The 71,586-nt window shown below is 46.4% G+C and overlaps 3 protein-coding genes across 3 annotated transcripts; all 3 read right to left on the bottom strand.

Annotated features, from left to right (window-relative positions):
- Positions 1-7,992: 7,992 nt before the first annotated feature.
- LOC116589288 (low-density lipoprotein receptor-related protein 11-like) lies at positions 7,993-9,646 on the bottom strand. The gene is given in 3 exon segments (XM_032341321.1): positions 7,993-8,372; positions 8,375-8,864; positions 9,623-9,646. Coding segments are annotated over 3 exon segments (849 nt in total). The 3' UTR covers positions 7,993-8,037.
- Positions 9,647-20,798: 11,152 nt separating this feature from the next.
- Positions 20,799-25,614, bottom strand: LOC116589287 (retinoic acid early transcript 1E-like). Its single transcript, XM_032341320.1, is given in 4 exon segments — positions 20,799-21,079; positions 21,259-21,335; positions 21,337-21,458; positions 25,591-25,614. Coding segments are annotated over 4 exon segments (504 nt in total).
- A 10,612-nt stretch (positions 25,615-36,226) lies between these two features.
- On the bottom strand, positions 36,227-50,889 carry LOC116588070 (UL16-binding protein 3-like). The gene is made up of 4 exons (XM_032338762.1): positions 50,765-50,889; positions 48,524-48,787; positions 37,175-37,450; positions 36,227-36,531 (listed from the first exon to the last, which is right to left on the bottom strand). Exons 1-4 carry the CDS (start codon positions 50,880-50,882, stop codon positions 36,407-36,409), a joined length of 783 nt encoding a protein of 260 aa, XP_032194653.1. The 5' UTR covers positions 50,883-50,889; the 3' UTR covers positions 36,227-36,406.
- Positions 50,890-71,586: the final 20,697 nt, after the last annotated feature.

Below are 71,586 nucleotides of genomic sequence, written 5' to 3'. Positions count from 1 at the left end.
CCCCAGGGAATCCGTCAGGTCCTGGGTTCTTGTTTTTTGGGAGGTTTTTGGTCACTGCTTCAATCTTGTTACTAGATATCGGTCTATTCAGGTTGTTAATTTCTTCCTGGTTCAGTTTTGGGAGTTTATAGTTTTCCAGGAATGCATCCATTTCATCTAGGTTGCTTAGCTTATTGGCATATAACTATTGATAATAACTTCTAATGATTGTTACTACTTCGTTGGTGTTAGTTGTGATCTCTCCCTTTTCATTCATAATTTTATTAACTTGAGTTTTCTCTCTTTTCTTTTGGATTAGTGTGGCTAATGGTGTATCAATCTTAGTGATTCTTTCAAAAAACCAGCGTCTAGTTTCATTGATGTGTTCTATTGTATCTCTAGTTTCTATCTCATTGATCTCTGCTCTAATCTTGGTTATTTCCCTTCTTGTGTGTAGAGTTGGTTTACTTTATTGTTAAACATCCAGTTCCTTAAGGTGCAGATACAGCTGGTGTATTCTGGATTTTTTAATTTTTTTTAGGGAGGCTTGGATGGCTATGTATTTCCCCCTTACGACCACCTTTGCTGTATCCCATAGATTTTGGACCAAAATGTCTTCATTCTCATTGGTATCCATGAATTGTTTAAGTTCTTTTTTGATCTCCTGTTTGATCCCAGCATTGTTTAAGTTCTTCTTTGATCTCCTGATTGATCCCAGCATTCTTAAGCAAGGTGGTCTTTAGCTTCCAGGTGTTTGAGTTCCTTCCAAACTTTTCCTTGTGGTTGAGCTCCAGTTTCAAAGCATTGTGACCTGAGAGTATGCAGGGAATAATCTAAATCTTTTGGTATCAGTTGATACATGGAAGCATGTTTTTCTCATTTAGTGCCCTGAATATATCTTGCCAGCCCTTTCTGGCTTGCCAGGTTTCTGTGGACAGGTCTGACATTATTCTGATGGGCTTTCCTCTCTATGTAAGGTGCTTCTTTGTCCTAGTGGCTTTCAAGATATTGTATCTACAATTATGATTTCTCAATTTTACTATTAGGTGCCTTGATATTTTTTTAGAATCTATAATCTTGTGGGGGAGGGACCGTTCTGCCCCTGGGACATGAAAGCTGGTTCCATTCAAAGTTTGGAATAATTTCCACGGAGAATTTGTTCCACTATATCTTCTAAATTTCTTTCTTTCTTTTCCCCTTCAGGGATTCCAATAATTCTGATGTTGGAATGTTTCATGGAGTCATTTATTTCCCTAATTCTGTTTTTGTGGTTTCTAAGCTGTTTTTTCCAGGCTTCTTCCTTGTCCTTTATCTCTATCTGTTTGTCCTCCATATCACTAATTCTATTTTCTGTCTCAGTTACCCTAGCTTTTAGAGAATTTAGATTAGATTGGAACTCATTGAGAACATTGTGAACATCATCCCTTGTGGCTTTTAGTTCTGTCATAATCAATTCCATTTTGTCTTCCATGGCTTTCTCCAAACTAGCTATGGCCTGGATAATTGTTAGCCTGAATTCCCTTTCTGACATATTGTCTATGTTGATAGCCATTAGCTCTGTTGCAGATGGCCCAGCCTCTGAATTTTTCTTCTTTTGGGCATTTCTCCTCCTAGTCATTTTGGTGAGAGATGGCTGAATGAATGTAGCTGGATGTATTGACTGTGGTGCAGTTGAGGTGCACCCTGGAATGCTTCTGAGCAATCAGGAGTCCCAACCCAAACGAAAGAAAAAGGAAGGAGAGAAAAAAAAAAAAAAACAGGGAGAGGGAGAGAAAGATAGGACAAAAAGAGAGATAAAATAAAAGAGAAGGTTCAGCCCAAATGGGCCCCAAGATAAGATTTATGAGGTATACAGACAAATAAAAAGACTGACAAAAGTAGATGACAAGAGAAAAAAAAAATATATATATATATATAAAAGCAAGACAAAAAAAAAAAAAAGAACCTCGTCAAAAAGAACCCCAAGTATAAGATCTATATACTATCAGGACAAAACACAAATACACAGAAACACTGGTGGAAGAAAAAGTTGGGAGAGTGGTTATAAATTCTCAGTGTGGGGCAGGAGGGCACTTGCATGGGGACTGCAAAAAGGCTGTGCTTCTGCTGGCTGGTGAGGCGCCCAGCCCCTCACAGGAGCCGCACCCCATGCATTCTCAGACACACTCGTGGCTCAGGGACCAAGACCTGGTTTCTTTGCCACACTCTCTCTGGCTCAGTGCCAGGGGTGGTTGTCCTGGGTCCGGGACCTTAATCCCCTGTCCCTAACTGCCCCGATTCCCACAATTTCCCCCCACGATCTTTTGCTCTTTTTGAGTGCTTTCAACCAGACTCCAAGTTAATGCTGGTCCCCAGACACAGGGCACTCTCATATTGGGGTATTGCTTTCCAGTGGGTCGCTTCTGGTGGCTCCCTCCCTCTTTTGTTTATCTTCTGATATCAGTCATTCCTACTCTGCTTTATCTGCCCACTGGCATCTTCTGTCCCCACAGAGATCCAGACGTGTATAATTCTAATCTCAGGCTGATTTCATGGGTGATTGGAGTTCTTTGGTAGGTAATCAGCTTACTTTAGGGTACAGGCTGAAATGGCGCTTCCTCCTAGTTCTCTGCCATCTTATCTCCTTGAGGAGGAGAGTTTTTAAGCAGACTGGGCACTGAAAGGAGAGCTGGATGGAGCTGGACATGGGGCATGACCCTGAGATCACAACCTAAGCTGAAATGAAGCGTCGGGTGCCTAACTGACTGCACCACCCAGGCACTCCAACCAAGTCCCATCTTTAGAGTCATTTAAAACAATGAGGGCTCATAACTCAGATTTAAATAAGCCACACAAGCAACCTTTGCCTAAGAAGAAATTTGTTTTGCCTTTTCCATCTCAGAGCAAAGACCTAGTGTCTGAGGTCTTTATTCTCTTCTCCCAGGTAAGGAAAGAGGTGACAATTTCACTACTAATAGGCCATTTTACAGAGGGCTACAGAGAACTTTCTTTTGGCTCTGGAAGTTGCATTGTTTTCTACACAAGGATTTACCACTTCATAATTCTGGAAATCATCTTATAATCTGCAGTAATACATTATAGTTAGCAATTATTTGCATGAAAATTTATTTTAAAATACTCTTTATAAGTAAAGAAACGAAAATATACCTGCATGATATAAACAACAATGAATGCTATATTTTAAGCTCTCAATGGTGTAATTTAAGCTCTCAATGAATGCTATATTTTTAAGCTCTTGAAGTCTTAAATTGGAAAAATTAGGCAAGTTCTGAAATATCCCACATAACTACAAAACTAATTTTTCATGACTCTCCTGGAAGAAGTAGAAAAAAAGTCATTCTTTTATTGTTTGCTTTTCTTTAGGTAAGTTTTAAGATATGATTTATGAGTATAGCAAAACCCTCATTTCTTCCACACTATTGCAACCAAAGCAAGAGTGGTACACTCCCTCCTTAGTTCAAATACGGGCATATTATGCTGCATAATGTATTCTGAAATAAGTCAGAGCTTAACTACTCAGGAACACGTCTTAAAAATAAACAACGATCAGAAGAGGAAAGGAGTGTGCTATCATTTAAAAGTATTTGACTTGCTGGGTCACCTGGCTGGCTCAGTCAGTGGAGAGAGGGACTCTTGATCTCAGGGTTGTGAACTTGAGCACCTCTATGGGTGTGGAGATTACTTAAAATCTTGAAGGGCTGCCTGGGTGGCTCAGTCGGTTAAGTGTATGACTTTTGATTTTGGCTCAGGTCATGATCTCAGGGCCCTGAGATGGAGACCAGGATGGAGGTTGCTTGAGATTCTCTCTCTCTCTCTGCCTCTTCCACCACCCCTATTCTCCCTGTCTCCACAATTTAAAAAAAAAAAAAAGTCTTTAAAAACACACTTGACTTGCTGATAAAAACAAGATAAATGTAGATTTGAATTTTCATCCTAAACTGCAATACATGAGTGTTACTTCAGAAACACTGATTTCTTTTGAAAACTAAACACACTTGTTCAGAGGCAAAAAAGACTCAGACCAATTTTGAAGCATATCAAGTTAAGACATTTTATACAGATAAGAATATTTTTAAGTAATTTGATTTACAACACGCTGCTGTGAATGGAGCCTTAATATCAAGGAGGTTTTGCAATCTAGATCTGTACTGTGTGAACACAAATGATACAGTGGAGGTTGAGAAATTAACAGAGGCTCCTGAAGTCAGGACTCAGCAATGGGGCCAGACTAAGGGAAGAGGCTTAGATACTATGTGTCAAAAATCCATGTAGTTGGTTGGTTTCTATGATTTTCTTTTTTCAGTGTGTCTTTTTCCTAATTGTAACACTTCAGAAAAAGATTATTCACAACTACAGTGTGACTATCATCATTTTTGGTGTTTATTGTTATGGTGTTTCTCTGTATGAGTTGACGATAATAAGTAAGAGGTGCCATTTATTGGGTGATTTCTTTGTACCAGGCATCAGGCACCATGCTCATGAGCCGTAATGTCACTCAACTTAATGTCACAAATGTCAGGGGGTAGGTATTATCATCTGTATCAGACTCGTGAGGAAATGAGAGTCAGAGTCTTCGTTGCCCAAGATGATAGAAATGATCAATTTGTCAGTTTGGATGTCAGCCCAGATCTTTCTAAATATACTTTGGGGGTTTCCAAAGTATATCCAGTTAGAGGAAATATAAATTGTTATCCTCAATTAGTCCATGAACTTGTCAATATGTTATATTTATTGATATTTATTCATATAGTCTAGTAACATTAACATTAATAACAATAAATATTGCTATTAATAATAAATGACAATAAATAATTACATTTACTTATCTATTCTAGTAACATATCTAGTTATGTTACCACATAAATATCACAGTTGCCACTTTAATTTTTAACCTCTGTTATCAGACATATACTTTATCAATTTTTTCACCATTATAAATAACGGCACGATAAATTTTCTGGCTCCTGCTTTTTTTTAGTATGGATCACTTTCCCATAAAAATATCCCAGAAGAAAAAATGACCATTTTAATGGTGTCTGCTATGTATTTCTCTGAGACACTTGGACACGGCTCCCTGACTCGTGTGTGGCAAGGCCCTTTAGGACAGATTGCTTCCTCTCACAGAGTCTTCCAGTACACTAGGGATTATAACGGAACCTAGATCTTTGGCTGGTGTGAGGAGAGTGAGTTCATGTGTCTAAGGACCTTACAATAATGCCTAGCACCCAAATCAGCAGCCGCGACAAACATGGCTGATGGGCTCAGCCATAAATTTGTGTCATCTCATTCCACATGCCCCCATCATTTCATGATGGTTTTATTCATCTCAAATGGCCCCCTGAAAAATTCTCTGCAAGAGCTTTTCTAAATGATATTCATGCTCAGTTAGCCTCCAACTCTGTATACTCACAAGATTTGGAAAAAGAGGCCGTTCTAGAAGGAAAAATGTACAAGTTTCAGAAGCATAAAGAGCTTCAAGAGGTTAAGCATCTAGGCAAGGCAAATCCAGGGCATGTGGGTAGATAAATCTTTGACCTGACTGCAAATGAGGGCACCTGGGGACCTGAGCTGCACCCTTCTAGTAACATGTTGCTGGGGATGTGAAGTGTGAGTATGACAGTGTTTTCCAGAATGAGGACCAAGCTCTGTGGTCACACATTTTTATCCCTAACATCTACATAATTGAATTCCCAGACAAACATCCCCTAGGGAAGGGAAGGGCAAAGAAGGAAGAGAAAGAAAAGTGACTCAGAAACTCCTACTAGTAAACTTAACTTTTTTTTTTTTTTTAAATTTCCACGAGCATACTCTTCCCTTGCTTATTATCCTTTTGATTTCCCCTAGCTTATAAGAAATCTCCTTTGGTGAGGTTGGTTTCTTCCAGATGTGCTTTGAGAACAAGAGGAAGGGATTCTGTTTCTTCGATGCTGGGATTATTTTAGTCCATATTTGAGCAAGGAGGAAGGATGTGTGTGTAATAGCCATGGAGCAGACTCAGGGATGTTGGTGGAGGTCCAAGTGAACGTGTCTCTTGCTTTTGCTTCAAGGAGAAAACTCTGGGATTCTTTCCAATGTCTGCCTCTGGACTGAGCAGTCACAGGGTGGCTTTTGATGTCTGCTCCCTTGACAAGGGTCCTGAACTTTCTCTCAGGTGGAGGTGAGTAAGGAGATGGGCCCTTGTTGGTATGGTTTCCCAGACTCTTCTCTTTGGACCTTGAGGTCCTAGAGACTCCAGATTTCCCAAGTGGCTGAGGCTCTCCTCACTACCCACAATGTCGCTATATCATTTTTATGTTATCATAACTCAAAGAGCAGAATGCAATCAAACACACAGCCAACCACATGTGAGCCCAAATGAGGTTTTATTGCCTCAGTGGCTTTAATCTCCAACTACCATATTTTTTGTATGTGCCACCTGTATGGGCCTTGACTATCATTCAGAGAATCTGCCAGAAATAAAACCATGGAATAACAAGAAAACAAAAACAAAACAAAACAAAACAAAAACCACCCCCCCCAAACACTTCATTATTAACTTTTTAAAAAAGAAATCTGCCTTCAACTTCCTCTTTTCAATTAAAGTCAAGTCCCTTCCTATCCCCTTTTTACAAAAGGGACCGTAGTTCATGGGAACCAGTTGGACCCATTTCAAAATTTCAGACACCAAGTTTCCCTTCTCATTTGTGTCTAATGAAAGCCACTGCACATGGAATCATGAGTCATGAGAGCCAAGCCAAGAATCGGGTGTGCCATGAGCAGTCTGGCATCTAATTAAATTTTTTTCCTGCGATTACTCGACACAAACCACTACTTATAAAAATCTGAGCCTAGAGGCTCCTGGGTGGATCAGTGGGTTGAGCCTCTGCCTTTGGCTCAGGTTATGATCTCAGGGTCCTAGGAGGGAGCCCTGCATTGGGCTCTCTGCTTAGTGGGGAGCCTGCTTCCCCTTCTCTCTCTGCCTGCCTCTCTGCCTATTGTGATCTCTGCTTGTCAAATAAATAAATGCAATCTTTAATTAAAAAAACAATTGAGCCTAAAGTAAACTTATTTTTTTTCTCAGAGCTTTTCTCCTCTTTTAAATAGAATTTCTGTGAATCCTTTCAGATTAGCCTCAGCCTAGAAAATCCAGAAGCAGGCCATGGTGCCCTCTCTGCCCAACCTTCCGGGTTTCTCAGAAGCCATCTATAAAATAGGAGTTGATGAAGTTCTAGAACATAGGTGAGGTTTGCTGGGGTGAAGTCCAGAGTCCATGACCAAGAAAGAATTCTTGAGACATCTTTGGTGCAAAATGGTGGTTTATTAAAGCATGGGACAGGACCCATGGGCAGAAAGAGCTGCTGCCCCACTATCCTGAGGAGTGGCTGATTATATACACAGGAGTTGGGTAGGTGAGGACAAAGGGATGATGTTAGTCTATAAGGAATTTTGGAAGCAAGGTCTCCAGGACCTTGAGGGGTAGCTATTGTTGGGAGAAAGGTAATTTATTAGTAAATTAGTAATAAAAATCTTAGTAATAAAAATCTTTTCCTGAGATCCTTTAGATGCATATCAGTGGGTCATATGCTTGGGAATGATTGCTGACACTATCTAGGAGGTTTAGAGATAAAGTTTAACATTCCTCCTATCAAGTGTCCTTGTTAGTGAGATTTGCGTTTAGAAGAAATTTAACTTGATTTACATTTCCTTCTACCTTACCTCCTTCCGTTTTATGGAGGGGAGGGTGATGTTAGGGCTTGAGGAACTGAGTTATTTGCCTCTGGAAATTGTGCTATTGTTAAGATAGTTTCTTTGTTGTAAATCTCTAGGACACTTGTGAACCAAGGGAAACTCCTGTTTGCAGGATTGTGATCTCTGCAAGTAAACTGTTTTTCTTTTAGGGCAGCCAGGGGTGCCTGAGGAATGTTACACACATTACTGAGGGGAGCGGGTGGAGAGGGGGTGCAAGGTGCCAGCTTTTGCTTTGTCCTCAGCCAGCCTCCTGCTCCCTCATCACAGTCAAAACCATTTCTCTGGATGGCCCCGAACTAAAAATCCCTTGAAAGGAGGATGCTTCATCTCTCACTTGGCTCTACTGCCAAAGTGTACTGCCCAAGTGGTCTCCTCCTGGGCGCCACTCAACAGGTGCCAGGGCAGCAGGACCTGGAGGTCTGGCCCGGCCTCCTCCAGCGGAGTTCTCACCCCTGTGCGGTGAGGCTCCCCGGTCTCCCCGCCGGCGGTAAAAGCGCGGCAGAGGCTGCAGCTGCTATAGCCCCGGTGCAGCGCGAACTTGCAGACGCTGCGGCCACGTGCGGTGCAGTTGAAGAGGCAGCAGCCAAGCGCGGCGGCGGCGGGCGACGCGGGCCGCCGGGGCAGCTCCACCACCGTCACCGAGCAGCGCGGCTCCGAGCAGCAGCCGCCGCGCACGGCCGCCAGTCCCCCACGGTTGCCGGCGGGCTCAGGAAGCGGGCGCCGGACGCCGGGGAGTCCTTGGTGCGGATGATGGCGTCTGGAGTGGCGCTGTAGCCGCCGCCGCCCCGGCCCGGGCAGCCCTCCTCCCGGAGCCAGACGCCCGCGCGCAGCTCCCGCTCCCGCTCCTCCTGCGGCCGCTCCTGCTGCAGCAGCCGGCGGAACTCCTCCAGCAGCGGCTCCACTCCCGAGAGCTGCGCCTGCAGCTCGGACGGCGGCGCTGACGGCGGGACGGCCCCACGGCCCCTCGGCAGCCACCGGCAGAGCAGCCGCAGCCCGCGCAGCGCAGGGTTCCTCGGCGGCCGCCCGAGCCCGCGCTTTTCCGGGCGGCGAGGGCCACGGCGGCCGGCAGCTGAGGCAGCGGGCCTAGGAGGGGCCGCAGAGCGCGAGGAAGTTGGGCGAGCGCGGGACCCTGTGCCGCTCCGGTGTGGCCGCGGCCGCTACGCCCCGGCGCCTCACAGTGCGGCCACCTCGGGCCCCGGTTGCGCCCCCGGAGTCGCGGTCGCGCGGTCGCGGGCGGGATCCACAGGCACGAGAGGCACAACCGGCCCCGCCTGGCACCGCCGCTGGTGGTTGGGGAGGCTTCCGTGAAGGCCCGCGCCTCTCCGCCGAGACCCGGGCGGTCTCTGAGAAGACGGTCTCGGCGCGATTCAGCACCGGTCCTGTGAACAGCGGCTCCGGCTCCTTCGGAGGCGCACCAAGCCCCGCCCAGTTCCCCCTCCCTCCGCCCGTGTGCGTTCCCGCCCCCTCCTCCGACGGCCCCGCCTCCGACGGCCCCGCCTCCGACGGCCCCGCCCCTCTCGCGTGCAGTTTCGCTCCCAGCTGGCAAAGACCACAGGCGCACACCGCCCTCTGCAGACTCCTCCAAGCGGGGAGCGCGCCGGAGGGAGATCGGCTGTGTGAGATTCTAGGGGTGCTGTGTGTACTGAGCCTGCATGGGCGACCGCGGCCCTCCGAGTCTGGACGGGGGACTGTGCCTAAATCCACTCGGCTTTATTGACATGCGACCGTGCTTGGGGAAGCTCAGATCTTTGTGACCTCAGGGTCTGCTTTAGAAAAGGGACTTGAACTGGGGAACCAGTTCAGACAGTCTTTGGTCCTTCACTTCCAATATCCCCATCACGTTCGGGTCCCCAGATGCACTTGGGTAGCACAAGGCGGGCAACGCTGCTGAAAAATATAAAAATCAAGTAGTTACGTGCAGTCGTATTTCCACTGACATAACCGGACATCCGAACACATCCAGTTACGAGGACCTGATCTCTGTATGGCGTGTAGAGAGGCCTTCAGCCTGGATCATGTAAGATCTCGTGAAGATGCATTTTATTTAATTAAATTTAGCAGATAACCTTTTCCTTTACGGAGATAACGCTTGACATATAACAGGTTAGCTTCAGGTGTACACAATGATTCGGCACTTGTATATACCGTTCACGGATCACCACCATCTGTCACCATACACGGTTACAAAACTGAGCACTGTTCTCTTCTGTTTTTAAAGATTTATTTATTTGAGAGAGAGAGAGAGAGAGAGAGAGAGAGAGAGAGCACCAGCGGGAGGGGCAAAGGGAGATGGAGGGAGAATCTCAAGCTGACAGCCCAGCTTAGACAGGTCTCACCGCCACGCAGGTGGATCCCGTGACCTGGAGATCCTCACCTCAGGGGAAACCAGGAGCGAGCGGCTAATCCCACAGCGCCACCTAGGGGCGCCAGCGCAGTAGTGTTTTAAATGGCTTAGTAAGGTTTATCAAAATCCCATCCCCTGGAGACCACACCTGAGTTGTAACTGCCAGCAGCTTCTACATCTCTTTTTTCAGAGTTTCTATCGATTCATTTTTCTCCTGATTATGGAGCACAATTTCTTGCTTCTTGGAATGTCCAGAAGTTTTTTTGATTGGATGCATGAACATTGTAATTCCACATGGTTCAGTGTCCTTTTTAGAGGGAAAGAGAAAATAATTGGATAGAAAAATAGTTTCTGAATATATATATATATATATGGTTTTAGAGTTATATCTAGGAACCCATTGCTTTCAGATCTAGAACAGAGAAGGAGATAGAACTAAAGGTAAAAATACAAAAGAAGAAAAAAGAAAATAATCCATTATTTCTTGCTATTCCATGAAAAGGAAAATTCATAGGGTTCATGAGGTCGTGTATATGCATGGGTCTGAAGCTGAAATTTTTAACATCTTAGCTGTACAGGGAGTGGCCCACTTTGGGTTACAGGTTCTTCCACCTCAGTGATATTCACCCCACGCAACTGAAGCCACTTAATGATGTCCTTGACAGCATAAGGATTCCTTTCACCTTAGACCTCAGAGAGCTCCAGTAGGCTTATGATAAGGAGAAACTGTCTTGGTGATAAAAATGGACACTGAAGGTATAAAAGTAGATACTGAAGGTAGCATTCAAATCTAAATATGAGCTGTGATAAAATAATTATTAATATGAAAAATAGACATATATGATATTAGGCTATAGCATTAATTAACAACTGTAATTATTTCAAAGTTTGCCAAGCACTTTCAGGTACGTGATTTCACATGGCCTTCACAGAGATCTTAAGAAGAACACAGGACGGGGCGCCTGGGTGGCTCAGTGGGTTAAGGCCTCTGCCTTCGGCTCAGGTCATGATCTCAGGGTCCTGGTATCGAGTTCCGCGTCAGGCTCTCTGCTCGGCAGGGAGCCTGCTTTCTCCTCTCTCTGCCTTCCTCTCTGCCTACTTCTGATCTGTCTCTGTCAAAGGAATAAATAAAGTTAAAAAAAAAAAAAGAAGAACACAGGACGCTTGCTCGTGCTATTGGGACAGTGGAAGAGAGGTCAGTACAGAATGAGACTCAGCTCATGTGCTCCACGGGGGAGATAATGAGGGACAGTAGGAGGGACAAGTTTCCTCAGGAGCATTTATTTCCAATCCTGCAGCACTGCTAAAGATGCCCCCTCTCTAACTTCAACAGGGTCCCTTGGAGAAAAGTGGAAATGACTTAATGTGTTTACTATGAACCCTGGTTATTTCTGGGGTGTGAGATGGGAAGAGTGGAGGGAGATAGGTACTTTTTTACTTTATAAGACTTCATATCACTTGAAATCCTTTCAATGAGGTTGTCATAAAACATTTTACATTTTTTAAAAAAGCAGTCCCCTTCTTCTTCTGCAGTCATAATAGAACAAAGGGGTTGGATTTAGCCTATGAAGTTTGATGAAAAATCCAGAAAAGGGGACGCCTGGGTGGCTCAGTCGGTTAAGCCGCTGCCTTAGGCTCGGGTCATGATCCCAGAGTCCTGGGATCAAGTCCCGCATCAGGCTCCTTGCTCAGAGGGAAGCCTGCTTCTCTCTCTGCCTCTGCCTGCCACTTTGCCTGCTTGTGCTCTCTCTCTCTCTCTCTGACAAATTAATAAATAAAATCTAAAAAAAAGAAAAATCCAGAAAAAAAGGATAAAAAGTAACAATGTGCTTTGGACATCAGATGATAGGCAGCAGAGCACCCAGGAGAAGGAATACTAAGGAAGGGATCCTTTCGACTGTTCTGGCTTCCTGCCCGGGAGGGATTCCAAACTGCAGGGCTGGGCGGGGAACCCAAAGGGAGCCTGGCAGTCTCTCTGAGCAGAGCAGATGGAATTGAGAATTCGGAGGGGGTGGCCAGGTACCTAGAATCCACGGAGCAGAGTACCGGAGGGGAGAGAACTACACAGAAAGAATTCTGGAGATGTGCAGAGGCCCCCTCTCCCACCCCAAGCCCTCCCCAGAGTACTGGTCAGGTACATGCCTATGAGGAGAACATCCAAGGCCAGAGAAAGAACCACTGGAGAGAAGCAGACAGAACAATTTCCCAGCTGCACAGACCTGGGAATAGTCGATGTTCTGGGCAGCCTGAGTGGAGAAACCTGTAATTCCAGGGTGCAGGGGTGGAGGGGTGGATGTCAGGGGGAAGGATTACAACGAAGTTCAAGGACACTTGAGCTAGCAGGTGATAGATGTTCATGCCTTGACTGTGGTGATGGTCTCACTGGAGCATGTGTATGTGAAGCCCCATCCGACTGTATACTTGAGTACATATAGCTTACGGTCTTCAATCACACTTTAATAAAACTCTGAAAAAGCAAGTGTCTTTGCATGGTGTATTGGGAGGGAGGATTGGGCTGATTCCGGTATGGGATAGAGCAAATGAATCATGTATCTCCAACTTCTGGTTTTTCTCCTTTCATTTTTATCCGAAGCAAAATATCTTTGTTTTGAAAACATAAACATCAACACCTTATCGATGAATGAAGCATTCGTATGTGAGGACACATATGTCAAAACTACAAAAACTAGGGCTCACAGAAATGAAGATTCCCCAGGATTAGAAGGTGTTTGACCCTTCTGAAGCCTGACTCTCGTACAACCTATCAGCCGGACGGTCATTCCTCCTTGCCCACCACTTTCAGAGTCTGCTCTGCCCACTTCCCTGGAAGAGGCAGCCCCAGCTTCCAGGTGCCCTGCGCATGTTGGCTCAGGGAACCAGTAAGGGGTACTAGGGCCAAGCGGAGCCCCTCAGATACTCTCTCCCAGGAGCATCCAGTACAGAATCGAGAAACATGGAGTCAGTGAGAACAGCATAGCTGGAAAGCCAGGTGAGCTCCAGGGCTCCGTGGAAGGGGGGATGGAGCGGAGAAATGGCTCAGCAGAGGATGACAAGGGAGCAGTCCGGAGGGGCAAGGGAGAACAGTAAGCCCACAGCCCCAGACAGGAACAGAGTGAAGGCAAGAGCTGCCTGACAATGTTAAAGGCCCAGATGGCTTCGCTAAGAGCCTCCTTGCTTGGCTTTAAACGTGGGGTGCTTTTCTCCCTTGCAGGCTGAAAGGTCCCCCAATAGTGAGTCTGTGATCAAAGGAGCAAGGCTGCAACAATGTGAAGGTGAAGCAAATCTTTATTTCGTGGCCAGCATCGAGAATCAAACTGACCGGTAGGGGCCACCTCTTACAGAGAGGGCGACCCCTTCCAGCCTCACAGACTAACTTTTATAGAGCAAAGGCCATGCGGTTGAGCCTGGCCACACACAGGTGGCCAATGAGATTGCAACACACAGAGAATGCTGCACAGTCATGCTAGGTCACACACGGGTGGCCAATTGAATTACAATTCACCCCATAGTAGCTATTTGAACTAGCCAATCACCTTGGTCAGAATTGGTGCTGAAAAGGCACCCAAAGGCAGGGCCCACACCCCTTGGTAGCTAGGGAGACAGTATGCATGCCCCACTGATTGGATGTCTCCACCTGGCCTGACCCGCCCTTGTATTTGGGCTTTGGTACCTGGGACTGGTTTCCCAGACTTGCTTTTAAGAAAGTTCCCCTGGGGGAGGGGGCAGTGTCTGTTTAACTTTTACTGCATAAACAACAAAATCACTGTTTAACCAGATGGAGCCGCTCTGGCTAAATAGGCCCTTACACAGGCAAGTGATGCAGGTCTGGCCTGATTAAATCTCTGGGAGGCTCCATGTAAAAGAGCCATTGTGCATAAACCTGCGAGATGACTCAGAGGTAGGGCAGATGGGCCCTGAAGGAGGGCCTAGACCCAAAGTCCAAGAGTTGGAAGCCAATCCGGCAGCTGGTCTCCCAGGGAATATTTCTCCTTCCTAGGACCAAGCGGTCTTGGATGTCCATCTCTGTCCGCGCCCATGACTCCTGCTTCGCTCAGTCTGGCCTTTTCTGCCCACTTTGTGCAAAGCCCTGAAAGACCCCTGCCCTGGAGATTCCCCTCCCTTAAGAGATAAATAGGATGGCTTTAGATGTCCTGACAGCAGCCCAGGGTGGCACATGTGCAATTATCAAGATAGAATGTTGTGTGTACATCCCAGACTATCACAAAAATGTCACAGGACTAATAAAAGACATGAATACCCAGATTAAGGCCCTACAAGATCCTTCTCTCTCTCTCAGTGAATGGTTAAGTTCCTGGTTTGAAGGAGGGCTATGGCCAAATCTCCTTTTCGGGCTTCTCATTCTTATTGCCTTATTAACCTCAATATGTTGCTTTGTTCCATGTTTCTCTACTTGGTGCCAAGACTCCATTGTTACAATGACTACACCACGACAGACGATCCTTATCGCACACGAGGACGCCTCTTCACTGTCAGCGCCGGATTCAGCTGCCTCCACCTTTCGTAACTCCCCTATACGTTCCTACCCTGATCAATATTGACCCGAGCAGGTAGGGACAGCTCTATGCCCCTATTCAGCACGAAGAAGTTACAGAAGATGAGACCTTCCACCTTCAACCACCTTAAAGATTTAAGGGTCAAAATTGTTCAGGGGGGAATGATGAGGGAGCAGGAGGCTGGCTGAAGACAAAGCAAAAGCTGGCGCCTTGCACCCCCCCCCTTCATCCGCTCCCCTCCATATGTGTGGCATTCCTCAGGCACCCCTGACTGCCCTAAAAGAAGGGCAAATGGTTATCTTGCAGAGATCACAGTCCTGCAAGGTAGGAGTCTCCTTTGGTTTGCAAATGTCCTTGAGATTTAGAACAAAGAAGTTACCTTATCAATAGCCCTAATGTCACCCTCCCCTCCATGAGAAACGGAAGGAGGCGGAGGTAGAAGGAAAAGTAAATAAAGTTCAATTTCTTCTAAACCTAAATCTCATTAACAAGGATGCTTGATAGCAGGAATGTAACACTCCACCAGGAGACTCCCAATTGTCTTTACTTGATAAGTAACCAGGCCTTCAATATCCTGGTAGTGTTTTTTTCGCATGCGTGGGCTAACCGGCCAGTTCTGCTTCTGTAAGATTGCTTTGTCTGCTTTCGCGCGGGTCCCCTGACCCAATCCACTGACGCCAAGTATGCCTGTTCAAACTATCAATCAATCAGCGCCGTCCCCCCCAAAACTTGTTTGTACCTGTCTATATAAACCCCGCTTTCCACTCGGTCGGTGTGCTCGGTTAGCTGGAGCTGCCGACCACCCGCCGGTACCTGCATCCCAATAAACCTCTTGCTGTTTGCATCCAGTGGCAGTGTTGGATTCTTGGGTAAGGGGATCCGCGGGTCTTTCAGCCCGAGTTTACCTCACCTCAATTCCAGGAAGGCACAGAAACTGATTCAGCGACAGTAGGTCCCGGGAGGGAGGTTCTGTTGAGTCTGGTTTGGCCCTTTGTCCCCGCCGTCCCCCCAGGGCCAGTGACTGAGGTGCAGAGAACATGAAGGTGAAACATGGCTTCTGGCCCTGCCTTCCCTCCCCCACCGAGGACGGAGTGAGACAAAGGCAGTGGTAAGAAGCTGAGGAAATTCCTGGAAAGTTGTCTAATCACTGACTAAGTCAATGCCCAGTGTTTGCTTGGACACTTCTTTTTATTTTTATTTTAAACTTAAGAGACACTTATAAGAAGTGCTGTGTTAGGGACTACCAAGAATAGTTTTGAGTTCTGCGCAAATGCTGACTTCTTGACTTACAGCAACCTTACGCCGCATACGCCGTGACTATCCCCGAGTTATAGTGGGTGGGAATATCCTACTTCACATAGAAAGCCAGTCCATTTCTGGGCAACTCTATGATAGTCATTAGAAATGTTTTTCCTGGGGCACCTGGGTGGCTCAGTGGTTTAAAGCATCTGCCTTCAGCTCAGGTCATGATCCCAGGGTCCTGGGATTAAGCCATGCATTAGGCTCTCTGCTCAGCGGGGAGCCTGCTTCCCCCCTCTCTCTCTGCCTGCCTCTCTGCCTACTTGCGATCTCTGTCAGATTAAAAAAAAAAAAAAAAAAAGAAATGTTTTCCCTTATATTCAGTTCTAATCACTTTGTACTTGTCCTAGTTCATTTTCTGGAATCTCTCAGAGCAATCTCTACCTTCTGCCAAGTGGCAGTCCTTCAGATATTTAAAAACTGGCACTTCTCTCATGCAACTTAACCTGCTTAATATAGCACAGTCTCAAGTTCTTGGACAGCAACACCTAGGCCAATAGTTGCTGGTTGTGTGGCCTTGGGGCAAGCACCTACTCTCTTTAAAGCCCAGGTTGTTTACCTATAATACAGAAACAATTACCTAACCTTACCTCCCACACTGTGGTGAAGTGGGTAGGTAGGCCATTGGCCTCAAGGAATGGTGGGCAGGGTGTAGGGGTGGGAGGGTCTGAGGGGTATGATGGGGAAGGGACAGGGACAGTGGGTGGGAGCTGCCTGGCTCGCAGAGGGAAACCACCAGCAAAGCCCTCTATTGCTCACTCCCTCACCCTCCCTTTTGCACAAGTTCACTTGCCTGTCAGCTCCACCATTGTCTCTGGTTTACCAAGACTTCCCAGGCTGTTATTTGCAATCATCTTTTGAGAACTTAGGGATGCCTGTGCCTTTAGTTTTTGTATGTCCTGCGTGTCTATTTGCTAGGCTTGCTGCAACAAAGTTCCACTAAAAAGGTTTTGCACTCAATTCCACTGATGGAGGAAAAAAGGATGTCCCGGCCCCAACAAGCAATTCTCCAGACAGTAAGTAGGCAGGTAGCTTACAATTTAATTCCGTTCTGACACAGATTATGTGGAAACGGCATTAGATCTCACAGTACAAGAGGTCAATCCTACAAGGCATCCTGCCTCAACATCCTTCAGATGCCAACTGCGAGTCCAGATTGTCACCCGTGCTCCTGACAGACCAATGATCCCTCAGGTTAAGTGGGTTAAGCGTCTGGCTTCAGCTCAGGTGGCCTGCATCAGGCTCTCTGCTCAGCAGGGAGCCTGCTCCTGCCCCACTCTCTGCCTGTTTGTGATCTCTGTCAAATAAATAAGTAAAATATATATATATATATATATTTTAGGTTCTTTTGGGGGGCCCTGAGCCCTTCGTGGCCCTGAGCCCTGAGCCCCGTGCGGCTCGGCTGGTCGGGCGGCTGTCTTCGGCTCAGGTCACGGTCCCGCGCGGTCCCGGGATCAGGTCCCGCATCTGGCTTCCAGCTCCACGGGGGTTTGCTTCCTCCTCTGACCTTCTCCCCTCTCATGCTCTCTTTTACTTGCTCTCTTGCTCAAATAAATAAATAAAATCTTTTAAAAATATAAAAAATAAAAAAGTTTTTTTTTTAAAAATGAGAAGACTGAACATTAGTGTTCTTTTGAACAGCTCAAAGAGCTGAATCATCTCCTACAGCAGTAACATTGCTCCTTGTTGAACCATTTACAAATGAAGTGGGTTATTTTTGTCATCAAAATCATACCTTTGGAAGGGCCTGGGTGGCTCTGTCGGTCAAGCGTCTGCCTTTGGCTTGGGTCATGATCTCAGGGCTTGGGATTGAGCCCCATGTCAGGCTCCCTGCTTCAGTGCAGAGTTTGTTTCTCTGACTGCCCCTCCCTCTGCTCCCGTGCCCGTCTGTCTCTCTCTCTCTGTCTCTCTCTCTGTCTCTGTCTCTGTCTCTCTCTCTCTCTCTCACACACACACACACACACACACACACATTCTCTCTCTCTCTCAAATAAACAAATACAATCTTTAAAAAAAAAATAAGAAAGAATCTTAACTTTGGACTCCACAGAGAGCCCCAGGAACTTTGACTTTAACCCCAGAGCTGCCATCTTTTCTAAATTGCTATACTTCTGTTTGTGAGGTCTGGGTGAACCTGGGGAGGACATTATGAGGATGATGACAGCGATGGCAGAAAGAAATAAATTTGGAAGGTTAGAGCAGTGATATAGGTAGGGGACTAGTCAGTGGGCTCTGATGCTGTCTGGCATGTTATCACATTCTCTCTGTCCATCTGAGTCTCTGTTTTTCACTGTGTATATATCTGATTCTATTCAGAAAAAAATGTATAATGTATTTATAATTTAATTCACCATTTAAAATATTCATGACAAGAAAACTACCAGCCTGTCAAGACATTAATGAAAACTGAAATATCTACTTAAAATTTTAAAAAAAATTTCTTGTTGAAATGTAATATTCTTATATGGTAAAGTGTATAAATCTTTTTAATGGTCAGCTTGATGTTTTACTAAAGTGAACTGTGTCTGCATAATCACCTGTCAGATAAGCTTATAGATCATTTCCTGATCAGGGTCCACTATTCTGACTTCTATTATCAAGGATTAGTTTTGTTGATTTTGAAATTTACATAAATAGAAACATAGAGTATATATTCTTCTGTGTCTGACATTTTCCTCTGAATTTCCTATCTATGGGAATCATTCATGTTTTGTGTAGCAGTTCCCTCCTTATTGATTTCTCCATAGTGCTTCATTTGTAAATATGTCACATTATTATTTATCCTTGCAACTAAGCCAAGTGCTATGGGGCACATTAATATGTAAACAGATAAGTTAATTCCCACATGTCACTTTGCCATGTGGCCTTGTACCTTTGTGTTATGACATCTAGTCAGTTGGCAGGGCGGACCTGTGGTTTCTGCACAGCAATAATTTATCTGCACAAGAAAGTGTATGTGAACACATAAACATTTCTCATTAAGTCAAAATAAATATATCCCTAGCTCATTTTCCTCTCAACTGAATTAAAAAAAAAAATGCCAGCAACCTCTCCAGGTCCACCTGACATGGGCAACATCTGATGGAAAGAGCTTCAGAGTAAAGCGAACAGGCCCAAATGATGAACAAATAGCTTCCTTTTGCCAATTCTTCAAAATGACCAAGTCAGCGCATTGCAGGGCCCCTTCAAGGGCCATGGCAGAAGGAGGCTGAGTAAAAGAAGGGTTCTTTTTCTGTCGGGTTTTTTTTTTTTTTTTCCAGATTTTGTGTACTTATTTGGCGGAGAGGGAGACAGGGAACATAAGCAGGGGGTGGGGCAGAGTGGAAGAGGGAGCAGCAGGCTCCCCACTGAGCAGGGAGACCCATGCAGGGCTCGGTGCCAGGGCCCTGGGATCATGACCAGAGCAGAAAGCAAACTCTTAAAGAGTGAGCCACCTGGGCACCCCTAAAGGAAGGGTTCTGAAGCTGAAGACTCATCAGCTTCTCAGTAAACCCACCCATGGTAAAAGATCATGTATTGGATTGGCAGTCAGATCAGTGTCAGTTTTTGCCAGCTAGGGTTGGTCTAACGCTGCAACTACCTCCTAGTCCAGAGAAGAAATCCCTGATTATAGAACAATTATTGTGACATTACAAAGATTGTTGAGGACATCATACTATCCTCACAGAGCAAACAATTTTTTTCATCAAAAAACTGGGGGAATCCTAGGATAGAGTGCAATAAGACAATACACTATCCAGGAAGTGGATCTGAAACCCTGCCCAACTGTAGGACTAGACACAGTTTCGCCCCTCCCCTCACTGTCCTATTGTGCCACCTGGACCAGCCTCCATCCGCCCCCACTTCAGAGTAACCCCAGCTCTAGCGTGGGGTGTGGGGCTCAACACTAAGAAAGGGCATCATTTCTGCGTGGAGATGGATCAGTGGACAAGAGCTTGGGTGAGACCCATGGTGCACCTCTCCCAAGTCTTTACTAGACTTCGTCCTGTCCCACAGCCAGAGACAGTCTGCTGCACACTTACTTTATTTCATAAAGATGCCAAAGAAGATCCAGACTGAGCTGCTGAAGATTGCTAAAACAATCTTCAGCAGATGGACGAAGACTTGGGTTCTGAGACATTTACTGATGGTGCTAAAACAAACAAAAAGTCAAAGTCCTGTTCAACCTAAGAAAATACCTTCCTGATGATCGCCAGAAGGGATCCTTGCAGGTAAAGGGGCTTAAGAATCTACGTATGCAAATGAGAACTGCGTAATGTATAAAATTGTTGAATCATATTATACATATGAAATTAATATATTCTGGATGTTAATTATATTTCAATAAAGATAATAAAATACCTTCCTGAGCACCTACTTGCCCCAGGCAACCCATGTCACCTCCAAATTTATTGATTCATGATGTGGCAGCTGCTCTATCCGATCCTGGGGTCTATGGAGGAATGCGGGGCTCTGCCCTGTCCTCATGGAGCTCATATTTCTACTGAGGGGACAGCTGATGTCCATCTGATTATCACAGAGTGTGAGATATACACTGTGTGCAGAGCTTTCTGAGGATGACAGAACTGGGGGTGCTTCATTCTGTCTGGGGGAGGTGGGGAGGGCTTCCTCAGATGTGGCCTTTGTACTGCTTAAAGGATAAGTAAAACAGAGGAAGAAGAGAAGGCTGTAAGCACCATGTAGCTGGTAGACTCAGGGACCACCTAGAAGTTTCGAGTGACTGGATCATTGGTCATAGGGGAAGGGGGCCCCTGCACGGAGGGAGGGGAATGGAAAGGAGTGCGATAGGAGGGCCTATGGCGGTCACTGCCTCTCCAGTCCACCAAGAGCTCAGTTAGTTGACTAATCCATCAAATCAACTGCACACTCGTACTCCTATCCACACAGAGAAGGAAGGTATTTGACCTTCAAAGAGAGCAACCACCTCACCCTGCTCATTTACCTGGGGGCTCCAGCACTTTCTCCCTGTGTTCTAAGTATGCCCCGAGCCAGTGATTGCAGTCTCCCATGGAGATCCTCCTGAAATAGTCAGACAGTCCCTTGTCCTCCCACTCCTCCTTGATGCCTCTGGCTCCAGGGTTCATGACTGTCCAGGTCACGCTCATCACATCAAAGAGGAGGGCCGCCTGTCCATTGATGTTGAAGTGCCAGGATGCAGCGGGGCACCATTCTGCTTCATGCTGACAACACAGCTGGTTGTCCAGGGAGGGAGGACCTGCAATCCACACACAAAGTCATCTGCTTGGACTCTTAACACCATGATCTCCTATGAGGTCCAGAGTGTCTCTGAGGTGGACCCAGTGTTGAGTTCTTGTACAGGAGCCCCTTCCCTGCACATGCTCCTTGTCTCTCTTGCTGACTGTCTCCCTCGCCCCAGCCCCTTCCCCTACTCACCCCTGGTCATGCTGTTCTCCAGTTTTATGTCAGGCAGGATCATCCTGAGCTCTTACCCCACCTCTTCCAGTGTCTGTCAGTTCTGTCCATACTTTGGTGGCATTCACCTTCTGCCCCAGGAGACCCAAAGGTCTGAAATTGTTGCTGTCACTGTCATACTGAAGGAAGGGATTTTTGTCCACTGAGCCCTGCACTTCATACTAGCGGTGTCCAGGTCTGGATTGAGATATGACAATGAGGTCAAGACAGAGAGAGTGAGCATCTGTGAAAGAAAAAGCCTGCTGGGGCCCCAAGACTCCCTCTGAAAGGCTTACTGCAGAGGGAGGGGAAAGGCGTCTCCATCCCAGCCCCATCTACTTCTGGATCCTTAGTCCCCACCTTTTACTGTCTGAGCTTTAGGAAAGTACTTTGGTGTTACCTACCATAGACCCCTCAGGGATGCATACTATTACCAGGAGGATACATCTGACAAATACTTTTAGTGACATCTGTCAAGTTCTTAGGTAGAAAAACTACAAAACAGTCTGTCCTCCTGGGACTTAAAATCTAGCTCACCAGACAGGACTTTCAATAGAAAGGAAAAAAAAAAATAAAAAGACAGTATAGGACACATGCCAAACTCCTGATGGCTCCTGGGGGTAACCAGGAGAGGCTTCCTGGAATAGAAGGTGGGAACTGGCAGGAGAGGGGGAGCTGCCCCATGGAGCACCGTACAAGGAGAGTGCCTTAGCCTGGGGTTCTGGTCCTTTAGAGCACATGGACAGGTTGGCACTTGCCTGAAATGTGGGGAAGCCCTTTTCTCCTGTCTTCCCTCAACCCAGCTAGGTCCCCAGATCCCAGGACACTCACGGCTCACTGTCTTCCGGGCTTGTACCAGCAGCGGCAATAACAAAACAGAACCTGCAGTGTAAGATACTGGCAACATTCCTGAGGAGCGGCCCCCTTGGACAGCACACTACAGGACGTGGGTGTGGGGCCCTTTCCATGTTGTCATACAAGATGGCTGACAGTCCTGCAGGAATCTGACAGAAGCAAGTGGTGCTGAGGGAGAGTTTTGTACCTTTCAAGATAAGATTACTCATTTAAGACAAGAAAGAGAGAAGAAATCACAAAGCAAATTTCACTTGAAAAAAATCCCTCTCCACTCTCCTCAAAACCACTCCCAGTCTAAGTGGGATTGTTGGCAGTGAAGTGAGTTCTTTCCCCTCCCACACGCCCCCATGCTGCCACCAACTTCCTGTCTTCCCACACTGCCTCTTCTTCCCTCCCTGATCTTCCCATTTCCTCCTCCATCTTCCCACATTTTCTCCACTCTCCCCTTTCCCACCCCCTTCTATGTCTACTGGATCTCTTCCCTCATGTCTGATTGAGATTCATACTTACCAAGTGCACACAGGTTAATCAAAGGACCTGGAGACACAGGGCACCAGGTCTGTCATCAAAGACAGGTTGACGATCTTGAGTCTAGCAATGTTGTTGGAGCCAACACTTGTAAACCCAAGAAAAGCCAAGTATTTTAACATTAGAGAAAGTCTTGGGGTTCTGGTGTTTGAGTTGTGCAAATTAGACTAAGAACAAAGAAATCTTGGTGTCACTGTGACATTTCTCATGTCATTTTTTCTCTTGAAAGTGCCTCTGAAGACTTAATGCTTTTCAGCGCATTTCCCCCCTCACCTTTACAGCTATCCCTCTGCCCCATTTCATCCAACCATCTTAGCAAGCTCAGGCTGCTATAACAGGATAGCACATGTCAGGCAGCTGAGAAAGCAAGTGTCTATTTCTTACAGTTCCTGAGGCTGGGGAGTTCAAGATCAAAACATCAGCAGATCCTCTGTCCAGTGAGGACCCCTTCCTAGCTTGAAGAAGGCAGTTTTCTCCTTGTGTCTTCAACCTGGTGGATTGTAGCAGGAAACAACAAGCACTTCCTTTTGTTTTTATAGGCAGCAGTGAGGGGCAGCCTCCTATCCTAATTACTTCTGAACGACTCACCTAATACCTTTATGTTAAGGATTTCAACAAGAATTTCAGAGGATAAAAATGTCAAAATGTCAAATACTATTTGTCCCTCCCACAGTTAGGTTTTTCACTGTATGCCTGGTATTCTGCTGGTTATTTAAAATGCAAGTCACACGCATGTGGTGATATCTTGTGAGTCTGGCTTGAGGGCTCTCCTGATGCCCAGTAAGTGGGCTGCATCACTGACCTTCCTTTAACTAGATCAAATGTTTTAGAATCAGCCATCAGTTTTCAACCACCTACCTGGAGGCTACCAATCAGGAAGTCAGGGGCAGCTCTCAAGAGTTATCAGGAATGTCGGGGGCCTGCCTGGTTGCACTCCACAAGGACCCAGATCAAACCAGTCAGACCCAAGATGGCGGGTGCCAGGACAAGGAACCCCTGACCAAACAAGAGGAAAAAGCAGGAAAGCCGGTATCACCATACCAAGTAATAAATATTCCACACCTAGTTAACAACTGTCAATAATGATAGAAACCCAACCCCTGTGCATTCTCTCTCTCTCTTACTCTCTCTCCCGCTCTCACATTTTGAGAGAATCTCTTTAATAAACTTTCCTGCTTGTGTCATTCATCCACTGTGTTGAATGTCTGTCCTTGAATTATTCTCAAGACAAGACCAAGAACCTTCAGTGATTCCTTGGGATGGGCTGGGTCGAGGTCCCTGAGGCACAGGGTCTCCCCAAGTCGCCTGGCAACAAACAAACTTCAAAGAAAGTAACCATAGACTATGTGCAGGGATTTCTCTCTGGGAAAGGGGGCTTATTTGCCCAGACGACTCAGGGTCAGTGTGTCTGAAGGGGTCTGGAATTACATCTAACATTCCTGACTAGTAAAATTGGATAAACTCTGAGAACACGTTTCTACCCTGCCCTGGCAGAAGGACCACAGATTCCTGTTGGAGCATGTTCCATCTATGGTATGCTACTTGTGGGCAAGAAGGGTGACTCACGCAGCTGCTAGAACACCCAGCACGTTGGGCTCATGGACAGGCTATGTGTAACTTTGTCCATCTTAGCTTATAAAGGGGCCAGCATTTTCCACAGTCACTGAGTGAGTCTGAAGTCCCAAACCTAAGCCTAAGCTCTAGCCAGTACCTTAAATCCATATGGAGACATACATAGGAATGGTAAAAGGAGCTACATAATAAACATGACAGACACTACACATTTACTCTTATTTGTAATTAATTTTTTTTAAAGATTTTATTTATTTGTCACAGAGAGAGAGAGCACAAGAAGGGGGAGCAGCAGGCAGAGGGAGAGGCAGACTCCGCATTGAGCAGTGAGCCTGATGCAGGGCTCAATCACAGGACCCTGGGATCATGATCTGAGCTGAAGAAGACTCTTAACCAACTGAGCCACCCAGGCATTCCTGTAATTGTTTATTTCCTGTTGATTTTCAGAAAAATTGAGACATAATTGACATATAATACTGTATCAATTTCAGGCTTACAGCATAATGATTTGATGTCTGTATATTTGCTATCTGATTTAAAAGACAATTGCATAAGCACCAGTGATAATCCCCTTTGGCTTAATCCCTTTGTGGATTTAAACTGTATAAAGAGGACATCAGTATAACAATGATGGCACAAAGAGGGAGAGGAAATCAAAGGATAATGGAGCAAGGCTGGTGTTACTCTGAACTAGACTGGTTTAGGTAGACCTATTAACTCTAATCCCCAGGGCAACTACATAAGAAAAAAAATTGTAGAAGAATACAGGAAATGAAACATTTACTGCTTTGACATATTGTTTATTTTGAGAAACAGCTAATGCAGGGGGAGGCTGTCTCTGAACTCCCTTCCCACCCCCCACCCCCATTTGTCTGAAAAGAGATACTTGGAAAGGAACTCACATGTCCACAGTCTCCTGGTAACCAGGATTTACTCATCACAGGAGTGGAGACTAGAAGTCCACAACACACCCAGACAGCTTTGTCACAAACTATTATACCTCTTATCTATTCTTCCGAGGGTTCATTCATCTTTTCTAAAAAATCAGCTACTCTCTCCTAAAAAGACCATAACCCTGCTCCCCATTTCTCTATTAAATATGCCACTTAATCCTTGCTTTTTAGCCCCTTCCAGGAGTCACTAATTTTTCCCTGAATATCTCCCCTGTGTACATTCAGCATATATTTTAAAAATAAGTATATATTATATATGTATACGTGTATTTTTTTAAATAAACTTCAGTTTGCTGAGGGGCTGAGGGAGAGAATCCTAAGCAGGGTACCCACATCCCCAAGACCATGACCTGAGCCAAAATCAAGAGTTGGAAGCTCAACTGACAGATTCACCCAGGTGTCTCACCTTGATTCTTAATCTCCGTAGCATCTCCTGAATCTGGCAAGAAATGAAAAGGATGTCATCTCCAACAGGCAGGGAGCCACCTTCTTGTCCACCGCCTTCTTGTCTTAACAGTATCTGGAGTTCTCCTAATGATTCTTTCGTAATTATATTTGGCAAGTGATGATTGCTGAGATTACTCCATTCACAGACCTAAGGCAGATGATGGAGGTGTGGATGGGAGTGTTGAAAAGGCAAACAGAAAATGAAAATACTTATCTAGACTTGAGTACTACAACGAAGTTGTTCCCAGATCCTGGTGTTTTCAGTTTAATGAAAACACTTTGTTCTTTCCAAATTTACTGATCCTCTGTCACGAATAGTCACTAACCATTTTCTGGGACACACAAGTGGACAAGGGATGGGCCCCTTAGGAAGGAGCTCACGAATCAACAAAGGAGACAGACACATAGCCTAATTAGGACACAATGGGACACTTTCTGGGCTCAGAGCTTTCAAAGCTCAGAAAGGGGGTGATGCATTCTATCTAGAAGAGGTGGAACGTTTTCATCGGAGGTGATTTTTGAGTGAGTCTTCAAGGATTATTAGAATTTGACCAAGTAGTGCGTATGGAGAAAGAGAATTCTAGGCAGGGGATGAGCATGAACAAAAGGCCAGAGGCGTAACTGTGCACTTTGATTTCAGGAATTCCAGGTGACCGATCTGTCAGTTATTGGGGTAGAGGATCTGCCTGCAGTGGGCGTATTGGATGGTGGGGCCTTGGGGAAGTGACTAGGCCAGGAGGACAGGCCATGAACAGGCCCCGAGTTCCCTGGATCCTTCTACAATGTGAAGGCACAGTGAGAAGACAGCTGTCTACCAACCAAGCAGTAGACCCTCACCAGACACCTGCCAGAGCCTTGAGCCTGGACTTCCCAGATGCCAGAACTGTGGGAAAACATTTTCTGTTGTTTATAAACCACCCAGTCTCTGGCAGTTCATCACAGCAGCCCCATGGGATCACGACAGGGAAGAAGGGAGTTTGAATCCTAGTGTCTGTGATACCAGGTATCATGCTTCTGGAAGGCAGGACTGGTGCGGAGGAGAAAGGCATCTTTTCCCAAGACGCTCACACAGTGTACATACTGATGCCCGCGCCCTAGGTCTAACAACACGTGGGGAAGTTACCGGCTATGTTGGGAGAACAGCGTCAACGCAGCGAAGGTCCCCACAGTACCTGCTCCTGTCTAGCAACCTAGTCGAAAAAGTTAAGCCCGAACCAGAAAGTACACACATATTTTTCCATAAATACCCTGGAGTTGACTGGTTTCTGGCCAGGAAGAGCCTTTCAGGAAAGCTGGGAGGCCAGCCCTGAAGTGCCTGTAGGATGAACGGGCATGGGTGGGGTGTGTGGGTGGGGTTGGGGGCTGTTTTGCCTCTGATTTTCCCAGAGCTTGCCTGTGGGCAGATGCCTGGACTTGGTGTGAATAATCCTCCACAGGGTGCAGCTAGCTGGGAAAGCCATCCACCAGCGCTGGCCCAGGGCCCAGAATCCTCTCCCTGGCCCACCCACCGCTGTTGCTGCCCCAGGAGGGCGCTCCGGGATCAACATGGCCTTTAGTGTCTAAGGGTGGGGCCTGGGGGTCAGCCAGCCCTCTCCCCCAGTCCCCCTGTCACCCTTTCTCCCACAGGCAGCGCTGAGGACTAACAGGAGGCAGGAGACCTGAGCAATCCTGGGGAAGAGGAGTAAAGTGGAAAGGGAGAGGGCTGGGGAGCAGGGCAGGGGCATAGGAAGGAGATGGCGACTGAAACAGGAAGTCTCCCCAAGAAAGTGGGAGAACAGTGATGGGGAGGGCAGGCCTGGAGAGGGGCAAAGGCCAGAGGGCTGGGTCCCCACTGGGGTTCGGGCTGGCACCTGTCAGCTGTCCTGCCTCACTCCCAGCAGCCATTGTCCCTCTCCCCCCGCCCGCCTCCTTGCATTCCCTTAGCCCACTTCTAACTTTACACGCCCAGCCTACATTGTACACTTCAGAGAGAGAGACAGAGAGCGAGAGCAAGGGAGAGCACGTGTGTGTGGGGGGGTGGGTCAGAGGCAGAGGGAGAAGTAGGGTCCGCCTGGAACTCCAGGTGGGACTGAACCCAGGACCCTGCGATCATGACCTGCTGAGCCACCCAGGTGCCCCGGCCCCCCTCTACTTTCTTGTGGGGCAGGAGATGGACCCCCCTTCTGCCCTTTGGAGGGTAAGAGGATTGAAGAGACTATCACCGCTCAGGCAACAGGCAGACTCTCTGAGGAGCAGACACTAGCAGGGCAGACAAACCAGTTCAGTCACCGGGCATGGGTGGGCCGGCTCTGTGGGGGGAGCGCTGCCCAACTCCGGGGCACCACCTGGCAACGGCTCCCTCAGCCTTTGTTGGGTAGAGTTTCTTGGAAATCAAGGCAAACCACTCTCTCCCTCCTCCCCCCACCAACACATGCACAAAGAAACCAGAAAAAAAATCAAAGGAAAGGGACACCCTGTTTCTCCACCATCCTTCCCCTTTATTGGCTCCATTATAATTTCACTGTGAAGCTATCCCACTTTGTTGATGATCAAGGGCAAGATGAGTCAGAGGGAGACCACCCAACACCCCATCCCTCTTTAGTAGACTTCTTTATACACTAATTGTCATCTGTAATGACCCTGCCCTTACCACATCCGAGTTCACTTTCCACACTTAGACCTCCTCTATCAGACACGCATGCACCCCTACCTCCTGCATTTCACACTATCACCACCCTCCACCTTGACTGTGTGGCTCCACACAGCCTGCACCCCAAAGCCCCACAAAGAAACATGTCCCCCTACATAGCCTTCCCGTTTCTTACTCACCCTCCTTCGGCACACACACAAATCACCCCTCACAATGCCTTCGGTACAGAAGGTCTCCTCATGCCCCCTCCACCACATATCCTTTCTCCCCTACTCTCCAGCCCACTGGCCTGACACACCCAGTCCACACCCCCTACAAACACACACTTGTCCCTCCCTCCCCACATACCTTTGCCTCCTCACACTCGGTACACACGTACACACTCCTTCTACACATTTCCTGCCCCGCCTGCCGCAAAATTCTTCCACACAGAAGATTCCAACTTACTTCCACTGCAGTCTCCAGGGACTGTTCTCTCACAGGCATTCCTCTGACACACACTTCCTGGTACACACACGGTCCTGCCCAAGTTCCTCCCACTCGCCACGTGGCAGACATCTACCACAGCTTCCCCTTCCGGCCCATGCTGGACCTGTCCAGAGACACAGAGACAGTTTGTCAAGACACTTCTGGGAAACACTACAGGCACATACACACGCACACGCACATGCACACACAAAACTCGACAAAGTTTTCTCACATAAATTGGTAGTTGTCTCTCACACTCACCACATGAACCTTAAAAGTCAAAAACCAGTTATTTTATTAGCAAAACAAGTTTATTCAGGAATAGCAGAGGAATTGCAATTTGAGACAAGCAAACTGTGGTAAACCATAGACAAGCCTGAATGGAGAAAGGAAAGGTTCTTTGAGGAGGGTTTAGGAAGAATTTGGGGAGGGTTGTTTTGAACAAAGTTCATTGGAGAAGAGCATGTGTTTGGGGTTGTGGAGATTTCTTTTTGGTGCCAAGTGGTGGTTAGTGGGTTGTTGCTAGGGTAGAGGGAGATCTTCCTTCCTTTTTTTTTTTTTTTCTTTAAGCTTTATTTATTTATTTGACAGAGAGCACAAGCAGTGGGAGCACCAGGCAGAGAGAGAGGGAGAAGCAGGCAGCCCAACTCATAAGAGTCGTAAGAGACTCTTTTTTTTTTATTAATTTATTTATTTTCAGAATAACAATATTCATTATTTTTTCACCACACCCAGTGCTCCATGCAATCCGTGCCCTCTATAATACCCACCACCTGGTACCCCAACCTCAAACCCCTCAGATTGTAAGAGATTCTTAATTTCACAAAACAAACCAAGGTTTGCTGGGGGGTCGGGGTGGTAGGGATAGGTTAATGTGTAAGTCTGATGATTCACAGACCTGTACCCCTGGGCAAATAATACATTATATGCTAATAAAAGTAATTAGAAAATAATTAGAAAAAAAAAAAAGAATGATCTTTCTGCCTTCTCTAGGTATGCAGCCTGCAAGGAATGACTTGTGTATGAGAGTGCCCCTACAGGGCTTCTGCCTCCATTTTTAAAAAATTATTTTTATAATTTTTACAGGTACCTGAATTATCAGGCTTACACATTTCACAGCACTCACAATAGCACATACACTTCCCAATGTCCATAAACCAACCACCCTCTCCAGCCCTCTCCCCCCAGCAATCCTCAGTCTGTTTTGTAAGATTAAGAGTCTCTTCTGGTTTGTCTCCCTCTGGATCCATTCTTGTTTCATTTTTTCCTTCCCTACCCTCCAACCAGGCCTTCCACACTCTGCCTCTCAAATTCCTTGACTCCATTTTAAATGAGGTTGTTTTTTGTTTTTGTTTTTGTTTCTTTTCATACCCGAGACACACCCCTGGTGTTCAGTCACTCTCCTGGCTCTCACTCTTTCTCAGTCACAAGTAAATTAGTGTAACTGCCACAATACACTCACCTCTCTCCTGCCCCTCTCCCATCTGGACAATCCCTCCCCACACACACACAACCTGTGAGTCAGAGGGACACCATGACCCTCCCCCCATGCTTTTTTAGTCGCCTTCTTTATACACTGGTTGTCATCCCTAACGACCCTGCCCACCAGACGTGGTCTTCCTCTGAGTCATCCTAGCCTTGATCAGCAACAACGTAGGATGGCTTCATATACCCTGACCAGTCCTGCCCAAGATACTGGGCCTTCAGGAGCCTCAGATCACACTCAGGTCTTCAGGTAGTTTCTTCAGGGTCTTCAGGGAGGCCAGGAGTTCTGCCCCAGGACTGACTTGGAAATCACTAGGTGTTTATTTAGAACCTACCTGGAACAATGATGGCTACTTTCGATGTTCCCACCCTATTTTTCAAGCTGCTGCCCAGGCCATTCTCTTATGGTCAGGACAGCCTTGACAGTCACCAGAGGTTGGGAAGGGCCACACCCTCCCCAACTGCCTTCTCTCACGGATTTAACTCCTTGAACTCTGGGTCACGTCTCTCCAGCTCTAGCGTTAGGTGTCTCTTCCCAATGGCGAGATCTGTAGGGTGCTACAGCTGCCCCACCCAAGTCAGAGCACTGCTCACATGCCCCTGGCCTCCCTGAATAACCTAAAGAACTTGCTCACATGCTGAGATTCTCACCACCCACCTGTGACAGGGCCCTGATGGATGCAGATGAGAGTCTGACTTTTCTTAACTCCCTCCTACACAAAAATGCAGAGTGCCTTCTCAACACACGGCCGAGCTCTGAATCAGAAAGGGCACCAAGCCTTGGTGTAGACTAATGCCCGTGGACTGTATGGACTCTTAAAACTTGTTCTACTCAAGGGACGGCCATATGAAGTAGGAAGGCTTAGTCCACTTTTCTCAGCCCTACGAGGAGAGGGCTCAGCAGAGTGTGAAAATGGAGCGTGTAGCATGGGGGCCGGGGAGGCTCAGTGGGTTAAGCCTTTGCCTTCGGCTCAGGTCATGATCCCAGGATCCTGGGATTGATTCCCTCATCAGGCTCTCTGCTCAACTGGGAGCCTGCTTCTCCGTCTCTCTCTGCTTGCCTCTCTGCCTACTTGGGTTCACCGCCTGTCAAATAAATAAGTAAAATTGTAAAAAAAAAAAAAAAAAAAAAGGTGCGTGTAACAGACAGAGATAGAGATGGTTACTGAACCATGATGTAAAGAGGGGGGGCTTCAATATAAAACAGAGACTGTAAAAGGAGATGCCATATGGTAACCCAGGGTCTCAGGGGAGGGGGGAGCTGAGGAAGGACATACTTAGAAGCTCCTCTACTGCTCACTCCCTGCCCATTCCTTTTCCATCTGTTCCTTTATTTGTCAGTCCACTATTTTCTCCGCATGGCCCAAGAATTCCCCAGGTTGTTGTTTACAGTCATCTTTTAAGACATTTGTGATATCCAGGGGCACCTGGGTGGCTCAGTCAGTTGAGCATCTGACTCTTGATTTCAGCTTGGGTCATGATCTCAGGGTCGTGAGACTGAGCCCCATGTCAGTCTCCACACTGAACCTGGAGCCTGCTTGAGATTCTCTCTCCCTTTCCCTCGGCCCCTCCCCCTACTTGTACTCATGGTCACACATGCTCTCTCTTAAAAAAAAAAAAAGACCTTAGTGATCTCCATTAATTATTTCATCTTTAATCAACATAGAATCCATTTCTGTATTGTGTGCTAGAGATTCCCTGTGAGTTACATGGAGAACGAGTTGTCCCTGTGCCATTTGATGGTTAGCCTGTCCTTCACCCATATTTCTTGCCACTTCTCTCAGATATCAAGTGTCTGCACATACTTGGATCTTCTTCTTGGCTCCCTTTTCTGACACTGGTCTTTTGCCTTCCTTCCTGGATGCCAATCCCCTTTGCTACTGGGAATGCAGCCTAAATCCCAGACCTGGTTGGGGAAGTTAAGTCCTTTTCTGTCACTTTCTATTAAAAATGACCATGAACTGGATGGCTGAAAACAACTAAAATATATTCTTTCACAGTTGTGGAGGCTAGAAGTCTTGAAGTCAAGGTGTCAGTTGGGCAATGCTCTCTCTGAAGGCTCTAGGGGTGATCTTTCCTTGCCTCTTGCTAACTTTTGGTGGTTGCCAGAAGTCCTTGGCACTGTGTAGCTCCAAGGTCTGCCTGTGTCCTAACATGACCTTGTTCTTGTGTATTATTGTCTGCATTCCCTTCTTTATGTGTCCAAGTTTCTCTCTCCTTAAAAGGGCTCCGGCATAGGATTAGGGCCAAACCACGTCCAAAATCACTTCATCTTAATTGGTTTCCATCTCCAAACATCCTAACTCCAGGTAAGGTCTCATAATGGTAAGGGTAGACACAATTCAGGTCTCAGCATCCATACTGTGTTGGTAGTATTCTATAGAACTATGCCCTAGCAATAAAAGAATTTTAATAAATGTTCAGGCAATTCTCATCTGAAAGAGACAGCACATGTATTTATAATTTTTTTAAAGATTTTATTTATTTATTTGACAGATAGAGATCACAAGTAGGCAGACAGGCAGGCAGAGAGAGAGGAGGAAACAGGCTCCCTGCTGAACAGAGAGCCCGATTCGGGGCTCGATCCCAGAACCCTGAGATCATGACTTGAGCTGAAGGCAGAGGCTTAACCCGCTGAGCCACCCAGGCGCCCCTGTATTTATAATTTAATTTACCGCATCATTGAGTATATTCCTGGCAGAGAAAAACTTCTGGTTTGTCTCGACAGTAGTGGAAACTGAAACCTCTACTTAAATATTTTTATTTATTTATTTTTGAAGATTTTATTTATTTATTTGAGAGAGAGAGAGAGAGAGCACAAGCAGGGTTGGGGAAGAGGGACAAAAGGAGAGGGAGAAGTAGACACTGAGCAGGGAGCCTGATGTGGGGGATTCCAGGACCCCCAAATCATGACCTGAGCCAAAGGCAGACAGTTAACCAACGGAGCCACTTAGGCACCACCCTCCCCCTCTCTCAAATATTGTTTAGAAAACTTTCTTGTTGAAATCTAAAATGCCCCCACAGGGATTTGCACAAACCTTTAATAGTCAGCTTGATGTATTTTTATTTTCATTTATTATTATTATTTATTTATGTATTTATTTTTGTGAGTAAAGCAATAGGAGTTTATTAAGTGAACATATAGAAAAAAACTCTCAAGAGTGAGAGTGGTCCCGACAGGGTTATTTAGCTTGATTTATTTTTTAAAATGGAATTTGCGGGGCACCTTGGTGGCTTAGTGGGTTAAGCCTCTGCCTTTGGCTCGGGTCATGATCTCAGGGTCCTGGGATCGAGCCCCGCCTCATGTTCTTTGCTCAGCAGGGAACCTGCTTCCCCCTCTCTCTCTGCCTCTCTGCCTACTTGTGGTATCTGTCTGTCAAATAAATAAATAAAATCTTTAAAAAAAAATGGAATTCGCCTTGGGGCACCTGTGTGGCTAAGTTGGTCAGTCATCTGACTTTGGCTCAGATCACGATCTCAGGCTCCTGGGATTGCACCCCATGTCTGGCTCCTCACTCAGTGGGGAGTCTACTTGTACCTCTCCCTCTGCCCCTCACCCTGCTTGTACTCTATTTCTCCCTCTCTCCCTCTCAAACAATAAAAAATGGAGTCCACCTGTACCATCACCTATCAGATTAATTTAGAGATCATTATCAATCAGAATTCACTATTCTTGATTTCTATTACCAAAGGTCAGTCTTGTCTGTTTTTGAAACTTACATAAATGGAATCATAGTCTATATATTCTTTAGTGTCTGGCATTTTCCTTTCAATATTTTGTTTAAGAATTAACCCATGTTTTTGTAGTAGTTTATTCTTTATTTCTATTTAATGATTCCTCTGTAAGTCCATCACACTTTACCCTTTCTTCTGTGTGGGGTGACAGAGAAAATTTCAATTGTTTAAACATGGACATTGATTGCCATGTTAATCCAACCTGCAGTCTTGTGCCCCATGTTGTGACATTGGTCCGTCAGCACATTTGACTCTAATTTTTGCTGGTGTACTAGTTGACTAGGTCTATAAGGGGAAACTGTTTTTCTATACTCATAATACTTCTGACACCAATTATGTTGATTTCCCACACTAAGCAATTCTCACCTCTCTGGAACTACCAACTGGGTGTCCTACAATTTAATTCAATTCTGATGCTAACTACCCAGAGTCATTGCAGATCCTACAGGTTAAGACTCACTCCCCAAATATACCCGTCCCCACCTGCTTCAAATACATTTGCAGGGAGTGGGTCTGCATATTACTCAGTTAGAACTGACTTGGGAACAAATCAAGAGTTCCCATGATTGCCACCTTGATAATTTGCTATAGAGTTTTATAGAATTTAGGCAAACAATTTACTATTACCGATTTGTTGTAAAGGATATTTTAAATGCAAATATAATACAAATTGGCCAGCTAGATGAAAAGGTGTATAGATCTGCAGGGGTCCTGAGTGCAAAAACTGTCCCTGTGGAGCTTGGGGTGTACAACCCTCTTGGCACATGGATATGTTTGCCAATCTGGAAGCTTTTCAAACCCCTTCCATGAGGGTTTTTATGGAGGTTTTATTATGTAGGTATGGTTGAGTAAATCATTGGCCATTGGTAATTAGCTCAATCTCCAACCCTTCTTCCCTCTCATGAGTGTTGCCTGTGTGTGCGTGTGTGTGTGTGTGTGTGTGTGTGCCCGTGCATATGTGCGTTCATGTTTGGTCTGTGTTCTACCTTTTAATCACATGGCTCCTCTGGCAACCATCTCCCATTCTCCAAGGTCAGCTCATTAGCATAAACTCAGGTGTGGTGCAAGGTGCTTATCATGAGTAACAAAAGATACTCCTCTCATACCTACCACACAGGAAGTAACAAGGATTTTAGACTCTGTGCCAAGGGAGGTCTTGCTTACTCAGTTGGTAGAGCATGTGACTCTTGATCTCAGGACTGAGTTCAAGACACATGTTGGGGGTAGAGCTACTTTAAAAATTTTTTTGGAAAATAATAAATATACCTATCTTCCATAAAGAATCTTTAAAAAAATGATTTGTATATTGATTTCTTTTAAAGAGGGAGAGAGAACACACAAGCAGAGGGGCAGAGAGAGAATCTAAAGCAGACTTCCTGCTGAGCACAGAGCCTGATGCAGGGGTTGATCTCACAACCCTGAGATCATGACTTGAGCCAAAATCAAGAGCTGGATGCTTAATGGACTGAGCCACCCAGGTGCTACCCCAACAATAATCTTTAAAAAAAAAAAAAAAGAAGAAGAAATTTTGTCAGGAATTAGGACTAAGACCACATATACCTACTTTCCTTCCCTCCTTCCTTCCACATTTTCCTTTTCTTTTTCTTTCTTTCTCTCTCTCTTTCTTTCTGTCTTCTTCTTTCTTTCAATATTTATCTATTTATTGGAGAGAAAGAGAACAGCAGGAAGGGGAGAGGGAGAAAGAAACTTTAAGCAGACTCCGCACTAAGTGTGGAGCCCAACATGAGGCTTGATATCAAGACCCTGAGAACATGACTCGAGTCTGGCATTTAACCAACTGAGCACTCATTTGCCCCTACATACATATTTCCTATTATATCACATCACTAGCTGCCAAAACAAGATACCACAGACAGGTCTACAGAAAACATTTTTTATTCATAGTTTTTCACATTTCCTAGTTCTGGAGGCTAGAAGTCTAAGGTCAAGGTCTTGGTAGGGCGGGTTTCTTCTGAGGTCTCCTTGGCTTATACTTAGACATCTTTTCCCTATGTCTTCACAGGACCTTCCATGTGACATATTTGGTCTACTTCCTCTTCTTTTAAGGACACCAATGAGGGGCACCTGGGTGGCACAGTCAAATTGAACAGTTGACTCTTTGTTTGGGTTTAGGTGGTGATCTTGGGATCCTGGAGTTGAGCCCCATGCAGGCTCTCTTTCAAATAGACAAACAAATCTTTAAAAAAAAAAAAAAAAGAACTAGGACTATACCATAATAGCCTCATTTTAATATAATTACCTTTTTAAAGGCCTTGTCTCTAAATATGGTCACATTCTGTGATACTGGGGAAGGTAGGGCTTTACATGTGAATGTGAGGGAACACAGTTCTGGCCACAAGAGCAATAGGACAAGGGCTGGCCATTCCCATTTCTCTGTGCTCACCTCGGGCCATCTGCCTCTCACTTCTGACTCAGTTATGCCCACAGTACCTGTTACTCAAAGGACCATGCCTTGGACAACAAGGAGGATTGAGTACGTGAGGACCACATGGAGGACGGAAGTGAGCAGCCTGATGGCTGCACCTTTGACCAGAGCTATAGGCGGGGTTGTGGCCGGTGCTCCTGAAATGAAAACACAGTAGTGAGAGCCCTGATCAGGGGCCCCAAACTGGAGACATGAGTCTTTAGGAGCTGCTGCCTCATGTAATCCTACAGCCCAGATGTCCTCCTGCCACTATGTTTGTGGCAGCCGCTATGACTGGTCCTGAGGATGGAAGTGGTGGATGGTTCATGCAGATCATTAACTAATGGGGGAAGCAAGGCTTTCCATATAGACAGTCACTCCTGCTGTGACAGAAGAGAAGGGGACACGTATGGATGATGACAGAGACATCTTGTCAGGAGCTGACATTTCACCTGGCACTGAAGGATTTCGAGAAAGAGACCAGGGGACACAAAAAACAACAATGAGGCTCAGAAAAGGGAACAGTGAGAAGTAAATCTCTGGAAACAGAATGAGGCCTTCAGGTTGGGGCCAGGAAGAAATCCAGAGAGAACTAAAGGTATGTGCAGTAGGGAGAGATGCCAGGAGGTGAGCAGGGAAAGGAAGGACACTAGGACACACTAGTGGCCCTTGTACTCCCAAGCACAACTCATCATGTATGCATCATCACACACACACACACACACACACACACACACACACTATGGCGGGGTCAGCCAATCTCTTCAAGAGAACCAGCACTCCAACCAGTCTTCTAGTTACCTGTGGTCTCCTGCATCTCATTGCTGTGCTCCCGCAGTTTCTGGAGCCATCTCTTACAGTCTCCGTTTGCGATCTTCATGAGGAGCTCGGTCAGCTCTCTGTCACCGTCCAACATGTCCTTAACCTGTTGGCCTCCAGGAGAAATCTCTATCCACTTTCTGTTCTCCGGGTCAAAGAGGTAGATTAACTGTTCAGTGAAGACAAACCGCCAGGATCCTCTGCTGTGTCCGTGGGCCCCACGCTCACACATCAGGCTGACCTGCAGGGTGAGAGAATCTGCCCCCACCCACCGCCAGGGGAAACACATCAGCCTCTGGTCTTGACCAATCAGCCTCTGGTGTTGACCAATCCTTTGCCCCACCCGCTGCACACTCCTCCGCTCCCCTGCACCCTCCTGGTCCTGCTCTGGCCTCCTTGTCTGCCCTGGCTGCTGGGACCCACTTTGAAGTTTTACATGAATACAATATCTCCCCAGCCGTGCCAAAGTGTTCTCCTGCCCTGGGCCTTCGGACTTACTGCTCTCAGTGACAATCTCTGCTCTGATGTCCAGCAGTTTCTTTCTGAGCTCTTCCCCCAGGTCCTCCAGAGGTTCCATCTGTGTGTCCCAGAATGCTGTGTCCTTCAGCTTCATCCCACAAGGACCGATGGGTATGACCCGCTTGCTTCCACAGGCATAATAAAGAAACTTGTTTCCATTGACCTGGCCTTGAATCTCACACCATGGTTGTCCAGGCCTGGCCTGAGGTGTGATGGAGAAATTGTAGGAAAGCGAGAGAGCATCTGGGAAGGAAAAACACAGGTGGAACTTGGTGCTGGAAGAAAAAGAGCAGCAGGCACCCCGCTGCCATCCAGGAGACAGCAATAGAATGTGTGCAAGACAGAGCAAGGACTGTCCCCGCACAGAGGCTCACCCTAGTGTAGAGGCTGGCGCCCTTCCCCTTTTGAGATAGGATCAGGATACCTCTGCCTGGCAGGAAGCCACATATCCCCAGATGGGAATCCGTACCTACCAGGCCAAACTCTGCATCAGTCACTCTACCCAGTGCAGGCACAGGCCAGCCTGGCCATAGCAGAGGAGGCCTGCATGTCACAGGACTGTCAGGAGGCAGGCAAGAGTCCTGTAGGAAGATGAGGGGTGCGTGGGTGGGGGGTGGTGCTGCTGAGGAGCTAGGGCAGGGTTGGGGGACAGTGAGGATAGAATCCAAAGTCAGAGAAGGGAGAGTTCAAGACCATGGGTCACAGGATTCCATAGGGCCAAGGAGATGGCCCTAATGGGCTCGAAGGATGAGTCCAGGTAAAGTGAAGAAAGGCCTGTCCCCTGTTGCACGGACTAGATTATCAAGAATTTTCTTTTTTTTTTCTTTTTTTTTTTTAAGATTTTATTTATTTATTTGACAGACAGAGATCACGAGTAGGCAGAGAGGCAGGCAGAGAGAGAGAGAGGAGGAAGCAGCTCCCTGCTGAGCAGAGAGCCCGATGAGGGACTCGATCCCAAGACCCTGAGATCATGACCTGAGCCGAAGGCAGCGGCTTAACCCACTGAGCCACCCAGGCGCCCGGATTATCAAGAATTTTCTGAGCAGACTAGCGGAAGGGATCACAAGGCTCAGAGAAATGCACAAGTCAGAATGATATAAAATAGAAGCAAAACAAACAAAAACTCCCCAAACAGGAAAACCCAAAAAGGTCCACAAAATATATCCAGGGGGAGCGCAGAAGGGCGGGGGTGGTGACTCCTGGAGAAGTTGCTTCAGTGCCAAAGTCGCAGGGCTGTGGGGGGTCCAGGCCCCGTGCGATTGCCCTGTCCTGTACGCAGGCCGGGGCTCCAGGGCTGGGCTCCTGCTCCCCGAGGGGGCATGCGGGGGCGGTGGCGACAGCGGACTCCCCGCCGCGGCCTCCCCCACCCCCCGCCCCGCTCCACTGCCCAGAGGCGGGCAGTCCGTGGTCGCCCAGGTCTCCTCTTTTCCGTCCCACAGGGCGACAAAGTCCAGGCGGACTCAGCGGAGCGGGAAAGGAGCCCGCGGCGGAGACTTGGCGGGAGGCGAGGGCGGCCTAAACCGGCGACAAATTTCCCAAGATCCCGGGACTCACCTGTCCCTGCTCCGCCGCGCGTCGCGCCCACGACCAACCCGGCCGGCGCCGCCGTGATCCCGAGCAGCAGCCGCAGGAGAAACAGCAGGAACAGGAGCCCCGAGCACTCCGTGAGCGTGGTGGCGGCGGCCGTGGGCTCCATCGCGACCCCGAGCCGGGATGGGGGGTGCCAGGTGAGGCGCGGAGTGGCTTCCGAAGGAACCCTGGTGGGAAGCAGAACGTGCTTGCTGGGCCGGGCGGGCTGCGCGGGAGGGCGCCTGTCTCCCGCCGAGAGGGACCCGGTCTCTGTCCCGGAGAAGCTGCTCACCGTCGCCCAACTTCCCCTTCTTATGCTTGCGGCAGAGGCGAGGGAACACGCGCGGACGGAGGCAAGCGGCGGAGGGCCCAGCCAAAGGCGGAGCTGCCAGCTGAGCGAACTCGCTGGGCGACGCTGCCAGCTGGAGGCAGCGACGGACTGAATCATCCCTGGCGACTGCAGTCGCCTGGGTCCAGATCTCTGGGAGGGGCGCGGATGGCCGGGGCCCGCGCCTGTGCCTATGGGTATGACAAGTTAACTGGTTCCTTTTTGGGCACTAGGTCATTTTTACCTCCTCTTTTCTAAGCATCAAGTTTGGTGAGATATAATTTATAGGCAATTCTCCCTTCTTTTTGAAGACACGTAGCTTCAGGTCCCTTATCTCTGCAAGTGTAGGAGAAGCATCTGGGCCTGTGGCCAACTTTTAATGCACATTCTCAGGCTCTGGAAGTAAAAGCAGAGGAATGCTATTCCTCCCGCTGTGGAACCTCTTAGCAACCCATAAATTCTACAGAGAATCCTATTTCCAAGCAGTGCTACCTTCAGGTTTGCAGAGGAGGAAAAAAATGAGTGATTTTTTTTTTTTTTTCAGTGACCACACTTCAGCTCTGAGACAAAGCGAGTGTTGGAGCGAGAGTACATCACTTTCACTCACGATCATCTCCCTATCCTACAAATTGCATAAAATCAGCCACATAATGCTCGACTTACTGTAAGTATGATAGATAATAAAGTATCCCATCCCCTTCAGTCACTGAAAACACTTCTGTTAGTTCTGGGCTTTGAGAACTAAATAGCCACGTTGTAAACAACAGCACGTGGAGGAACCGAACTCAGCTGACTGAATCAGGTGTGACCCCATGTGTGAGGGCTGTAACAGAAGCTGGATGAACTGTTCTAGCCTGCATTTATTTATTGCTTTATTCATGGAACATAGATTTATCTACTTTGGTTTCCTTTTACAGAGGAACTCAGGATATGTGGGTCTGTTGGTAAGCATGTCCTGTGTCAAATTGGAAAATGTACTATGAGAAGTCACGTGTTTCTAGAAATCGTGAAAAGAATTTAAAAATCTGCAAATCAGCTAGGAATGCTGGGATAAGAGTACCATTTACTTCTCAATTTTCACCAGAAATTTAGGTTTTTAAGGGTTAACAATTCTAGTATAGAAGCTTAATGAATAATTTTAAATAGCTTAAAATACATTTAAAGAATAGACCTACACTGTGTGAATTGTAGTAATACTTTGCTTGTTGAGGAGAAATCACTAATATTGTTTTCTTTTTCCTATTTTTTTAAAATTTAAATTCAATTAAGTGATATATAATGTATTCCTAGCTTCCAAGGTCAAGGCTAGTGGTTCATGTCTCACATAACACACAGTGCTGACTACACCACGTGGTCTCCTCCTCCACAGTGTCCACCACCTAGTTTGTCCATCCCGTTGCCCCTCTCCCCTCCAGCAGCCCTCAGTTTGTTTTCTGTGATTAAGAGTCTCTTATGGTTTATCTCCCTCTCTGATTTCGTCTTGTTTTATTTCTCCCTCCCTTCTACCATGATCCTCTGTTTTATTTCTTAAATTCCACATATGAGTAAGACCATATGATACTTTCTTCTCTGACTGACTTACTTCGCTTAGCAAAATAACCTCTAGTTCTGTACTTGTTGTTGTAAAAGTCAAGATCCCATTTTTTGTTTTTAAAGATTTATTTATTTATTTATTTGACAGACAGAGATCACAAGTAGGCAGAGAAGCAGGCAGAGAGAGAGGAAGGGAAGCAGGCTCCCTGCTGAGCAGAGAGTCCGATGTGGGACTCGATCCCAGGACCCTGAGATCATGACCTGAGCTGAAGGCAGCAGCTTAACCCATTGAGCCACCCAGGCACCCAAGATCCCATTTTTTTGGTGGCTGAGTGTATTATACCACATCTTCATTATCCATTCATCTGTCGATGGACATCTGCGCTCTTTCCATAATTTGGCTATTGTGGACATTGTTGCGACAAACACTGGGGTACAGTTGCCCCGTCGGTTCACTACATTTGTAACTTTGGGGTAAATCCCCAGTAGTGCAATTGCTGGGTCATAGGGAAGCCCTATTTTCAACTTTCTGAGGAAACTCTATACTGTTTTCCCAAGAGGCTGTACCAGCTTGGATTCCCACCAACAGTGTAAAAGGAATGGTTCCTCTTTCTCCACATTGTCACCAACATCTGTCCTTTCCTGACTCGTTAATTTTAGCCATTCTGACTGGTGTGAGGTGGTATCTCTAGGTAGTTTTGATTTGTATTTCCCTGAAGTTGAGTGATGTAGAGCATTTTTTCATGTGTCTGTTGGCCATTTGGATGTCTTCTTTGGAGACATGTCTGCTCATGTCTTCTGCTCATTTCTTGATTAGACTGTTTGTTCTTGGGTGTTGAGGTGGTAAGTTCTTTATAGATTTTGGATTATAGCCCTTTATCTGTCATTTACAATATCTTCTCCCATTCTGTAATGGTCTTTTGCTTTTGTTGACTGATCCTTTGCTATCCAAATGCTTTTTATGGAATGCCTGGGTGGCTTAGTTGGTTAAGTGTCTGCCTTCTGCTCAGATAATATTCTGAGGGTCCTGAGATCGAGGCCTGCATGGGGCTCCCTGCTCAACAGGGAGTATGTTATTCCCTCCCTTTCTGTCCCTCCCCCTACTTTTGCTCTCTCTCTGAAATAAATAAATACAATCTTTAAAACAACAATAACAACAAAACCTAGAACTTTTTTATTTGCCTTTGGTTCCCTTGCCTCTGGAGACATGTCTTATAAGATGTTGTTGCAGGCGAGCTCATAGAGCTTGCTGTCTGTGTTCTCCTCTAGGATTTTGATGGATTCCTGTCTTACATTTAGGTCTTTCATCCATTTTGAGGCTGTTTTTGTGTAGGGTGTTAGAAAATGGTACAGTTTGGGGGCGCCTGGCTGGCTCAGTAGTTAAGCCTCTGCCTTCAGCTCAGGTCATGATCTCAGGGTCCTGGGATCAAGCCCCGCATCGGGCACTCTGCTCAACGGGAAGCCCGCTTCTTCCTTTCTCTTTGCCTGCCTCTCTGCCTACTTGTCATCTCTGTCTGTCAAATAAATAAAGAAAATCTTTAATAAAAAATAGAAAATGGTCCAGTTTCATTCTTCTGCACGTGGCTGTCCAATATTCCCAACACCATTTATTGAAGAGACTGCCTTTTTTTTTCCATTGGACATTCTATCCTGCTTTGTCAAGGATTAGTTGACCATAGAGTCAAGGGTTCATATCTGGGCTCTCTATTCTGTTCCATTGAACTATGTGTCTGTTTTTGTGCAGTACTATACTGTGTTGAGGATTACAGCTTTGTAATAGAGTCTGAGGTCCAGAATTGTGATGCCACCAGCTTTGATTTTCTTTGCCAACATTGCTTTGGCTATTTGGAGTCTTTCCTGGTTCCATACAAATTTTAGGATTACTTGTTCCAGCTGTGTGAAAAAAGGTGATAGTATTGTCATAGGGACTTCACTGAATGTGTAGATTGCTCTGGGTAGCACAGACACTTAACAATATTTGTTCTTGCAACCCATGAGCATGGAACATTTTTCCAACTCTTTGAGTCTTCCTCAGTTTCTCTCATAAGTGTTCTGTAGTTTTGTATAGTTCTGTAGTTTGCTTCTTTGGCTAGGTTTATTCCTACATATCTTAGGGTTTTACGTGCAACTATAAATGGGATCACCTTTTTTATTTCTGCTTCTTTTGTCTCATTGTTAGTGTATAGAAATACAACTCATTTCTATGCCTTGATTTTATATCCTGTCAGTTTGCTGAATTTCTGTATGAGTGCTATCAATTTTGGGGTGGAATCTTTTGGGTTTTCCATTTAGAGTATCATGTCATCTGTGAAGAGTAAGAGTCTGACTTTTTCTTTGTTGATTCAGATGGCTCCTTATTTCTTTTCATTGTCAATTGCTGAGGCTACGAATTCTGGGACTATGTTGAACAACAGTGGTCAGAGTGGATATCCCTCCCTTCTTCCTGAGCTTAGGGGAAAAGCTCTCAGGTTTTGCACACTGAAAATGATATTCACTGTGAGCTTTCCATATATGTTTATGGTACTGAGGTATATTCCCTCTATCCCTACACTGTGATGAGTTTTCATCAAGAAAGGATGCTGTGCCTTGTGAAATGCTTTTTCTGCATCTTTTGAGAGGATTGTATGGATCTTGTCCTTTATTTTATGAAGGTAGTGTATCACATTGTTTGGTGTGTGGATGTTGAACCACCCCTGTAGCCCAGGAATACCAACCACCTGGTCATGGTGAAAAATCCTTCTAATGTACTGCTGGATCCTATTGGCTGGTATCTCAGCTGTCACACTGATGTCCTCCCAGTTTTGGTGATGTCCCCTGATGCTGACATTTTAGGATACCCCACACCAGGACATTCATTTGGGTCACCACAGGATCAACTCCTAGTAGGTCTCATGGTACCTGAGGGACTCCTCATCCTTAGACTCTGCTTTGTATTTTTCCAGGAATGTCCAATACGGCCAAGGAGATCAACATTTTCCATTTCAATTTCTATTTCCATTTCCTCGATGTGCTGAAGATGAGGGTTAGAGTGTTTTATTTGCCTTGTTGGTATATTGGCTTAATCTGTAAATGTAGGTGAAGAGATTCAGGGGTAGGAGGCCACTGGGAGAGTATGTTGCCCATAAGTTCTCTATATTTGAAAGCTTTGTTCATCTGGTATTTTGGCTTACTTTTGTGTCATTAACTGACAAATGTTCAGATTATTTAGTCTTAAGTAGAGAGAAACAGAAATCTCCTAACACACTGCATATATTGTATCTCAGTTTGATACCATATGGCTAACTTTTTGCTATGACACATAGCACCACAGTAAACAATCCTACATCTCTATTGCTTTTTGGTCCCCATGTATTTCCGGCTTGGAGTTAACACTGGCATTGCCATGCAGTGGGATGAACACACCAATCACTGTCTGGATAGGGTGAAGTATATGGCAACAGAGTGATTCCATTTAAACTCCTACCAACACGCAAGAGACTGCTTGTTATTCCATTTCCTGTCCACCATTTGCTATAGCTCTCTTTAAAATCTTATCAGTTTGATGCATCTATAAAGCAAGCCCATTGTTCTTCATGTTATTTTGATAACTTGGGATGTGTTCAGTGATTTCTGAGGCTGATTTATTGTCTGTGACTTGCTCTAAGCATTTGCACTGGTTTTAGGAGAGCCAGACATACACATATTTATTTGCAGGAGCTCTTTGTATATTCTGGATACCAATCCTTTGCTCATGAGGGAATAAATCAACTGTTAGAAGCAGATCTGTTTCTGCTGTGAAGACCCACTGTGCTCTGAAGGAGGTGAGTCGGTGGGGAGGGATGACAAGAGAGACAGTGGTGGGGGATCCAGGAAACTCAGAAAGATTCTCAACTGCTTCATTTCCAGAACATTTGTTTGTATGTGGCCTGTCAGGATCATGTCTGAGACGGACAGATGGCTGCTGGAAAGCGGATTTCTGAGTGATCCTTCAATTCTCTATCTCCACAACAGATCTAGCAGAATCACACTTTTATTTACCCCATACAGTGGAGGAAGAACACAATTCCATGTGTTCTCTTGAGATATAAAAGAAATTCTGGGGCACTTGTGTGGCTCAGCCAGTTAAGTGTCTGCCTTCAGCTGAGGTCATGATCCCAGGGTCCTTGGATGGAGTCCCACAACAGCTTCCTGCTCAGTGGGGAGTCTGCTTTTCCCTCTCCCTCTGTCCTTCCCCCAGCTTGATATCTCTCTCCCTCTCTAATAAACAATATCTTTGAAAAAAAATAATAAAATTTCAAATTAAGTATATTGTATAATAAAGATAATATTTATTTAAATATACATACCTGGACATAATTTACTGACAAAAACAGTCACAATATGTCATTCTCTTTAAAAGTCAATGAGCCTGTTTCTCAGTACATAGAAAAAAAATCACTGAGGTTCTAGAGCTTCAAAAAATATCTTTGTGATGATACTGTCTGCAATGACATGGTCCTCTTAGAAGAATCTGATATTGCACAATCAAAGGACAAGAAGGAAAGTGTTCTCTTTGTAGAGATTCCCCGTTCAAGTATTTAAACACTTCAGTGCAGGAATTCCATCACTTAGCACCGGGAGAAAACAGCATAGAATATGCCAGTGCAAAGTGCTGAACAGGAAAGGCACGAAATGCAAGAAGGGACATGGGAGGTTCCCTGTCCTGCACCAGGTGGTTGGACTGAGGTTCTGGATTTGTAAACTTGGAAGTGCTGCTGGTCTAATGATGAACAGCAGCTCATCCAAAAGCAGCTGGCCTAGAGGCAGAGTCGCTGCACTGGTCCCCCCACTGAGGGGCTTCTTGGTGGACTTGGCAGCCTAAGAACAGAACAGGTGTTTGTTTCCGAGGCTGAAGAAATCCTGGGTCCCCTGTCTGGGGCTGCCCTTCACCAGCACTCTCCACCCCAGAGCCCAGTCCTCACTAAGCCATGTCCCCAGCCCTGGGCCCAGACATGTTTACAAACCTCCTCCCTCCTGAACCAAATCACGGAGTCAGCCCCAGGCCCTGTTACCAGGGGTCTGGGCTCAGGACCAAAGTGAGTAAAACCAATGTGCTCACGTGACTCGGCTTCCCAGGCTCCCTCTCATGGCAGATCCTAAAGGACTTGCTGGGGGATCTGACAGAAGACAGGGGCCTGCACTTGACTCTAACCTTGGGGACCCTGTGGCAAAAGTTCTTTTCCCTTCCTCCTGCAAGCAGCACGCAGAGCTCTTAGTCTGATGATCCTGCCCCCATCCCATCCATTCCTGGTCGGGCTCAGCTGGGAGCTCCCAGGGGAGCGCAGTTAGCCCATCCCCCAGGTCAGCTCTGCTCAAAGCAGGGGCTGCTCAGGGGCTCAGGATCTGAGGTCTGCAGGAAGCTGGCTGCCAGGGACGGCACCAGCCTCAGCCAGGGTTCCCACTGCTGCACGGAGAACTGACCTCCTTCTAGTCCCATCATGCACAGTCTCTACTGCCCACATGCTGCTTCATATGCAAAGACCCAAGCCACGTTCTGGGGGAACAAGGCACTACTATCGAGTCCTTTGAGTTGGTTTGCAGAGGCCTTCCTACTCCCTCTTCCTTGGATGAGACCCTGGCCCCCTGTCCTTGTAACTGCCTGGATGGAGTCCCCTTCTCCTTGAGATGTCCCATGGAGCCGCCATGCTGCTCTCTCTCAAAGGGGAGTACAGCCCATGCTGTGTGTCCCCGCTGTCCCCACACCACCCACCCTGGGCCCAAATTGACTCTCTCCAATAGAGAACCCGGTCAGTGCCAGGCCTGACTTTCCCCAATCCCTTTAGCACCAACAGGCCTTAAGCGGTGGTCTGGGCCCCTCCCCTTTCCCAGTGGCCTTATCAGTGAGTGAGGCCATATCAGACCTCAGGGTTGAGCTTGTCCAAGCTGTTGCCAACACATGATATGAGATCTCATTCATCTAGTCCCACTGCCCTCTGAGAAGCTTCAGGCAGTGGGCAGGGGTGAGGCTGGGAATTCACTATTCCCTGTGCTCACACCAGGCCATCTGCCCCTCCCTTCCGTCTCAATCTGCTCTCACTACCTGTGGATCTAGTGGTCTCCGACAAGGACGCCCATTATGACCGCACAGCTGAGGAGCAACGGGAAGATCCAGGTGCAGGGTCCGATGGCCGTGGCCTTGCCTGGGGCTGTACCTTGTCGCGTGGCTGGTGGCACTGAAATGAAAATGCAAGGATAAGAGCCTCAGTCAGGACCCCAAACTGGGGGAAGCTTCCTCAGCTCCTGCAGGTGCAACCTACCAGGCAGATGGTGTCTATCACTGTCCTTGTGGCGGCTGCTGTGACCAGTCCTGATGTCGGGAGGGAGGAGGGATGCGCCCGTCCCCGAGGGGCTCCTCCCGCCAAAAGGGGAAGCAGGGTTTGCAATGTAAGCAGTCGCTCCTGCTGTGACAGACAGGAGGTGATGCAGGATAAGGATGGTGACAGCGACCACCTCTGAGGAGCTGACAGTCCAGGTGGCACTGAAGGATTTCTGACAATACACCAGGTGACATGAAAAAGACAGTAATTCTCAGATAAAGGAACACAAGACCATCTCTGGAAACAGACTGATGCTCCCCTGTTTGGGGCCAGTAAAAAATCTGAGAAAAAGCCGAACACAAAGGTGTATGCAGCGAAGAAGTGATTCCAGTAGGTGAGAAGGGAAAGGAAGAATTCTAGAACATTCCTATAGCCATTATTTTGCCAAGAAGAATTTCCCATGGATGGATCAACTTCTCTCTCTTCTCAGACACACACACACACACACACACACACACACACACACACACACACACACACTGTGGGGTAGGTCGAGGTCATTTCAGGAGAATCAGCAACTTGGTCTTCTGAGTTAACTGTGGTCTCATGCGTTTCATCGCAGTGCTCCCATACTTGCTAAAGCCAGCTCTTACAATCTCCGTTTGACTTCTGCACAAGAGGCTTGGTCAGCTCTCCGTCATTGTCCAACGTGCCCTTGAACTGTTGGCCTCCAGGAGGAACCACTGTCCACTTTCTGTCCTCCAGGTCAAAGATGTGGATTAACTGTCCATTGAAGGCAAACCACCAGGATCCTCTGGTGTGTCCATCGGCCCCACGCTCACACATCAGACTGCACTGCATGGTGACAGAATCTACCCCCACCCCCAACAGCGGAAACAGGTCAGCCTCTGGTCTTGACCAATCCTTTGCCCCACCCGTTGCATATTCCTCCGCTCCCCTTATGCCCTCCCCATCCTGCTCTGGCCTCCTTGCCTGCTCCGGTTGCTGGGACGCATGTGTGGGACCCACTTCAAAGTTTTACATGAACACCATAGCTCCCCAGCCCTGCCAAAGCATTCTCTTTCTGCCCTAGGCCTTTGGACTCACTGCTCTTAGTGACAAACTCTGCTCTAATGTCCAGCAGTTTCTTTCTGAGCTCTTCCCCCAGGTCCTCCAGAGGTTCCCTCTGTGTGTCCCAGAATGCTGTGTCCTTCAGCTTCATCCCCCAAGGACCGACGGGTATGACCCGCTTTGTCCCACAGGCATAGTAAAGAAACTTGTTTCCATTGACCTGGCCTTGAATCTCACACCACGGTTGTCCAGGTCTAGCCAAAGATGTGATGGAGAAATTGTAGTAAAGTGAAAGAGCATCTGTGAACAGAAGACACAGGTGGAGGTTGGGGCTGGAAGAGAAAGAGTGGCAGGCACCCCGCTGCCAGCCAGGTGACAGTAATTCCCCTCACCCCCCAGGAGGGCTGACCTGGCAGAGTAAGGACTGTCCCTGTAATATGGCTCCCCATAGCCTTGGAGGTTGGGGCTCTTCCCCTGTTGGGATTGGATCAGGATGTCTCTGCTTGGCAGGAAGTCACACAGCCCCAGAAAGGGACCCACGCCTACCAGGTGGACACCCAGCATCTCTCAGTCTCTACCCACTGCAGGCACAGGCCAGGCTGGCTATGGCAAGAAGAGGTCTACATGTCAGAGGATTGTCAGGAGGTAGGCCAGTGTCCTGTAGGAAGATGAGGGGCATGGAGGGGGCTGCTCCTGAGGAGCTGGCACACGGTGGGGACAGGGTGAGGACAGAATCCAAAGTCATATGAGGGAGTTCCGGATCATGGGTCACAGGACTCAGCAAGGCCCTGGAGATCCTGATAACCTCCCCATAGGATGGGCCTTGAAAGCCTGGAAAGGGTGGTCCACATGTCACAGACTAGAGCAGCAGGCATTGCCAAGGCAGATAGAAGACTCAGAGAAGTGCATATGACAGAACAGATAGAGCAAGAAATGCCAAACACAAAACTAAAAACATGTCCTGCTACTACGCTCATGGAGTGGTCTGGAGGACTCTTTACAAAGAAAATGAATAAACAGAAAAGCATCTTATCCTGGATGCAAGGACAGAGATGAGTACCAACCTTAAAGCCTCTCTCAGGATGCAAGGATGTGACGAACCCTATTGGATTTTTATTGAAGTGTCAGCCTGGTGCAAAGATTTTCTGTGTCTACTGAATATTGCATAGGACTCTGCTGTAACCACTCAACATGCTGTTGTAGCCGACAAGCAGTCATAGACAATCCATGGATGAAGGTGCAGCAGGACCAGCTCCTTGGGCCCCAGGACCCTTAGCATCCACCCCACAGAGCCCTGTGGGAAAAGAGGCTCTAGTGCCCTTTGTGACATCCTGATTTGAATATCAGGAAGAGATCCCTAGTGTTCTGGGGAGCAATGGCACTCACAGGAGGGTTAGTCACACCCTGTAAAAGAGGCTGAGGGCATGTGTGCTCCTGGGACAGGGAAGGAGGAGGTCCCTGGCCAGAGGACATCAGAGCTGTGCACCCTGAGCTGGGAGGTGCTGGTGAAGGAGCACCTGGAGTCCCACGGGGAGCTGGGAGGGGGTAATCCACTGTCCAAGTGTGTAGGCAAGTCCAACCACTTCGACTGGTTGAGGGCAGTGGGGATGGTGACTCATACAAGGAGAACTTCAGGAGAGGCTTTGAGGCACAGGATCCTGTGGCAGTCCCCTCTCTGGGAAAGCCCTGAGTCATGCCCAGAGTTAGGGCTGGGGGACTCCTGTCAGGCTGGTCTCTGAGGGGAGGCTCCAGCGACTGGGAGGACCAGAGATCTCCAGCGGGGCCCTCTCTCCCTCCACCATGCTCCTGGCCCCTGCGCCTGGCCGAACCTCTGAGGTTTCTCACTATCCCTCAGCTTCCTCTTCCCCCGCCTCTGCCTCCTCACCCTGTCTTTTTAAAAGATTCCTTGATTTAGAAAGTGCAAAGGGAAGGGGCAGAGGGAGAGAGTGAATCTCCCACAGAGCTCAAACTGAGCACAGAGACTCAGGTAAGGCTCCATCTAGGGACCCTGAGAGCAGAACCTGAGCCCACATCAAGAGTTCCGCGCTTAACCCACTGAGCCCGCCAGGTGCCCAGAAGCTGCCTCTCTTTTCGGTCCCTCTCCTGGCCCAGGAGACCACCGCCCACAGACACCCTCCAGGCAGAAAGCGGCCCGCAGGGAATAACTGAGGAGACCGGGTCTGAAGACGAAAACCCAAAAACGCTCCACAGACGCCGGTTCGGCTCCCCGGTCTTATCGCTCACTCCCCAACACCCCGCTCCCGCCCCGGGTTCTACCTCTGAACTCACGGCTGCAGCTTGCTGTAGCACAGACCGGCAGGAAAAACCAGAGCAGGAGGCCGAGACCCCGTCCGCTGGGGACCCCAGTCCACCCCGTTCGCCCCGGGAAGCTCATCGCAGCTCTACTGCACCGCGATCTGAGGTTTCTGCAGAACATTTCTCACTTGGGGCTTGACTCCGCCCCGGGACCCGCCCCCTCCTGCCGTATTTCCTAGAATATATCAGTCCTTTCTGGTGCTGCTGGTCTGCTACCCTTTCACCCATTGTCCTGACCACCCTATCTTTCCCATCTTCATTTCCACTATCAGTATCTTCCCTTCTTATGGCCAACAGGTATTAGCTTCCAGTTATGAACTTAAAAATTCATGTGAGGGGCGCCTGGGTAGCTCAGTGGGTTAAGCTTCTACCTTTGGCTCAGGTCATGATCTCATGGTCCTGGGATGGAGCCCCACATAGGGCTCTCTGTTTAGCAGGGAGCCTGCAGCCCTCTCTCTCTTTACTTGCTGCTCTGCTTACTTGTGATCTCTTCCTGTCAAATAAATAAATGAAATCTTAAAAAAAAAAGTCATGTGTATATAGTATAGCATGTTCACTGCAGTTAAAGATTCTGTGTTATATATTTCAAAGTTATTAAGAGTGGATCTTGAAACGAGACTTATTGTGCTGACCACTTCACAATATATACAAATATCCAACCACTACATTGTACATCTGAAACTAATATAATGCTGTATATCAGTTATATCTCAATAAAAAATAAATTCAAAAAAGAAAAAATAATACAAAACGGAATTTTCTTTCATTCCCATTCTGAAGGCTGAAACATTAAGAGCAAGGCATCTGCAGAGCCCTGTTCTGTCTCCCAGCTTCTGGGTGTTTCCTGCCATGCTTGGCATTCATTGGCTGTGGTCGGCTGCCCTCTGATGTCTGTCTCTGTTGTCACAGGGCCGGCTGCCCTCTCTGCCTCTGTGACAACAGTCCTACCTGATGGTGTTTCACCCTAATGACTTCATCTTCATGTGGATATAGCTGCAAAGACCCTATGTCCAAATAAAATCACCTTCCCAAGACCAGGAGTTAGGATTTCAGCATAACTTTTGGGGGAACACAATTCAACCCATAAAAATAGCCAGAGAATCTGTCATCCCACTGCTATAGCACCAAAAAGAGAATCATCCCTTCTTTTCATTTACCTTTAAAGTTACTTATTGAGATATTACTGACATGTAACATATTATTTGAGGTGTACAAGAGTCAATATTTGTATATTATTAACTATAATTATGCACCATATTATATATTACATCTCATGACTTGTTTATTTTATAACTGGAAGTTTATACTTTCTCACCACAAGAAGGATGATTTGAAAAGTGGGAATAAAGACAGAAAAGACAGATTGGGAGGAGAATGGGGTGAAGAGGGAAAGATGGGCAGGAGAGAAGATTGAAATATGACCTGGCAGGAGTAAGCAGGTGGTTTGGTGCTGGCCTGCATCCCAGAGTGCCCTGTGACAAGGTTTCCTCATAGCCTTCTCAGATTGCTGAGGAAATTGTCTACCACACTCCTGCTGGAACTATTAGGGAGAGGGGACAGGGTTAAGACTGGGGCCAGAAACCATATGGGCAGTTAAAAACCCTGTTGCTGGTTACCCTCCTCTCATCAGTCTTCCCCAGCTTTGCTCCTGCCTCAGGGTGACTTTGGCCTCTGGACAAAAGGAAGATGGAAACGATTATTTCTACCTGAAAAAAATACTGCCAGGAGATGGGAGTCAGAGGGCAGGAGAGGAAGAGTGCGTGGTGGGAAGCAAGGCTTAAGACTTCTCTATGCTGGGGGCTCCTGGGTGGCTCAGTGGTTTAAGGCCTCTGCTTTCCGCTCAGGTCCTGGGCATCAGGCTCTCTGCTCAGAGGGGAGCCTGCTCGCCCCACCCCACCTGCCCATTTGCCTACTTGTGATCTCTGTTTGTCAAAAAAAAAAAAAAAAAAAAAAAAAACCAAAAAAAAAAAAAGACTTCTCCATGCTGGAGGGTTTTAGAAAACTCAGCCCAACTCCACACAGATTATTTGCCAGGTCAGGAGGGTGGGGTGAGGGCAGAGGGCAGGGACACCTGTTGCTGACATTACTCCCATTTGGGTGAGAACAGCACAGACTCCCAGTGAGATGCCAACTGGAAGAGGGGTTCATCCAGGAACTAAGAGGAGAGGGTCCAGGGTTTAATCCCAGGGAAAGGAGCTGCACTCACAGCATATACAGCCTTCTTTCTGGATGACTTGACCTCACTCCTGCAATGCATTACTACCTAGCCAGCAGTGGGACTGTCCAAGAGTCTGCCAAGCCAGCTGCTTCTGAAGGATGGGGAACATGGTAAGGCCAGTAAGTCCATGAGCAATGGGCCCACCACCACATTTCTTTTCTTGTGAAGCGAGTTCCTTGATCAGAGCAGCAGGGCAGGGAAGACAGTGAGGGTGGGGTAAAGAATTATGTAGGTTCATGGATGGTAGTTTTGGCAAAATCATTGCAGGCAAAAAAGACAATCCAATATCCACTGTGAGTATCTATTTCAAAAAGAGGAATGCTGTGCCTTATGTGATGAAAGTGGTGCAGGGTCATGAACTTGCCAGTGGGCTGATCATCCCGGGGAATGGTGCCATATCAGGGCACAGCGTCAGTCTCTGCAGCTTGCAGGCTGGGCACTCAGCAGTGGGCATGGCCCCCTCAGCCTCGGTGAACGCAGGTCTGTGCTGCTAAGCCCATGCCTGACATCCATTCCTGCCCCTTTGTTCTCAGCCCACTGGGCAATAAGGGCTGTCCCGAGGGAAACAGGCTGACTGATAGCCCCAGAATGGTCATCTAGCAACTTGAATCCTAAAATCCTCCTCTTCTGAGGTCACTCTTTGGGGAGCATTCCCGTGGGACACAAATATCCTTCTGTTCTCAGAGACTTCTATCCACAAACCTCTCCCCCAAATTTCTATGTCACAAGTTTCCATTTGGATTTTCCAAGTCCCTGGCCATCTAGCCAAACCATTGAAATGGGCATCACATTGCATACGTGTGCATTTCCCCTTCCCAGCAAAGTGTACCACCTGGGGTACCACCCAGTGTTGTGCCCACTGAGAACATTTCCCTCACCCACTGTCCTTCAGGAATAGTCTGGAGAAGGTCTATAATGCTGAAGCTCTTCCCTTTCAGGAGGGAACTGTGGATCTTACTGAAATATCTGGAAACTCGGCCCCTGTCTTCTATTCTCTTGTCACCGATAGTTGGGAGCTTCCCATGAGGCCGTAGATATAAACTGAGAGATTGGAAGCTGTGGGGTAGGAGTGGGGACCACGAGCATTCAGGCAACTTCTTCAGGGAACTTGCTTGTGCCCCAGGGCCTGATCAGGCCAGATCATGTACCTATCACTTCCATTTGATGATGGAGGGCTGCTGTGTTTACCACCCTCAGGCTGATGGGCAAGAAATCATCCAGCTGATGAGGGGCAGATCAGGTCACCTGGTGACTCAGTGGCCCAAGGTCAGTGTTCCATCCCCATGAGGGCCCTGGGCAGGCCAAGACTGGTTTTTCAAAAAGAGAGTAGCTCTATGTAGGTGATGGCAGGGCCTTGCTCCCCATCCTAAGAGGCCTACACTGTGCCTTACCCCTAGAAGCTTGCCAAAGGCTCCAGTATCATCTTTACTTAGAATAAGATATGCATTGTATCCATGTCAATATCCTGTGTCGGGGACTGCCTCCGGCCGGGGAAGTCCCCGCCATTACAAGAAGGTGCTTGGCTCACTGCTAGCAAAGTACGCTGCAAGGATACAATGAACTTTCCGGTGAAGCCCGCCTAAAGGAGGACATAGTTATTGGCTGTATCAAATTTAATCAGCATAGTAACAGGACTCTCATTGGCTCTCCCCATTGCTTGACCCCTTATTGGTCACCCTGCTGTATATAAGCTAAGGAAGTTGATTAAATAAACGGAAATGAAGCATTAACACCATACCAGGCTCATTGTCGTCCTTGCGGGCCGAGGGCGACAAATGGTGCCGAAACCCGGGAAATATTAAGAAAAATAGAAAAACCTTGCAAGGGAGAAGTCCACAGGTAAGCGGGGAAGGGACCACGATCAAAGTGGTGGGAATCTTGTACAAGACCGCAATAAGAAGCGGGGCAGCCTTAGAGCCGGGATTTAGTGAGTCTGCAATAAGAAGCGGGGCGGCCTTAGAGCCGGGATTTAATAAGTCCGCAATAAGAAGCGGGGCGGCCTTAGAGCCGGGATTAAGCAGTGAGTATACACGGAACAGACATTAGGTTGGGATTCTAATTATGGGTTCTGGACTGTCAAAGTCGAGGTTAGAGGGTTCCCTAAAGGACCTTCTAAAGGCCAATGGCACGCCATTAAAAATGAAAACTGCTAGGACATTCTTGAATACAGTTGAGACAGTGGCGCCTTGGTTTCTGGACGAGGGCTTGCTAAATATCCCCCAATGGGACCAGTTAGGTGAGGATTTTAAGAAGAGGGATAAAAACAAACCATTGCCGCCGGGAACGTTAGTTATATGGACTCTAGTCAGAGGGTGCCTGGGAGGATATAAGCCGAAATGTGATTCAGTTATTCAGGAGGGCGCTGAGGCACTCGAGGAAGTTAAAGAAGAATGCTCATCTCGTGCTTCGGAAAGGAGTAGTTCTAGCGAAGGGGAAGAAGAAATGTCGGGGGAGGAGCTAGAGTGGAAGTTCGAATTAAAACCAGACCCTCCCTGTTCAGCAGTGACCCCTAGTGCTCCGCCTCCTTACAATCCCCTGGCGGGGGAGATAACATGTAAATGTCATCCCTCTGCTAATGAGGACTGGAAGACCGCATGGAGGGGGGCCAATAGTAGCTCGATTTTCCCAGTTCTAGAGGACCAAAATCATCAACGGTATCACCAGCCCTTGGAATTTAAATTAGTTAAACAATTAAAGGAAGCGGTCATGCAGTATGGCCCTCAGGCAGCATTTACTATTTCTCTAGTGGAGTCCATAGCAGGCATGAATTTAATCCCCGAAGACTGGGGGAATTTAGCAAGGGCAGCCCTCTCTGGAGGGCAATATTTGGTCTGGAAGACAGCATGGCAAGAGCATTCCCAGGATGTTGCACGGCGTAATGCCGCAGCAGGCAATCCACAATGGAATCTGGATATGCTTTTGGGCATGGGGCCATACACTGGTAAACATGACTAACTGCAATACAACCCTGCCGTATACATGCAGAATGTGGCTGCCGCTACCAAAGCATGGAAAACCCTCCAGGGCAGTGGGGACTTGCAGGGTCAACTATCTAAGGTGATACAAGGACCAAATGAAGCATATGCTGATTTTGTTGCAAGATTGATGCAAACAGCTGGGAGAGTATTTGGGGATGTTGACACAGCCATGCCTCTAATTAAACAACTGGCCTATGAACAAGCCAATAAATGGTGTAAAGAGGCCCTTAGGCCATGGAAGGCTAAAGATTTAAGCACCTACATTAAGGTATGCAGGGATATTAATGACAGTGTTATTCAAGGACAAGTACTTGCTTCAGCCATTACTCAAGGCCTTCAGGGCATTCAGCTATCCCAACGTAAGGGCGCTAAAGGAAATTCTGGGGAATGCTACAAATGTGGAGCTCAGGGGCACTTTAAGCGAGAATGTCCTGACAGCAAGGGTCCCCCAACAGTAAAGCAACCTGGCATATGTCCTAGGTGTGGCAAGGGTACACACTGGGCGAATGAATGTCGCTCAGTAAAAGATATTCAAGGTAATCCACTACCCCCAAGGAATTCAAAAAACGGGAAATGGGGCCCATCACCCCAGGGCCCTCAAATGTATGGGGTGTTTCAACAGGTAGCCCGCACGCATTACCCGCTGACGAGCCAAGGCAGGCTACAAAAGGAAGCGCCGGATTGGACATCCGCGCCACCACCAGACTTGTACTAACCCCCGAGATGGGAACCCAGGTGGTGGAATCGGATTTTAAGGGCCCACTGCCTGTGAATACTGTAGGCCTATTATTAGGGCGTAGCTCCACAGCCCTTGCTGGATTAATAGTACACCCCGGAGTAATTGATGCTGATTATACAGGAATAGTCAAAATATTAGTGTCTTCCCCTCGTGGCATTACAGTTATCAGTCCAGGTGATAAAATAGCACAAATTATAGTGTTACCAAGCTGTCATAAACTATTCCCCAACACAGAAAAATCCCGTGGACAGAGGGGTTTTGGCTCCACTGGCCCGCCCCTCGCATGTCTAACACTTGGAATGGAGGACAGACCTCTTTATTCTCTGTGGATCAGAAATAAAAAATTTATGGGCCTTCTTGATACCGGGGCTGATCGTAGTATCATTAATGAAGTTGATTGGCCAAAAGATTGGCCCCTACAAAGGGCTGATCAAACCCTTAGAGGCCTAGGGGTTGCCCAAAGTCCTATGTGTAGTGCTGCTACATTACCATGGAAGGATGATGAAGGTCATAGCGGCCTGGTTCAGCCATATGTACTTAAGATCCCTATATCTCTCTGGGGAAGAGACATTCTTACTCAAATGGACCTAAAATTGACTACTGAAGCCTTTTACAGTGAGAAAGCTCGAAACCTCATGACTAAAGCTGGATATTCAGGTGTTGGAGGATTAGGGAGGAAAAATCAGGGTATTACAAATTCAGTACCCCTAAGTAATTATACCCCTGGGATTGGTGGACCGGGGTTGGGTTTTTCATAGGGGCCACTGAGCCTTTGAAAATTCAATGGCACAATGACAAGCCTGTGTGGGTTTCTCAGTGGCCCCTGCCCAAAGAAAAATACGAAGCAGCCCACACACTAGTGTATGAACAACTTGTTGCAGGACATATAAAGCCTTCCACTTCACCATGGAATACTCCTATCTTTGTCATTAAGAAAAAATCAGGTAAATGGCGGTTATTGCATGATTTGAGAGCAATCAATGCCCAAATGGTTATCATGGGACCAGTCCAATTAGGGTTACCCTTGGTATCTGCCCTCCCCTCGAGTTGGCCTTCAATTGTTGTAGATATCAAAGATTGCTTTTTTTCTATACCATTACACTCCAGTGATACCCCCCGATTTGCATTTACCATACCCACTATTAATCATTCTGGTCCTGATCAGCGATTTGAATGGACAGTTCTTCCTCAGGGTATGGCTAACAGCCCCACAATGTGTCAACTTTATGTTGATCAGGCCTTGCAAAAGGTCAAGGAGCTCTATCCTTCCGTTTTGGTATACCACTATATGGATGATGTACTACTTTGCCATAAACAGGAAGAACAGCTTGAAAAGGCCCTTGTTTCCCTTTTCGAATGTTTTAAACATTTTGACTTGAATATAGCCCCAGAAAAAATCCAAAAGACATCTATCAAGGACTATCTGGGCACTAGACTTGATGATACTAAAGTTAAACCTTTAAAGGTAACCCTACGAACAGATAAATTAAAAACATTAAATGATTTTCAAAAACTCCTGGGAGATATTAATTGGATCAGGCCATACCTAAAACTCACTAATCAGGAACTACAGCCCCTGTTCGAGACATTGAAAGGAGACTCTGACTTGAACTCCCCCCATATTTTATCTGAACAAGCTCGAGAAGCTGTTAAATTGATTCAAAATAGACTTGAGACTGCCCAAGTTGATAGAATTAATTACTCTGAAACCCTATATTATTGTGTTCTTGCAGTAGAGCACACGCCCACTGCTGTTTTTTGGCAGGAAGGTCCCATCTCCTGGGTCAATTTAGCTTACTCTCCAGGAAAAGTTCTGCCATGGTATCCCAATGCCATAGCTAAAATTATATTGAAAGGACTAAAACTTAGCATCGCTGCATTTGGCAAACAACCTGACGTCATCCTAACTCCCTATACACAAGAGCAGTTAACTTGCTTAGCAGCATGTGACGATGATTGGGCCATTACTATGACTATCTCAACTGCAAAATTTGACAATCATTATCCGGCAAACCCATGGCTGCAATTTAGTCTTACTCACCCATTAATATATCCAAGGGTTACACGTCAATCACCTTTGGATAATGCAAAACTCGTTTTTACTGATGGTTCTAAAAATGGGGTGGGTGCTGTGGTTACCCAAGATAACACTTGGACCTTTTTATTTCAAAGCTCCTCCCCTCAAATTACAGAGCTATTTGCAGTCATTAAAGCCTTTCAGTTGTTTCATGACACACCTTTTAACTTGTTATCAGACAGCAAATATGTTGTCCAAGCTGTCTCCATCCTGGAAAACGTAGGTCACATCAGCACCAAATCCACCATTACAGAAACTTTAAAGAATCTCCAACACATTATATGGGACAGAAAGGTACCCTTTTACATAGGGCATATCAGGGCACATACAGCTCTCCCCGGCCCCTTGACGGAAGGCAATCGCACTGCAGATATGTTAACCAAAGAGCAATTTATCTTCACTTTAATGGAAAATATTCAACAAGCAAAACAATTTCACAAGCTATTTCATGTTAATGCTCTTACTCTCAGACTTAAATTCAACATAACAAAAGCTCAAGCCAGGGACATTGTAGTCTCTTGTAAAAACTGTGTTACCCTCTTGCCATCCCCCTCCTTAGGAGTTAACCCACGAGGCCTGTTACCCAACCATATATGGCAAATGGATGTTACTCACATCCCTGAATTTGGTAAACTAAAATAAGTGCATGTTTCCGTGGACACATGTTCTGGTGTCATATTTGCCTCTATCCATACTGGGGAAAAATCCAAAGATGTTATTTCCCACTGCCTTCAAGCCTTCGCCGCTTGGGGTAAACCTCAACAAATAAAAACAGACAATGGACCTGCATACACCTCACAAGTATTTCACAGTTTCCTTACTCAACTAAACATTACCCTAAATCATGGTATTCCCTACAATCCTCAAGGACAGGCCATCGTGGAACGTGCCCACTTAACCATCAAACAAACTCTTTTAAAACAAAAAGGGGGAATAGGGGACACGTTCCGGTCCCCTAAAGACAAACTAAATACAATTCTATTTATTTTAAATTTTTTGACGCTTGATAAAAACGGTCAAGCAGCAGCTGAAAGACATTCAGCCCGTATGGATTCTTCCCCCAAGCCCTTAATTCTTTGGAAGGATATCCTTACAGGACAATGGAAAGGCCCGGATCCTGTATTAATCTGGAGCAGAGGCTCCGTTTGTGTTTTCCCACAGGACAAAGAAGTGCCGATTTGGATTCCAGAGAGATTGGTCCGGAAGGCCCCTGAGAACGAGGATGAGGACAGAGGAAGCCGTGATCCTCCTACTGTCGTGGGGGACTCTGATATTCCTAATTCCCCCGACGGCGACACGTGAATTATGGGCTATTCTGAAGGCTTGGCCCTATCCTTTACCTTTAACTAATTCTTCCTTTATCTTCCCCCCATTCTTCACTAGCTGATATACTGAGTGTTGGTTCTATTGTTCCTTTTTCTGCGCTTTGTGTTACCCCTGTAAAATTCTCTCAATTTAATAAGGCCAGCAATTCCTCCCAACAGCTCTCTTAGTTTTTGCAGGGTACTTGGTCTGACTATTTTCAAAATTTCACATGAATCCTTCTGGCTGAGATAACTTGAGTAAATAGTATGCGTGTGCAACCAGCTTCCCTTCCAGAGCTATTTCAAACATTCAGCAATATGTTCCAGTTCACCAAAAATGGGCTGATACAATTGGTCATCTTGTCCTCCTCCTTATTGGCATTCTGCTTCTATTCAGAAACGTTCACCAGTGGAGAACACAGCAGCGAGAGCAGAGCTGAGCTATAGCACAAGCCCCTATGTCAATAGAGGATGGGACATCTCCCCAGATATGGCTAAGCATGCTAGATCGGTAGTCAAAGACGGGTAAGATCAGTAGAGAAACGTACCAACCTAAGACAGGACAGAGATCATCGATATCTTGTGTCTGATGACGGGTAAGGATGTTTTCTGCTACTGACGACCTAAGACAGGCACGATCTCTGCCAAAAAACAAAAAAGGGGGAGATGTTGGGGACTGCTTCCGGCTGGGGAAGTCCCCGCCATTACAAGAAGGTGCTTGGCTCACTGCTAGCAAAGTACGCTGCAAGTATACAATGAACTTTCCGATGAAGCCCGCCTAAAGGAGGACATAGTTATTGGCTGTATCAAATTTAATCAGCATAGTAACAGGACTCTCATTGGCTCTCCCCATTGCTTGACCCCTTATTGGTCACCCTGCTGTATATAAGCTAAGGAAGTTGATTAAATAAACGGAAATGAAGCATTAACACCATACCAGGCTCATTGTCGTCCTTGCGGGCCGAGGGCGACAATCCTGGGTATGATATTGTACTACAGTATTTGTAATTTGTTACCCTTAGGAGAAACGAGAAAAAGAATACCTGGGGCATCTCTATATTATTTGTAAGAGCTGTCTATGAATTCATTGTATAGTTATCTCAAACTAAAAATTTAATTGAAAAACTTTCAATCTAAATAAAACCTGTTCCCATGTGAGAAATGAAAAAAAGATCTGTAGAAACCAATAACATCCCTATCTACCATTGATACTTCAGGTACCATTAAATCTGCTGGAATGTATGCCGATGGCAGAGTGGCTCATACAGCACCTTGGATGTGTCACGAAACAGTCTCTGGTTCTGGACCTAGAATACTAAGAATGCTGTAAACTACCCCTTTTGTGCTTGGGGTGGGGAGAGAGAAAATATATGTTAGGAAATGCAGAATGTATGTATGTATGTATGTATGGATGGATGTATGGATGGATGTGTGTGTATGATATATGTATGTGTGGATGGATGATTGTATGTATGAATATATGTATGGTGGATGGATGATTGGATGTATGGATGGATGGCTGACTGGCTGGATCGGTGGATGGATGAATGGATGTGTGGATATATGCATGGATGGATGGATGGACGGATGGATGAATGGATGGATATACAAAAGGACGTATGGTTGTATGTATGAATGTATGGATGGATGTATTATTGGTAGAATGTCTTGTGGATTTTCTCTGTGTAGCATCTATGACTCCAGATATTTCCCACCTGTTCTCCTGACACCTCTCTTTGCTATAAGATCTTCTTCTACAGTGACTCATTGTCCAGTCATCCTGATCTCAAGACTTTTGACTCAAAAATGCCCGTAAGATTCTTAGTTTGCCTTCATTCTTTCCCCAGAAATCACTTTCCCCTTGTCCCACCTGGCTAAATATTATATTCCCATTCCTGTAATTTCCATAATTTCCATAAATTCCCAGGATTTATCTCCCATGTAGTCTTCACTCCCCTCCTGGAGAGAATCAAGCATGGCTTCTTTTGTGTTTTAACGTCTCTGACCAGTGTGGTCAAACAAGTGGTACTGTCAGTCTCCCTCAGTAAAAATATTAGTTCCTTTAGGTTTTGGAGAACCAAGTACATCCTACTTAAACAAAGTAAATGTATTCATTTTAAGGTGTTTTGTTTTGTTTTGGAAAAAAATATATAGGGAAAAATACCCTGATTGCCACGAGGAGAGGCTTATGATATGGAATTGCATTGAGACTGTGAATTGTGACATTCTCTAACTTTGAAAGTGGGGGAAGGTATGAGGTGTGCAGAGACTGAGGAGAGCCTAGCCCCAAGTGGAGTTTCCCTAGGTCTTTCAACAAACGCAGGTTTCTCTCCTGAAGACCCAAGGATGATGTGACGACCAGAGAGTTCAGCTCAGCTCAGTAGTAATGAAAACAATGAGCAGACGGGCACCTGGGTGGCTCAGTGGGTTAAGTATCTGCCTTGGGCTCAGGTCATGATCCTGGAATCCAAGGATCGAGTCCTGCATCCAGCTAGCTGCTTGGTAGGGAGTCTGCTTCTCCCTTGGCCCTTCATCCCTCTTGAGCTCTCGCTGTCTCTCAAAAAAATAAATAAAATCTTATTTAAAAAACTAAACAAACCATGGGTTGTTATTGTGTCATTTTCTTTCTCTCCTGAAACACCGGGAGCTGTGTCTTAGCTGGGACCCTGGGAATTGCCAGATCTATTCTATTGAAGGCATGCTCTATTGATCCCCTACATTGTCCTACTGGTTCAGGGTACATGGAAGAATTATTTCCTTATATTAATTATATTATATTACATTTCATTTCCCCCAAAAGTTAGTGGCTTAGAATACCAATAATCATTTATTATCTCCTCCATAGTTTCTGTGGGTCAAGAATTCAGGAGCAGGAGCACATGTAGGTTCTGGCTCAGAGTCCCCCATGAGGCTGCAGTCAAGTGTTAACTGAGGTCGCTCTCATCAGAGCGTTTGACTGGGACTACAGGTGGGGATATAGGGCATATAGGTTGGATAGTGCTTCTAAGCTGGATCCCTTCTAGAGCTGTTGGCAGGAGACCTCAGCTTTTCATGACAAGGAATTCTCTAAAGGGCTATCAAGGAAATGACAGTTGGGGGGTCCCTGGTTGCCTTAGTCAGTTAAGCATCTGCCATGGGCTCAGGCCAAGATCCTAGGAGCCCTGTGTTGTGCTCTCTGCTCAGCATGGAGCCTGCTTCTCCTTCTCCATCTGCTGGTACTCTGTCATTCTCTCTCTTGCTGTCTTTCTCAAATAAATAAATTTTTTAAAAAAGATTTTATTTATTTATTTATTTATTTGACAGCAGGACAGATCACAAGGAGGCAGAGAGGCAGGCAGAGAGAGAGAGGGGGAAGCAGGCTCCCTGCTGAGTAGACAGCCTGATGCGGGACTTGATCCCAGGACCCTGAGATCATAACCTAAGTCGAAGGCAGAGACTTTAACCCACTGAGCCACCCAGGTAACCCGAAAATAAATAAAATCTTAAAAAAAAAAAAAAGTCACAACACTTGGCTTTCCCCAGAGTACAAAAACCAAGACAGAAAGGTGAAAACATCAATGTTTTTTGTGATGTAGATTTGAAAGCCACGTTTTAGTATTTGCATTCTATCCTGAGAGCTGCACCCATCATCCCTGTTCAGTGTGGCTGGGGATTACACAGGGCATGGGTACCAGGAGGCCAGAATCACTAAGAGCCATTTTGTAGATCACCATTCCTTTACTTGGGCCATTCTTGTCTTCACAGGGCTGTCCCTGTGGACAGGGGTCACAGTACACAAGGGGAGTGGAAGTCAGAATCCAGAAGGAATGCCTCCAACAGGAGTCATTTGAATTGAATTGAGTCACTGGGATTGAGGAAAACATAAGGAAATATTTTTTTCCATGTACCCGGAACCAGTAGGATAAGACAGGGGATTAATGGAGAGTGCCTTCAATATTCACTGTAAGAGCTGGCAATGGCTAGGGTCATAGCTAAGAGACAGCTCCTGTGGTCCAATGGAGAAACAAAGTGAAACAATGACTGCCCATTTTTTTAAGCCATTATTTATTAATTTGAGAGAGAGAGTGCAAGTGGGTTGAAGGGCAGAGGGAGAAGCAGACTCCCTGTTGAGCAGGGATCCGGATGCAAGACTCCAGGATCATAACCTGAGGCAAAGGTAAATGTTTAATCCATTGAGTTACCCAGGAACCCATCTGCCCATTATTTTGATTATTACTGAACTGAGCTGAACTCTCTGGTCTTCCCATGATCCTCAGGTCTTCAGGAGAGAAACCTGCACTTGTTGAAGGACCTAAGGAAACTCCACTTGGGGCTAGGATCTCCCCAGTCTCTGCACCCCTTAGACCTTCCCCCATTGTCAGACATAGAGAATGCCACAATTCACAGTCTCAGTGCAATTCAATATCATAATTCACAGATTTTTGTACTTGGAAGTGGAACAAACTGTGCAAATGGCTTTGCAAAGGGGAAGTAGGTGGATGCTGGGAGCACATTGTTATATGACTCAGGGAAAGCCTGAAGAGCTTTGAAGAAACTGTCACAGGAGCCTCATCACATCTGTGGAATCTGTGAGTAGGGACTCCAAGAAAAGTGAAATACCAGGGCTCTTCTCTCCCCTTCAGAGCCAAGGTTGTCCAAGATATGAAATTTCTGAGGAAAGAGCAGGAGCTCTTATATACCTAGTTAGTTAGATCAAGAGGAGACTAGATCAAGAGGAGACTCAGTGAGGAACGGGGGGTGCTCAGGAAAACAGAGACATGGTTAGGGCCATGGATTGTAGGCTTGAGAGACATCCAGTGAAGGCTTTTGTCAACTCCCTAACACCAAGGAGAGGCTGTCTTCAGCACCTGCTATGTCCAAAGTAATTCAATACATCAATTTCTTAAACATTCACTGAACATCTACAATGCTTAAGATCTTCTCTTAGAGAGTCAAGGCAATAAGAATGTTCCATTTTCTCTGAGGAAGAGAACTAATGAACCCAGGGTGAGAGCCAGCTAGAATTCCATGCACCTAGAACACTGGATGGTATTCTCACAGCAGCCAGAACTCTTACCAACATAGAAAAGAGGAAGTTAATTCCATCAGAAATAATTCGGAAAACTCGGGTGACCTTATCTGAGCCCTATAAGAATTTTACCACTTGTTCAGACAGAAAAAATAATCTAGACAAAGGGATGAGCCAGAGACAGTACAAAGATAAGCATGAGGGTAGCAATCAGCAAGTAGGCTGCACTGGGTATGCAGTACAAGTGTGTTGATGTGTTGTTCTCCGCTGGCTTACCCTTCCTCTTCTCTGTGGGGCACAGACATCTGGATTGCTCCACACAACTTCCCTCACATAATTTCAGAAGCCAACAAGAGGGGATTACATTTACACAGAAACACTCTAAGCATCAAATTAGAAGGATCTCAGTAAACTTGGAAAGTAATAGACTAGCATTAACTAATATTTTATTAGGATGAGTACGTTGTAGTTCCTTGTTGATATTTATGATTTATAACAACGTGGTTATCCTAATATTCACTAATTCCTTTTGGTCACATTCAGAGGCAGACAAGAACTTTAGTTATGGACATGCATGCTGAAGCATTTGGACCAATTTTGTAATGTTTTCCACTTTGAGATGCATGAAAAGAGGATACCTTGAAGGAAGAAGGGAAGAATGAGTGGGTGAATAATCTGTGATAAAGCATGTCTAGTGTAATGTTAATGTAGCATCATAGGCGATCAGTATACTGGTGTTCACTATAAAATTCTAGAATTCCTCTGCGTGTTTTTCAAATTATCTTATAATGTTGGAGTGAAACTTACTCCTAAAATTATTTTGGCACCAATACAATATAATTCCCTTAGAGCTCTGAAGGAATAAGGTAATTTCTGGCAAATATAGCACAGACACCCATAAGAAACAGGGTAACATTTAGAAGGAAGGTATGCAGAAACTTACCATGGATGTTAGTAGGAAAGAGAACACGACTACATCTGTACATACCAATTGTGAAAGAAAAAGTGCATGAGACACCATTGAACAGACCAGGAAGACTTTACTGAAGGCTGCTGTAATAGGGGAGGGAGGCCTGTACTCAGCCTGAACTTCGCTCCACTGAAACAAGGGGCGGCGGGGGGGGGGGGTGGTTAAGAGGTGGGGAAGCTAGTGGTAAAATCCTGGAGGTTGAGCAAAAGGCTGTGTTGAGCACATGGAATTATTTCCAAAGTTTTAAATGTACTTTTATGTAATTAGACCACTCTGTAATTAGTGGCTCCCATCAAACTTAGTTGCTGTTACAGACTCTACCATATCCCCTGAAGAGCCATAGTTTGAAGTCATAACCCCCAGGGTAACTGTATTTGGAGATAGGGTCTGTAAGAGGTAAGTGAGGATGAATGAGGTCACATGGGTGGGGTCCTGATCCAGTTGGACTGGTGCCTTCTGAGAAGGGTAAGGGACATCAGAAGTGTGTGCACACAGAGGAAAGGCCATGTGAGGACACAGCAGGAAGGCCTCCATGTGGGAGCCCTGGAGATACATTTCAGGAGAACCAACCTGCCCTGCATCTTGATCATGGATGTCCATTCTCTAGAACTGGGAGAAAAATGTTCATTTTGGTCTTGGCAGAGACTAGCATTTTTCTGTTCCTTAAAATGGTTTTTGAGATAAACAATGGTATTCTAGCCTGGTAGAGTCAGCTATGTCATTTAGATTGACTCTATCTAGGAAGAGTTGATTTGATCATTGCAAGGAGGCTACTCAGATATATGTAATTTTTAGTTTCCATAAATGAGGGTTATCTATATCTGAATTTCTATGCACAGACCAATGAAAATGCAGTTACAGACTCGCATAGGTAGGCAGCGTCAGCATACAAACATAGACACGTTGACATGACTCAAAAAAGTTGATTTAAACATAATATTATTTCCTCTTAAGATTGATGCTAAAATACAGAGCTAGTTTCAGAATTATCTTTAGATAAAATTTGCATTATCATTATTGAATTAACAACTGATTGTTTCTTTTAGCCTCCCTTTTTTTTTTCAAGTAGTTCTTTTTTTTTTAATTCTTTATTTCTTTTCAGCGTAACAGTATTCATTGTTTTTGCACCGCACCCAGTGCTCCATGCAATCCGTGCCCTCTCCAATACCCACCACCTGGTTCCCCCAACCTCCCACCCCCCGCCCCTTTAAAAACCTCAGATTGTTTTTCAGAGTCCATAGTCTCTCATGGTTCACCTCCCCTTCCAATTTCCCTCAACTCCCTTCTCCTCTCTAACTCCCCTTGTCCTCCATACTATTTGTTATGCTCCACAAATAAGTGAAACCATATGATAATTGACTCTCTCTGCTTGACTTATTTCACTCAGCATAATCTCTTTCAGTAGTTCTGATATATTAGCTAATCCTACTAGACTTGGCCCCACACAGTGGCAATGTAGACCTCAAGTATTTGATGGTTTCAGTTCAAGAAGGTGAAGGTGGCTTCAGGACTGACCTGATCCTAAAACATGGGTAGCCCTTGCTGCTTGTGTGCAAACATTAAGGGAAACCACCAGATGTATCTCTTCTGTCCAACTCAGCTGAATGGAGCTGGACTCATGTGTATCCAGCCAGAAAAGGGAGCCACCGAAATCCACATACACCAACACTGCTCATCCTCCAACTGAAAGTGCATGATTCAACTTGCAGATGCTCCTGCTAGAACTCACCTCTGCTTAGATGCCCACTAGATTCAGGAGTCTATCATTTGCAGTGCTCGCATTGGTTTAGAATAGAGGATTTTAAGATCATCCAAACCTGTACTAAAACTTTTCAATAAAATCATGCTACTTCTTTCCAAAAAAAAAAAAAAAGAAAAGAAAAGAAAAGAAAAGAAAAGAAAAAAGAAAGAGGAAGTAGAAAATGTTTCTGTTGGGTCAGCCTCCCAGTTGATGGTCTTCTTATCAAACAAAAGCTCCTTCCCTCCTGCAGAGACTGGGAGGTGAGGACCCCATCTCCTTTAATGTTCACATTTGAAAAAGATGGCTCCCGGGGCCTTAAGAAAGATATCCATAGGTTATAAATCTGTTAAGAGGAGAAAGAATTTAAAGTTACAAGTTTTTTTAGAAAAGCTTTCTAGGGACTCCTGGGTGGTTCACTCTTGGTAAAACTATGCATCTGACTGCTGATAGCAGCTCGGGACTTGATATCAGGGTCATGAGTTTAAGCCCTGTGCTGGACTCCATACTAGGCATTGGGCCTACTTAAAAGGTAGAAGGAAAAAATAAAAATAAATAAAATATTCTAAGAAAAGGGAGACCAGGAGCCTGGAGCCAGGAAGGAGATTATTTGAAGGTTAGTCCAGCTGAGAACTAGAACATTAAGGTGGTCTTGGTCATGGCCACCACTGGACTGAGAGCTTAAAATACAGACTGTGGCAAACCTCACAGCTGCACACATAAGGAGGTGGAGGTTTTGTTCAGCCAGGGTAAAAGGAAGCCAGGTGAGTTAGTCCCAGGCCAGTCTCCAGAATGTCAACAGATACAAAGACTCACAAAAATGATGATGATAATGATGATAACAGCTGAGTTTGGTTGTGTGACATTTGCATGTTAAACATGTGGGTGGAGGGGCCCTGGGTAGCTCAGTCCATTAAGTGTCGGACTCCTGGTCTTCGCTCAGGTCCCGATCTCAGGATTGTGGGATGGAGCTCCCTGAGTCAGGCTCTGAGCTCAATGGGGAGCTTGTTTCTCTCCCTCTCCTTCTGACCCTCCCCTTAACTCACTCGGGCTAGCATGTGTGCTCTCTCTCTAAAATAAATGAATAAATGCTTTTTTAAAATGTGAGTCAAAATTTATGCTCTATGTGAGTATCCTGTTCCCCAAAAACCATTCAGTCCATGATTTTTCATCTATAGATGATGTTGGACTGATAGCCCTTTTCATTAAGAGCAGAAAAGGGACATTTACTGAATATACATGTGTTTAATAAATGTCTTCTAGGCAGTGTGGCAGGGCTGAGGACGGGGACCTGGGGAGGCAGGGGAAACTGGCAGCCCTTGCTGACCTCAGCTCCTCGTTCAGTGTGGCCCCAGGCTCTGTGCCAAATATAGTTCCTCATATGAACCACAGGTCACAGGAACCGACCTCAGTGAGAATTTCATCCCTGCTGACAGAGGACACAGAGCAGGAACCTGATTAAATGCATAGGTGAGTAGTTATTCATGACATAGAATGGATTCTCCAATGAATTAGACTGAGGAAGTCAGGGAGAAAAAGAACCAGTCTCCTTAAGAAAATATTTTCCAAGTTTTGAGTGCAGACCATAGGACATCCTATGCAACAGTTAAAAAAAAAAAGAGGAGGCGTGTGTGAGACAGGGAAGAAGATCCACGAAGATTCACCGGTGAGTAAAACAATGAAACCATGATACACCGGTGAGTACTGAAGAGCAGGAAGGCCCTCTCTGCAATTACTAAAACGGAAAACCAAGTTGGGTCTGTTAAATGACAAATTGGGGAAAGAGTTTGCCCTTGGACAGTGAGAGTAAGAGAGAACAGTGGGTGAGCAAGGTTGAAAGTTGTGTTCCTGCTCACTTTTCAATCTGCATTTGCCTCCTTGGCTGTTGAGAACCCTGCAGAGAAAGGCTGGGGCCCTTGCACCCTGTAGCCGACAGACAACTCTTGAGTCCCAAACTGCCCAGAAACAGTTCAAGGGGCTGCATGTCACCGGCTGGGGCGAGGGGTTTTATCATTTGGAACTGTTAAATTCCAGGTCCCTGGGGTCACCAAAGAAGTCCACACAAGCAGTGCTATGCCAATACATGATGGGGGTGAGTCCTGAGCCCAGAATCTCCTCTTTCCTTCCTGCATCTGCCGCTGTGGGTCCCATCTCCCAACAAGGAGCAAGACCTCGAGGGTCAGGAGGAGGGAATGGCTTCAGGTCTGGTGTCACAGAATGCCTGTCTCTGACCCCTAGGTGATCCACTTTCTTTTTATTAATATTATTATTATTTTTTTTTAGTAGGCCCCTAACAAAGGGATGCTGCTCACAACTCTGAGATCCAGACCTGAGCTGACACCCACAGTCAGATGCTTAACCCACTGAGCCTGCCGGGCGTCCCTGGATGACATCCTTGCTAGTGCTCTGGCTTGCAAACACAGCTGTGGGATTGTTCTTAGAGCGCAGTCTCTTCTCTCTCACTGAATTCATCATGGTTCTGCTCCGCTATGTCTCATTTCCTGCTGGAAACGCTTTTGTCTTGGTGAAGGAAGACACGCAGCTCCTTTCCATCCTTTTCTACATCTTGGGAACCAAATGCGTAGGGCTTTTCCTCTTTCTTTAGTCAGGTGTGTGTGTGTGTCTGTCTGTCTTCCACATGTGTTTTAGTGGGGCTTGTGGATTCCCAAGGCAGTGACCAGGGAATCCGCTCCCACTCAGGTCCTGGAGAGCCCAGCCTAATCTCTACTTTCGACTCTTATCCCCCCAAAGTGGCAATCCTTCCTCACACTGCTCCCCTCACTCTCTGGACATTCTGGAAAGCAGAGCCTTGATTTAGGACTCCTCCTTCTAATCCTCCCACTCTTCACCCCTCCTGCTGCTAAGTCCTGCTTTCTTCACAGAAGGCCTCTGACCAGGACATGTCCTGTATTCATTGACCACACGCCCCGAATCATTGCCTGTTCGCTTTCTGTTAACTATCCTGTGGGTCCAGCTAGACTGTACGGCCCTGGAGGGCAGAAAATGTCTTGTGCTCTTGCATCTCGCCCTCTACCCAGCCCCATGCTCTGCTTACGGTATTTTGGGCCCCCAAAATGTTTGTCAAATGAACGCACCCGGCAGCAGTGGCCACACTTCGTGGTCTGGAGAATTTGCCATTGTCCCTAAACCTCAGACAGCTGGAGGGGGATCAGGTTGAGGATCCGGAGCCGAGGATGGAGAGATGGAGAAGGGACGCTCCTCCCTCTCGCAGCCCAGCCCTTCTCAGGGTTCCTTGTGGTGTCACAAAGCCTGGGGGACTTAAAAGGATCCTTTCTCCCCATCTGGCCCCACCTGTTTCCCTCAGCGGTGCTCACTCTCTTTGCTCCGTTCCACGCTCATGACTCAGTTCAGATCTGGACAGCCTGGTTTCATTTTTATGCTCCGCCTTCTTATTTTTCTCCTTGTACTTAATGTGTTGAAGAAACAAGATGGTCTTAGAGAATTTTCATATCTTGGGGAGGAGTCAAGATGGCGGAGAAGTAGCAGGCTGAGACTGCTTCAGCTAGCCGGAGATCAGCTAGATAGCTTATCTAAAGATTGCAAACACCTGAAAATCCATCGGCAGATCGAAGAGAAGAAGAACAGCAATTCTGGAAACAGAAAAACAACCACTTTCTGAAAGGTAGGACCGGCGGAGAAGTGAATCCAAAGCGACGGGAAGATAGACCCCGGGGGGAGGGGCCGGCTCCCGGCAAGCGGCGGAGCAACCGCACACAAAATCAGGACTTTT

This window comes from Mustela erminea, chromosome 4 (assembly GCF_009829155.1).
Source record: "Mustela erminea isolate mMusErm1 chromosome 4, mMusErm1.Pri, whole genome shotgun sequence".
NCBI classification, from domain to species: Eukaryota; Metazoa; Chordata; class Mammalia; order Carnivora; family Mustelidae; genus Mustela; species Mustela erminea.
The sequence above is the reverse complement of the archived record's forward strand: the minus strand, read 5'-3'. Positions and strand labels throughout refer to the sequence as shown.

Coding starts and splice junctions, on each gene's coding strand:
- LOC116588070 (XM_032338762.1), bottom strand. CDS start 50,882: ATGAGCTTCCCGGGGCGAACGGGGTGGACTGGGGTCCCCAGCGGACGG. Junction 37,451..48,523: donor AGAGTTTGTCACTAAGAGCA/GTGAGTCCAAAG, acceptor GGGTGGGGGCAG/ATTCTCTCACCCTGCAGGTC. Junction 36,532..37,174: donor TGAGATGCAGGAGACCACAG/GTAACTAGAAGA, acceptor TTTTCATTTCAG/GAGCACCGGCCACAACCCCG.